Genomic DNA, 59014 nt, shown 5'->3' on the forward strand with positions numbered 1-59014 from the left:
AAGAGCCAAAGGGGATGGATGACTCCAAGGAAAGTGTCTTCCAGACACAACAGGACTGATGCACTTATGAATGCACAGAGACTGTGGCAGCATGCACGGGGACTGCACAGGTCCAAGCCAGATGATGTCCCAGTGCTGAGGAGGGGAAGTGGACAGGGGCTTTCATCCCTAACCAAGAAGCTATCTCCACCGGACAACCACTTACAAAGGAAAAAATCAGTTCTCGCCAATGGAGTCTTGTGGTTTCCCTTCCCCCAGCTTGGAACCTGCCTGCTCTAGGGTGGAGCTACCGGCTCATTCGTCCTGCCACGCCCACTGCTGGAACCTGACTCTGCTGCCTGGAGGCACACACGTGTTTGTCCTGCTACTGGACCCTGAGTTACTTGGCGGGAAATTGGGTTCCCTCCCCCTTCCTTTATAAACTGAGTGTTTGGAAATATTAAATTGAGCCTCGATCAGAATCTGTTTGTCCTGGCTTCATTCTTTTCTTCCGCCCCGTCTAGATTCCTCTCTTTGCAGGGAACTGCCATTCTCAGTTGAACTGTTCGTGTTGTGGACCGCAGGCGGGCCGCAACAGTTGGCGCCCGAACAGGGACCTGAAGAATGGCAAAGAGATGCTAAGAGAAACGATTGCTGTGTGGAGCTCCACAAGAAAAAAAAGAATCTTCGTATCGGAGGAGGAGCATCGGAGCAACGGACAGGTACACATGCTAGCGCTAGCCCAAAAAAATTTCAGTTTTGAAAGTGTTGCGGGGATGCAGTAGGATACGAAGCAAGTTTGAAGCAGTGCTAACCCAACACTGGTTCTACTTGGGTCAGCAGTTCGTAAATCGGAACTAGATACGGAGACAGGCGGTGTGCCGCAGTTTTTTTTAGAAAAAACTGCTTAGGTGGAAGATAGAAGGGTTCAAAATCATGATCAGGCCGTTGTGTTTAGTTTTCAGGAGTTGCTTAAGGATAAAGGAAATTCATACCGGAGAAGGTATGGGCTAAGCTGAGACAGCGTTAAGCCCGAGCGCTGGTTCACTTAGGTTCAGCAGTGAAGCTTAAGAGGAGCTAGGCACAGGCGGTAGGCCGTGGCTAGAAAAAAGCTACATTGTTAGGTGTGAGAAAGGAAAGGGTTTATTAAAAGAAAATTAATACAGGCGGATTGCCCCAGTTATAAAAACTGCATCATGAGGGAGGAAATTGTCCCAAATAGCAGGAGTACTCTGCCCCATTTTGTGTCTTGTTTATGTCTGGTGCACCAATCTGTTCTTGTGTTCAATTCATGTATGTTCGTGTCCAGTCTGTATGAATGAATGTTCTATGTTTTATGTTGGATAATAAAAATGGTATAAAAATCTTTATCTGCAAGGCCGAGAGCTGCCACGTGTTTCAGCCAAAAACCAGACACGTGGCAGGAGGGCCCCTGATTGGAAAAAATGTTCGTTTTAAGAAAAAACAGCGAGTACACAGCCTCTTAGTTTCGAATCTGATAAATGGTTCATAATTAATGTGTTTGACAATGGTAAAGTGCTTTTTTATTCTATGATTGTAGCTACAAAGATTAATATTCTCTGATTGGTCTAAAATTAACTGCTTCATTTGGTTCTTTATTAAAAATGTGCTCTGCATGTTTTCGCTTTCAGCTCATAAGTTGTTGGTTAAAATTAATAATTGTTACATTGCTACAGATGGTTAATGTTAAATTTGATAACTCAAGTTTAGAGTCCTTCCGACACGTGGCCTAAGGCAGCCCTAGAGGCTGAGTCTCTTAAGATATTTCTAGTTTAGATAATGATTAATGTGGTTCCTATCCTAAATAGTAAAATTTAAGATAAGATATAAAGCAATGCCTCTTTATTAAAGCGTTAAAGCTTGCTTTAACAGGTATTCATAGGTATTAATTGATATCCAAACTTCGTAATATGATAGTAATGCTTCTAATATTGATTTTAAAGGTGATAAATTGTTTTAAACATAGGTTTTGCTTTCCCAAAGTTGTATTATCCTAACCTTGCACAAAAACTTAAAAATTATGGTTAAAACTGCCATTGTTCCATTGACTGCAGCTTGCAGTTTGATTGCAAATTTAAGATTGATGCTCAGATTAAAAAGTATTTTACCTTTGAGTCAATACAGGGCTCTGGGCAGTCCCAGAGTGGCTTGTGGTCTTTTCTTTTGTTTTGCAAACAATGCCTAAAAAAGTTTTTCCCTGTGTTCAAAAAAATTTCTTTTTAACAGTGTTACAGATCTATTCAGATGTTTAAAATAATGCTTAAATTCAAAGATTTTTGCTTCTAGTAAACTGGTAATCACTAGAAAATTTTGCCTCTATGTATGGCTAATATAGCTTTACATTATGTAAAAAAAATGTTTATTGTTTCTGCTTCTTTACGAGAAGCCAAAAGTTTTAATCTTTCAGTATATATTGTTTCCTAAGTAAAAAGTATTTTATTAACTAATGCTTCTCAAGGGAAGTTTACCTTAAATCCTTGCTCTCACCCAAAAGATTCAGAGATAGTATCCTTTTGTTATTTGGTGTTTTGATTTGCTGCAAGGGGTTTTGCAGGAAATAAAGAAAGCTTTTATAATTGTTGTTAATTGGTAATTAAAAATTAGTTGTGCCCAAGACAATTCTTTGGCCAGAAAAAACATTATTGTAAAGTCATTTTTCTCATCCTCCCAGCCGATCGTTAGCCCACGTGGGCCCAACTAGCTGCTGTGGAGCGGAGTCTTAAGACACACAGTTGCCCCTATTCCAGCACAAATAATCTGGTTGTGTGCTGTAGATGGTGTTTTAAAATGCTGAACAATCAAACCTTAATTTATATATTGATAGTCAATGCTATATCTCTGAGCTCATTATTACTTAAAATTGTTCGTCCCTCAGATACTATTAATTCTCAAATTTACAATTGCTTATACATATTTCTAGTTAATAAATAAATAAATTATGCACGTGTGACTCTTAATAACTTTTCTAGCCTTCTAGTTACAACCGTTCCTTAAGAAAAATAATTGAAAGTACAATTAGTCACTGCCCCTTTACAGCCAAATATTTAAATGTTTTGTCCAAAAAGTTATTAATTCAAAAGGTTAGATATTGTAAAATTTTAAACTTTAACCTCTTAAAAGACAAAAGAGAGAAATTGTATTCCCATATATACTATTTAGTGCATTTCCATGCACACTATTTAAAACATACCTTTATTTTCAAAATTTGAGATTAAAATGTCAAATTTAATAAATGCTTTTTAGTATCTTAAAAGGATCTACTTATTGGCTTATAGATTGATCCTAAAACAGCTACCTTATTAAGAAAGGGAAAAACAGGTTCTCTCCACAGAACTCTACAGAAGCATATTGGTAATTCGTGTGCTGAGCTGACAGGTAAGTTAACTCAGTGTCCTGATTAAAAAGACTAAAGGATTAAATTCATGTTTTAGATCCATCCTTGCTTGTCATTTTTCCAGTTTGAACTAGCTTCTAGCCTTTTAACTTTATGGCAATAGTACATCAGAGACTGTATATTCAGACTTAGTAAAATTAGTCATTTAATAGAGTCATAATGATTTTTCACTCTTCTTCAGTGTGACCAGCCATTCTAACTCAATCTTAGACTGGTCTAATATTCAGTTCAATTATTAGAGATTCCTATATTCTAAATTACCTAGCAAAGTTAATTCAGAGCATTTGCCCCAAGGTCACCAAAGGCTCATCTTGCCTTTACCTTATTTGTCCTAAACTTTTTGCAAACTGACAATAAAGGTCAGTCTGCAGCGGAACGCCGCTGGCACCCAGTTACTTCTAATTTGAGATTAACTTTAGCTTTACAATTTGCATCTAAATAAAGTACCTTGACTTCTCCAAACAGAAAATTTACATTACTACACTCTAACTGTTTAGTATTCTTCCTTCTCTCAAGCAGGTCAATCTACATTCTCCGGTTCTCCGCCCAGCCCCTAAGAGCAAACAGGTGGTTCTGCTAATCTCAGCATGTGGCCTTTCAGTCTAAGATAAGATTTAGATTTACCAGGAGAGCTAGGGAAGTAAAAATTTCATATATATTTACAAAGATTAGTTCTTATTTTGATAGATATAGGCTTAGTCCCTTAACTGGCCTCTGGCTTTTCACCCTTGCTGTTACTGCAAGGTGTCCTTAGTTCCTCAGGCTACTGGGAATAACAGAGATGAAGAGAAAAGACCTTCAGCTCCTAGTTTAACCAAAATTAATGGTGTTAATACTGACATAATTCTTGTCTAGGCCTTGCTAAATCTGAGGTTGACAAGTCTCACATAGAGGCCTCGCAATAACTCAGAATTGCGATACTGATTCATAATCATATGAATACGGTATGGGTACCGCTTGGCGCAGGAGATCACTGCGGAGAGAAGGTCCAATTTGACCGTTTCTGAGTTCCCTGTGCGACACACCTGATTTAAAAGAGGTTGGTATCCGACTCCAGCTAAACACTAAAAATACTTACGGCTCTGCCTCCCCTCCCCAAAAGATACCAAGAGCCACAGATGTAAGTTGTTACGATACTCACGGGAAGAATCAGGTTAATGTCCACCCAAGTCAAGGTTAAGGCCCACTCATCTACGGATGAGAAAATCTTTTGATCACCTCTGTTAAGCATTGCCTATTTAAACTTAATTAACAAGGGGGAGAGAGATTGGAGACCTTGCTGTCGTAAGAGCAGGCCCTTCACTGCCTCCCACCCAAAAAATAAAAAAGCCAATTGGCCTTGTACTAGGAGCCAGCCAGTCTTAATCGCTTCTCACTGTTTCCCCTGCCTGTCACCCAAAATTGTGGATAATTATCAGTTCAGTGTTATTCTAAAATTGTTTAGCTAAACTCAGCCAGGGTTCCAACGCCCTACTTAAAAGGCAAACAGGTAGCTACCTATTCAGCACTAATTAGCATTATAAAGTCAGAGCCTACAGCCTTAGCCAGATACAGTTTACCATTAGAATAGTTAAGAAATCCCACGGAAATAGGTTTTTTCTTTAGCCCTAGGAACTTAGGCAGAACTATTGAACATAGATAATCTTTCTGCCACAGGCCACCCCTTTTTTATATTTTTATTTTTGTTATCTAATGGGGGGAAATGTGGTCTCCCTTCCCCCAGCTTGGAACCTGCCTGCTCTAGGGTGGAGCTACCGGCTCATTCGTCCTGCCACGCCCACTGCTGGAACCTGACTCTGCTGCCTGGAGGCACACACGTGTTTGTCCTGCTACTGGACCCTGAGTTACTTGGCGGGAAATTGGGTTCCCTCCCCCTTCCTTTATAAACTGAGTGTTTGGAAATATTAAATTGAGCCTCGATCAGAATCTGTTTGTCCTGGCTTCATTCTTTTCTTCCGCCCCGTCTAGATTCCTCTCTTTGCAGGGAACTGCCATTCTCAGTTGAACCGTTCGTGTTGTGGACCGCAGGCGGGCCGCAACAGAGTCTCACTGGGCATACAAACTACCCTTGGGGTAGGCCTCATGCCCAGCAGTAGTTGTCCAACACAAAATGAACTCAATGGTATTTTTTGAGATTTTTGTTTTCCTTTTGTCTCTCCTGCTGCTTTGTTTGGGCATTTTGTATCTTACATTTTTTTTTTAATCTTTGTAAATTATAGTTCCTGGATTTGTGCTTTTATTGTGTGCATGTGTGTGTTTTTTTTTTGTTTGTTTTGTTTTTTTGTTTTTTTGAGACAGGGTTTCTCTGTGTAGCCCTGGCTGTCCTGGAACTCACTCTGTAGACCAGGCTGACCTCGAACTCAGAAACCCGCCTGCCTCTGCCTCCCGAGTGCTGGGATTAAAGGCGTGCGCCACCACCGCCCGGTGCATGTGTGTTCTTGTGCTTGTTCTCTCTCCTCTCCTCTCCCTCTCCTCTCCTCTTCCTCTCCTCTCCTCTTCCTCTCCTCTCCTCTCCTCTCCCTCTCCTCTCCTCTCCCTCTCCTCTCCCTCTCCTCTCCCTCTCCTCTCCCTCTCCTCTCCCTCTCCTCTCCCTCTCCTCTCCCTCTCCTCTCCCTCCCCTCTCCTCTCCTCCCCTCCCCTCCCCTCTTCTCCCCTCCCCTCCCCTCCCCTCCCCTCCCCTCCCCTCCCCTCCCCTCCCCTCCCCTCCCCTCCTCTCCTCTCTTCTCTTCTCTTTGCCTGCTTGTTTTCTAAAGAGAGAAAGAAGGCTTGGAGTTGGATGAGTGGGGGAGGTGGGGAGGATCTGGGATGAAACACTGGGATCTGAATAGATTGGTATGAAAAAAAGTGTCTGCAGGCTGGAAAGATGGCCCAGTGGTTAAGAGCACTGACTATTTTTCTAGAGGTCCTGAGTTCAATTCCCAGCCACAACATCTAAATAAATAAATAAATAAATAAATAAATAAATAAATAAATACATTCAGTCTAAATTTTTAAAAGTATTTTCAATAAAAGTGTGTGTGTGGGGGAAACAAGTTAACAATATTAAACATTTTTAGCACTTAAAAAAAAAAAGAAGGGGCTGGAGAGGTGGCTCAGTGGTTAAAAGCACTAGATGTTCTGCCAGAGGACCTGGGTTCAATTCCCAGCACCCACATGGTAACTCACAACTGTCTGCAACTCCAGTTTCAGGGGCTCTGACACCTTCACACAGACACACATGCAGGCAAATCACCCATGTATATAAAATAAAATAAAATGAAAAAGAATAAAAAACATACCCAGGACATAAAAACCAGAAATCGCCTTTAATATAAAGCTAGTGTCTTGAATGAGATCATCAGGATCTTACCCCCTCCCCTTCTACTCTTCTTTCTTTAAATTAAACACACTGCTCATCTTGAGCTTGAAGCAGCTTCTAGTTGGCTTTTCAGCCACCAAACCAAGAGTTTACTGTGACTTTCTATACAATGAGCCAAGACTGAGTCTTACTGAAAACTGCGCAGTACATTTGCAATAACTCTACTTTTGTTTTTATACCACGGAAAACACTGAGACTCATCTAAAAACTGAGGAATTTGAAGACTGTTTTTCACAGCAGAATGTGTTAATGAAATATTAGCAAATCAGCAGACCCAGATGGGAGGTTTGCAGAGGCCAGAGGAGGTGACAGAAGAACACTTGGCCAGATGCCTCCTCTCCTGCTCTGGCTCCTCCAGCAAGTGTTGATTTCTATCAGGCTGCTCTCCACAGCCCCCTCCCCTCAGCTCCTTTAACTTCAGAATGATTACAAAGACTGACTGGTGAGGACGAGGACCTGGGCGTGCTTCCTACCGCACCCATGTTCCTGAATAAATCTCTGTGGAGTCCCAGGCTGGACCCTTTGAGCATCCATGAGCTCTGTTAGCAACTTGCAGAGCCTGTGGATTCTCCTCAGGGTCTTTCAAAACTGAGAGCAGCTGTACAGCACCTGCCTGGGATATGTGAGGTCATAGGTTCAACCCCAACACTAAATAACAACAACAGAAAACTAATAATACTTTATGAGAAAATTTTTAGTTGGGTATGATGGCACAAACCTGTAATCTCAGCACTTAAGAGGCTGAAACAGGAGAATGGCCACAAAACCTGCCTAGACAGTATAGATTCCAATACTTACCTAGGCTTTTGTTTCAAAAAAAAAAAAAAAAGGAAAAATTAAACACACTTGATCGTTTAACTGAAAGACAATGTGATCATGTATGAACACACATGAATCATGTATGAACACACATGGATCATGTATGAACACACAAGAAGGCATCAGGCTTCTTGCTTATGGTTACAGTGTTCCCCTGCTTCTCCTGCCTCCATGCCTGCCTCTTGCCATCATGTTTCTCTGCCATGGTGAGCTCTCATCCCTCACCATAACCCCAAATAAATGCTTTCTCCCTTAAGTTGCCTTGGTTGTTTTATCACAGCACTAGAGAAGTAATACACCTGATGATGTGAGTTTGAGTTCCAGAACAGACAGGGAGGAGAAAACTGACCCTCTTCTCCCTCTCCCTTTTCCTCTACCCTCCACTCTCCAGAAAGCTTGTTTCTCATTTCTATGAGCACACCATAGCATCCATGCACACACATTAATAAATACATGGAAAAATTAACAACAAAATACTCTTGGAAAACAATAGTGTAGCCAAGCAGCCTTGCAGAGGCTGCCTCTAAGCATTTTGGTAAAAGGAGAAGTGGCTGCTGAGAGTTTCCAGCGCCTAGGACATGGAGGTATGCCCAAGGCAGAGGAGGGCCCCCTGGGAGGTGAGCAGGCTGGGCTCCTCTCTGAGAAAGAGGCTGTGTCCTTGGAACCAGGGAATTTCCTTGGAGGATAACGAAGGTGAACAGAGATGCATCTCACAATCTCTCACAGAGTCGTGCTTTGTTGGCACACACACACACACAGAGAGAGAGAGAGAGAGAGAGAGACAGACAGACAGACAGACAGAGATGAGACAGAGAGAAATGTAAAAAGAAAAAAATGAAATTTCATAAACTCATTTCACAACTGTGTTCCCTCAAATAAACACATTGCATTTCTGGCCCCACTAATTCAGAATATGAGGGTTTTCTCACTCCCAGTCCACCACAGTTGCTTCAAGACTCACGGTGGATAGTAACAACATACAATCATCTCCATTACAGTTCCCTCTCACACAAGTTCAGAAGCCAGCTGTGGCTGATATCATCAGCTCTGCTGCTGTCTTGAGGTTGGAAGACAAACTATGGGTCAATTAGAGACAGAGTTAGCTGGGTGGTGGCGGCAGACACCTTTAGTCTCAGCACTCAGGAGACAAAGGCAAGCAGAGCTCTGTGAGTTGGAGGCCAGCCTGGTCTACAGAGCAAGTTCCAGGACAGCCAGGGCTACACAGAGAAACCCTGTCTCAAAAAGCTAGAAAGAGAGACAAAAGGAGGGAAGGAGGAAAGGAGAGAAGGAGGGAGAGAGAGAGGGAGGGAGGGAGGGAGGAGGGGGAGAGAGAGAGAGAGAGAGAGAGAGAGAGAGAGAGAGAGAGAGAGAGAGAGAGAGAGAGAGAGATATTGCCCATTATCTAACCTGATATAGCTAGCAAGCAGAGCCAGGGCCCATCATGGTGATCAGAATGACAATCTGAATCTGGCTGGCCTTGCCCTGTGCTCTCCTGTGCTTTTCTCTTTGACAGGAGAGCTTGGGCCAAGCAGGAAGAAAGAGCTGGAATTTCTTCTTGTGCAGTTGCAGGGAAGTTGAGAGAGATTTAAGGTGATGTCAAGAAGTTCCGGGATAAAGCTGAAACTGTCTATTGGCCAAATAAACACATTAAAAATGCTTAAATTGGGACTGGAGAGATGGCCCAGCAGGTAAGAGCACTGACTGCTCTTCCAAAGGTCCTGAGTTCAATTCCTAGCAACCACATGGTGGCTCCCAACCATCTGTAATGGGATTGAATGCCCTCTTCTGGTGTGTCTGAAGACAGCTACAGTGTACTCACATACATCAAATAAATACAATTTAAAAATGCTTAAGTCAGCAAGTTAATGTTGCTATTAAAGACAATGATAATGAGATCACCGGATGCCACCATATGTCACTGGGGACTCTTTTGATCAGAGGTTGAGATCAGTATCTGTTCTGTCTTCCCACAACGTGCTCCTGGCGTGTGTGATGGTGGACACTTCATCACCATGGCAGTGGGGCTGGGGAAGGCTGCTGTGAGGAGCAGTTTATATAGCTGGTTGTTTTAGGTTCCAAGGCCTGGTGCTGGCCTGAGCTCAGCTCTGGGGAGGGTCCCTGGGCCTCAGCTCATCACATGGCAGGTCATGGTTAGAGCACGTCTAGGAACACGTAACCATATCTGGAAAGCAGACAACAGGCCCCAGCTTTGAAACAACCTTCCTGAGAGAAATCCTAAGTCGACCAGATTCCTTGAAGTTTTTCAAAGGCAGAGGCTGTAGAGCGTGACCCAAGGGGCTCCTATCATGCCACCTCCACACTACTCTCCTGCGGTCCACACTGGCAACGACAGCAGGTGATCCAGCCGGTAGGTGAGGCAAAAAGAGCAAGACCACTAGGATTGTGTGTCGCTTGTCTATGCAAGTCCAGCTGTGGGGCATCAGTACCCACAGGAGAAGGCGGGTAGACACGACCTGCCAATGTGCACCCAACACCGCAACAAGCTTCTGCCGTAAAGGTCAGACTTAAGTCTGTTCTTGTTTTTTAATCTAATAACCAATTTGCAGCAGGTTCAGGGAAGAGAGGAAGGCTGCTGAGGGACATTTGGGCAGGCTGCAATCTGCAAGTCTGTCTGCTGAGAACTCTGCGGGGGTGGGGGGGGGCTGGAGAGATGGCTCAGCGGTTAAGCAGATGTACATGCAGGCAGAACGCTGTATACATGATAAATAAATAAATCTTAAAAAAAAAAAAAGGAAAGCAAAAACCCTGCCTGACAAACAAACTACCAGGCTTCTCATAAAATTGTAGGGATTCTCTCTCTCTCCCTCTTTGTCTCTCTCGTTTTTGTTTCCCTGGCAGTCCTGGGAGTTCCTATGTCATCTTGAACTTGTGACAGTCCTCCTGGTGCGGCTCTCTGAACATGCTTGTCCCACCATCCTTGCTTCATCAAAAAATTATGCAAGAAAAGGATGAGCCCGGCGTGGTGGCGCACGCCTTTAATCCCAGCACTCGGGAGGCAGAGGCAGGCGAATTTCTGAGTTCGAGGCCAGCCTGGTCTACAAAGTGAGTTCCAGGACAGCCAGGGCTATACAGAGAAACCCTGTCTCGAAAAACCGAAAAAAAAAAAAAAAAAAAAAAAAAAAAAAAAAAAAAGAAAAAGAAAAGGATGAAGAGATGGCCCAGAGGTGACAAGATTTCCCTGCTTTCCAAATTGCTGAGGTGAGCTCCTAGGCTCCAGTGGAGTGAGTCCTAACTGCACCTCCAGCACCAATGGCCTGACGCCCTCTTCTACCTCCTTCGAGGACCTGCACACCTCTGGTATACACTCACACTCAACCAGAAACCATTTTTTAAAAATCTTAAAATATTTTTTCAATGAATTAAAGTGATATAAAAGGAACTTAAGAGTGAAAAAAAACCCTAGGTCAATTGAACTGAATGATACTTCCATCAATAATAACAAAAATATATCAAATAATAATAAACAAAAATAAAAGGAGGGACTCAAAGGATGAGTCTACTGCAGGGCCGGGGTCTGGTGAGTCCTGAGTGAGAGCTGGTTGTTTTTGTTTTTTATTTTAAAGACTTCTTTATTGTCATATGTATTTTTTTTAAGATTTATTTATTGTTATATGTGTCTGTCTTCAGACACACCAGAAGAGGGCATCGGATCTCATTATGGATGGTTATGAACCACCATGTGGTTGCTGGGATTTGAACTCAGGACCTTAGGAAGAACAGTCAGTGCTCTTAACCGCTGAGCCATCTCTCCAGCCCCAAGCGCTGGTTGTTGAAACACTCATGGCCCAGTCAGGGAGCCCAGAGCCACAGATCCATAGAGGCCTGGCAAACTCTTCCTCCTGGGTGAAGCCCAGAGGCAAGTGGCAGAGCTTTCTTTGGAGGACCAAAGGCAAAAGCATTGACAGTGTGTGCCAAAAATGAATAACCATAGTTTTCTCTCCCCAGATACTTACGGACTGCTCTCTCTCCACAGCTTGCTCCTACCAAGGTTGGCTAAATCTGTCTCCTTGATGCAGCTGTACACCACAACCCTGCCTTCTTGTTCAGCTGTATGCAATAACCCCATCTTCTTGTTCAACTTTATAAACACCCGAGCTTCTGGGTGCTGTGTTTTTTTCTAGCAGAGAATGTAGACCACCCAACCCCTGCTTGCTGTGTCTGTGCAATCTGACTTTTCTACATTCCCTCCCTACTCCAGCCATGGCCACACCTCTGGTTCTGCTATGTTATTATGTCCCCAAGAAGGACACATTGGTTCCACAGCTACCTCCACACAGTGCTATCTTTATCCAGGTCCATAGTTTATTTTAGGGTCTCTCTGGGCTTTATGTATTCTACTGGCCTGGAAAATGTATAATGATATAGAGACCATCATTCCGGGGCAGAACAGAGCAGTTCCATCATCATAAACAAGTGTCCATGTGTCTTAGCTAGGGTTCTCCTGCTGTGAGCACATACCATGACCCATCATTCCGGGGCAGAACAGAGCAGTTCCATCATCATAAACAAGTGTCCATGTGTCTTAGCTAGGGTTCTCCTGCTGTGAGCCCCATTTAAAGGACAGGATGGTCACTGAAAGCTCTAGACCACCCACTGCTACATGGCAACACCTTGTCTCAAAAGGTCTCTTTCTGTGACTGCTCATGTAGGTGTGTCTGTTTGCCTGTTACTTGTATTTAGTAAAGTCATTTAGCTCTTGTCCCTTGTCTTAGTCAGGGTTTCTATTTCTGCACAAACATCATGACCAAGAAACAAGTTGGGGGAGGAAAGGGTTTATTCAGCTTACACTTCTACATTGCTGTTCATCACCAAAGGAAGTCAGGACTGGAACTCAAGCAGGTCAAGGAGCAGGAGCTGATACAGAGGCCATGGAAGGATGTTACTTACTGGCTTGCTTCCCCTGGCTTGCTCAGCTTGCTTTCTTATAGAACCCAGAACTACCAGGCCAGGGATGGCACCACCCACAAGGGGCCCTACCCCCTTGATCACTAATTGAGAAAATGCCTTACAGCTGGATCTCATGAAGGCATTTCCTCAAGGGAGGCTCCTTTCTCTGTGATAACTCCAGTTTGTGTCAAGTTGACACAAAACCATCCAGTACAATTGACCCCTTGTGAACTTGACACACAAACACAACACTAGTAAGCCTCAACCCTTAGTTTTTTATTCATCCTCAAGATCTAAACAACTTTAAAAGTCCCACAGTCTTTGCAAATTATTAAAATTTCAATCCCTTTAAAATATACAATATCTTTTAAAATTCAATGTCTTTTTACAATTAAAAGTCTCTTAACTGTGGGTTCCACTAAAATACTTTCTTCCTTCAAGAGGGAAAAATATCAGGACACAGTCACAATCAAAATAAAAATCAAACTCCGAAAATCCAATGTCTGGGCAACTAAAGATCTTCTGGGATCCTCCAAGGGCTTGGGTCACTTCTCCAGCCCTGCCCTTTGTAGCACACACCTTGTCTTCTAGGCTCCAGATGTCTGTATTCCACTGCTGCTGTTCTTGGTGGTCATTCATGGTACTGGTATCTCTAAAACACTGCCGTCTTCTGCTGTAACTAGGCTTCACCAATAGCCTCTCATAGGTCATGGTGCCAAGCCTCAACTCCTTTGCATGACCCTTTCAAGTCCTGGGCCATCAATTGCAACCGAGGCTGCACCTTCACCTATAGCCTTCCATGGCCTCTCACAGTGCCGAGCCTCAGCTGCTCTGCATGACCCCTTCATGCCTTCAAAACCAGTACCACCTGGGTGACTCTTACACATAACCAATTCTTGCTGCAGCATGCAGTACAACCTTGGCTACCTCTGGAACACAGCCTCTTTGTGCTCTCAAAAAAACACTTCCCAGAAAATGTCACCTTAATGATGCTGATCTCCTCTTAATCACCACTAATTTCTTAGCTCCAGCTAACTAGCATCAATAGTCCCAGTAATGCAAAGGTTTTGCTGTAGTAGTTTTGGTATCTTGTTAATCACAGCTGATTCTTCAGCCCCAACTAACCCAAACCACAGAATCTTCACAATAAAAACAGAAATGGCCTTAATAAATCCTTAATCTTCCCTCTGAATTTTCACAAGCCAGGCCTCCATCTTCTGCACCGTTCTCAACATTATCTTTAAAGCTCCTACAGAACACCCCACAGAGCTCTTCGCATCCCAATGGCTCGTCTAGCTGAAAGTTCCAAAGTCCTTCCACAATCCTCCTCAAAACATGGTCAGGTTGTCACAGGAATACTTCACTATGCTGGTACCAATTTCTGTATTAGTCAGGGTTCTCTAGAGTCACAGAACTTATTGGTAGTCTCTATATAGTTAGGGAATTTGTTGATGACTTACAGTCTGTAGTCCAACTCCCAACAATGGTCAGCAGCAGCTGTAAATGGAAGTCCAAGGATCTAGCAGTTGCTCAGTCCCACAACGCAAGCAGATGAAGAAGAGAGAGAGAGAGAGAGAGAGAGAGAGAGAGAAAATCTTCCTTCTTCCAATGTCCTTATGTAGGTCTCCAGCAGGAAGTGTGGCCCAGATTAAAGGTGTGTGCCACCATGCCTGGTTCTGGGACTTTCTTTGTCCCAGATGACTTTGAACTCAGAGATCTCCCTTTCTTAATCTTCTGGGATTCATAGTCATTATATCTCAAGATCTCCATGACAAAATCTAGGTCAGAAACTTGTATCTCCCTGCCTCCAGATTATGATCACAGGTGAGTTGTCCAATTCTGGATTGTAGTTCATTCCAGATATAGTCCAGTTGACAACCAGGAATAGCCACTACATCCCTTGGAGTAGTTCTTCTTCCCTCCTGTGTTCTGAAGCAGTGTCTTATATTTACTTTAGCCTCAAATTTACTTTGTAGTCAAAGATGACTTGAACTCTTTATCTTCCTATCACCCAAATGCTGAGATAAAGGAATAAAGGCATATGTAACTATGCTTAGTTTTTTAATTGCTGGAGATCAAATCTAGGGCCTTGAGTATCCTAAGCAAGAACTCTACAAAATGAGTGACATCATAATTTTTTTTAACTTTTTTTTTCTTTTTATCAATTCATTGGTGTGGATTTTATTGGTGGTGGGTTTTTTTTTCTGTTTTCTTTCTTTTGTTCTCTGTCTCTGTCTCTGTCTCTGTCTCTGTCTCTCTCTCTCTGTGATTCTTCGAGACAGGTCTGCGTAGTCCTGGCTATTCTGGAACTCACTCTGCAGACCAGGCTGACTTCAAACTCACAGAGATCCACCTTATGGCTAATATTTTAAGTCCTGTGATGGATTGGTAATCTGGCCACTTGGCAGAGGATGTAGCGATATGATGGGGATCCAGCAGTCGTCCCAGAAGTAAGGAAAGCAACTTATAATAAAGATGTAGAAGTAGAGGTCTCTACAAGGCAGAGGACCTTTGAATTTAGCAGATAGTGAAGGTGCAAGACAGGAATTTAGGCAGAGATTTAGCAAGTTAATTGTGTTGTCCCACACTGCCTTGGGTCTGTTAACTACTAGGAGCACAGCAGTTTAGGGAAGGAGGTCCTAGATAGAGGATGTAAGGCCTGGCTTGTCCTCTCTACAGGAGCAGCTTCTGTCTGAAGTTATGAGCATTCTACATCCCTTTAAACCTGTCTTTTGGGGCTGGTGAGATGGCTCAGTGGGTAAGAGCACCTGACTGCTCTTCTTAAGGTCTGGAGTTCAAATCCCAGCAACCACATGGTGGCTCATAACCATCCATAACGAGATCTGACTCCCTCTTCTGGAGTGTCTGAAGACAGCTACAGTGTACTTACATATAATAAATAAATAAATCTTTAAAAAATATGTAATAAAAAATTAAACCTGTTTATTTTTATGCTGTGTGTATGGGTGTTTTGACTGTTTTCATGTCTGTGCACCACATGCATGCAGTGCCCAAAGGAAGCCAGAAGAGGACATCAGAGCCTCTGGAACTGGAGTTACAGGTCTTTTGAATTGTAGCCTGGTTCTCTGTAAGAACCTCAAGTGAAGAGCCTTCTCATAATGTCTCTGGATATACTCCTAGCAAAGATTTTCTCTAGAGTCTATCAGCAAGAAGGGGTTGTAAGGACTAGAGGATGACTAGCAAGGAACCCTAAAGAATCCAAAGTGTGTGCCAGCTTGCCTTCTCACCAGAGTTCAGAAGTGCCAAGGCCAACAGCTGCTACTGGCAGTGTCTAATTTTTGCAGATCCGATTTTTTTTTGACATCCGATTTGTTTGTAAAGCAATCTATTAAAAGCAGTCACCAGATCTTTAATGAGCTCTCTGGGTTAGTAGTGACATTCAGAACCTTACATGCTTACTGTTATTTTAGATTTCATTTTTAAAGCAACTGCTTTAAAATGGAGCTATGGGGTTTATGTTTTAGTATCTATAGCATATTGTGAAGGTTTCTTTCTTTCTCTCTTATCTTTCTTTCTCTCTTTCTTTCTTTCTTTCCTTCTTTCTTTCTTTTTCTGAGACAGGGTTTCTCTGTGTAGCCCTGGCTGTCCTGGAACTCACTCTGTAGACCAGGCTGGCCTCGAACTCAGAAATCTGCCTGCCTCTGCCTCCCAAGTATTGGGATTAAAGGAGTGCGTCACCATTGGCCGGCATGAAGTTTTTTTCAATCAGTCTTTCTCACTGATACTTTTGTAGTTTTTGTTTTGAAACAGGCTCTCTCTACATAGCCCTGACTGTCCTGACACTCTGTAGACCAGGTGAAGACCACTATGCCGCTGGATTTGCCTCTCTTGAATTTTGCGTGACATAAAAAGAGCCTATTTCATTCACAGCCCCTAAACAGACAGCTTTACCCCATCATCTACAGAAAAGGTATCATTTCGCTGGCCTTGCAGTACCTGTCTGCACTGGGGGTCCGTATTAACCAGTTCAGTCGGTTTATCATCACTATGACTACCTGGTTCATATTTTTACATGTCATGTGAATGTTCTTAAGTTTTTCGTGTTCGCTACACATTTTCATCAGTACGCATGAAAATACCACGTTAAGCTGACCTGGGCAGTGAGCACATAAGAAAACTAAGAACGACCAAGACTCCCGTAGAGGACTGCGCATGCGTGTGCCCCACCCCTCTCCCTAAGGCAACACGTACGCGCGCGCGTGCGTGCGCGTGCACCCACACATAGGGAAATACGCCTGCGCCGAGCGACGCCCCGCCTTGCCACTGGTTTCCTATAAAACCTCGTGCCTTTCCTCGCGAGAGACGACTAGCTCATGCTCGCCGCAGGGGTCGGAGGTCAGGGCGAGCGTCTCCCGGGCCGAAGGAGGAAGATGGCGGTGGAGTCGCGCGTTACCCAGGAGGAAATTAAGAAGGAGCCGGAGAAGCCGATCGATCGCGAGAAGGTGCGGGTTGCGGGCGGCTGCGGGGCAGAGGCGGCAGCAGCAGCGGCGAGCGGGCGGGCGGGCGGGCGGGCGCGGCCTGCGGACGGGTGGGCGGGCAGGCCAAATGGCGCGCCCGAGGCTGACTCCCTGCTTCTCCGCAGACCTGCCCGCTCCTGCTGCGGGTCTTCACCACCAACAACGGCCGCCACCACCGAATGGACGAGTTCTCCCGCGGGAACGTGCCTTCGAGCGAGCTGCAGATCTACACCTGGTGAGCCGCGCGGGACCCGGGCCTGGCGGGCTGCGTCCTCGGGGACAACCAGGGCGGGCTCGCCCGCCGTGTGACGCCTTTCGGGAGTGGGGATGAAGCGTTAGGTCAGAGTGAACTGACCGGCGTCGCTCTCGCCGTGTGGTCGCCCGGTACAAAAGGATAACGTAGGTAGCTTACGGTGCGGTAGGGTAAGATGGTAGAGGACGGGGAGGGAGGTGGCTGTTGAGGGAACCGTGTTCGCAGAGCTGAGGCAATGGGAAGCCTCGAGCCACGCAGCACCAAGATATTAAAAAGCACCATCAACCCCGAGCCCTTTCTGTCCCGGCCCTTGGTGTCAAAGCGTTTGGCGTTTGCACGGTGAGGACCGCTGTCCCAAGTGTTTCATCTCCGAGTGCCTGCCTTGCTCAGGACCCACGCAGCTAGGACCGTTACAGGCTTGTCCTTTGGATTGTGTCGGGTTGACAACTGTAATACCTTTGGAAAAGCAGCAAAGGCGAATTTTAATACATTTTTGTTGCGGTGGTAAGATATACCACAAAAGAGTCCCTGTCTCGGGAAAACAGACAAACAACCCCCCACCCCTACCCAAAACACGAGCTAGTGATTGAATTTATAAGGGAAAACTACTGAGTAGCGACTAAATTTAAGCCACTCTCCACATACTAAAATTCCATGTCCCCCAACAAATGAATTTTCCAGCTTGCCGGGACTTTTCCTGAGGATATAAAGTACTGCTTTTCTGTTCCGTGAGCCCAGCTTTCTAGAGAGGGTTATCTCTCTGTTATCTGTAGAGATTGTTCCAGAACCACATGGATATCAAAATCTTGGAATAATCAAGTTTTTCACTTTAAAAATGTAGTGTTTACTGTACACACCCTTCAGCATATGCTCTTGGGACTTTCGGCTGTAAAATCACGCTTACCCTTCTGCTAGGGCATGCAGACTGTAAAAGCTTGTTTAATTTTTTAAAATTGCCTCCAAAGAAAATCAGAGTTTATGCCAGCGTTGAAGTTCACTAGGAACAATATGTAAAATTTCAGAGTTAATTGCAGAATAGAGTATGAATTCTGGCCAGGTAAAATTTAGATGCAAAAATACATAAGATGGTAACAGATGTCTGAAGTTTTACAACTTATTTTATTACACAGTGAACTACATACAGTTATGAAAAAATAAGATTTTACTTGAACTATACATACTGGTGTATGTATAGTTTGTGTCAGTTTTGATATTATATCTTCCAAATTGTAATTTGTTTTTTTATGTATATGTGTGTTTACCTTCATGTATGTGTGTGCCTGGTGCCTACTGAGGTCACAAGTGGGTATCAGATCTCTGGGACTGGAGTTAGAAATGGCTGTGAGCTGCTCTGTTGGTGCCGGAGTTGAACTCAGTTCTTCTGCAAGAGTGACAGTGCCCCTCCGTCTGAAAGACTGAGTTCTCTTACAGGAACATGGAGAAATACCTGGCGCAGAAAATGGGGGACAATGTAGTCTTTGTGGGTATTTTCACTCCATGCACTGAGTACCGTGGTGTGGAGATTTGTAATGTTTACAGTAACACTGCAGGGCAGTCTTTGGCTCTCTCCTTGGTACCATTCCGTCAGGGTTGTCATTCTGAGGTGTCTCTCTAGGGTTCTGCCGTTTGTTCCAGTGCACAGAATGCTATTTCAACTTTAGACTTTGCCTTTCACTTACCTCTTTGTTGGCAAAAGCAGTGTAAATATGAACTAAGCTGACTGTTGCTGCCATGTTTACATTTTCAGTTACCTTGCCCTGGATTGTGCTGTATTAGGACAAGGGACTGTATTTAGTTCTGAGTTCAGATAAGTATTTTTAATTTAATAATGGCTTAAGTTGTAAAAGGGGCCTGCAGTTTGTCTTAACATTTTATGTCCTTGGCTTTAGGATTCCGGTATTTTAAAAAAACATTTTTTTGTTATTTTTATGTTATATGTGCATTGTAAGTAAGTGCTATAGCTTTTATGTCAGAGGACATCTTTTGGAATATTTTTCTATCCACATTTACTTGAGAGTTCTGGGGATTGAACTTGGGACAGCCAGCTTATGTAGTAAGTGACTACCTGCTGAGCCATCCCACTGGCAGATTTATTTTGTGTGTATATGTGGCCTATGGGAGTGTTGTAGCACATGTGTGGAGGTCAGAGCACAGGTTTGGAAGGCAGTTCTCTTTACATCCCGTGGGTTCCAAGGATCAAACTAAGGTTGTCAGGCTGTCAGCAAGCACTTTTGCCCACTAAGCAGCCATCTTGCCTTGCCTCCATCATTAAGATTCTATGAGAGAACAAGAAATTACATATACTTAGGAAGATGCTGTTCTAGTACACTGGTTCTAGGATGCATTCCACTTCAGACGCTGTAATGTATGGGAGATTGTGTAGCTTAGAAAATAGTTATTTTGTGTAGTTGAATAATTTGTACTGGTTACTTGCAGATAACTAGATGGCTGGGCCAGATGATGTTATGTAGTCTCAGAACAAGGCATGTGGGACTCTCCTAAGCCCTTGTAGCAGGATTTTTATTTTATTGATGTTGTTTTCCCCCATGGAGGACAGCACAGAAATACTCAAGGCAATTTTTTTCTTTGTTATTATTGGGTGTGTGTGTGTGTGTGTGTGTGTGTGTACACATTCCATGAGATGCTTGATTTGTTATTATTAGGGGTGTGTGTGTGTGTGTGTACACATTCCATGAGACGCTTGATTTGTTATTATTAGGGGTGTGTGTGTGTGTGTGTGTACACATTCCATGAGATGCTTGATTTGTTATTATTAGGGGTGTGTGTGTGTGTGTGTACACATTCCATGAGATGCTTGATTTGTTATTATTAGGGGTGTGTGTGTGTGTGTGTGTACACATTCCATGAGATGCTTGATTTGTGGAGGTCAGAAGACAACTGTGGAGGTTGGGTCTCTCCTTTTGACCCTTATTTGGGTTGACACAGGTTGCCAGGATTGTACAGCAAACTGACTTCCCTGCCAGGCCATCTTGCCAGCCATGAATCATATAGTGTGCAGCACTTAATGTCCTTGTTATACTAATATTTATCATAATTATCTCTTCAAAAAATTCAGGATGGATGCAACCTTGAAAGAACTGACTAGTTTAGTGAAGGAAGTCTACCCAGAAGCCAGAAAGAAGGGCACGCACTTCAATTTTGCAATTGTTTTTATGGATCTTAAAAGACCTGGATATCGGTAGGTGACTTGTTATTTTAATTCCTGTTATTTCTGCATTTTGCAAATCAGGTCCCCTCCCCAGCAACACAGATATATATTCTCTTTCTGATAAGATGCAGCTGTGTTGGAATTATAAGCACATGTCACCATGCCTGGCTTTGGGATAATGCCTTTAGTGTCTGTCTTTAGTGACAGTAGTGGTATCTATAGGCTTATATTCAGATCTGGCTTAACTTGAATAATGCTTAAATTCTGGAAATACATCATCTCTGTAGTCTGTACTGTTCTGTTGATACAATTCTAGTCCACTAACCGTTGGCTTTCTTTTCTGCAGAGTTAAGGAGATTGGCAGCACCATGTCTGGCAGGAAGGGCACTGATGACTCCATGACCCTGCAGTCACAGAAGTTCCAAATAGGGGATTATCTGGACATAGCCATCACGCCTCCAAATCGGGCACCGCCTTCATCAGGGAGGATGAGACCGTACTGAAGTCTATTGACTTTCTTGAAGTTATTTTTCAGCCAGTTTGTAAAATAAACTTACTTAATCCTTTCTTCCCCCGGACTTTGCCGTTAAGCCTTTAAATTTTCAACAAATTGTAACACATTTATTTAGGAATTAGAGTTGGATGTACTTTGGTATATTAAAGTCCATATGTTTTAAGCCCTTATGTAAAATATGAAGAAAAGTGCTCTTAGCATTCTGTATAAAGCTGTATTGTGAAATACATGTGTTCAATCAGCCCAGGTGTAAGTTAATGGAGGCTTGAGTCTCACCTGATAATGTAGGGGTTTATTCAGCAGTAGAGGGCATTTTAAGCCCTAAAGAGGCAAAATAAGAAAGCCATGGGGTTGTATAAAGTGGTGAATATGTGGCATTAGATGATCGAAAAAGTAGGTGGCAGAGGCTGGAGAGATGGCTCAGAGGTTAAGAACGCTTGTCCCATGGCCGCCGACACCCCCCCTCCCCCCCCCCCCCCACACACACACACAGAGTTTCTCTGTGTAGCCCTGGCTGTCCTGGAACTCACTTTGTAGACCAGGCTGACCTCGAACTCAGAAATCCACCACCACGCCCGGCTAAGAACACTTGTTCTTGCAGAGGAAAATATTTGCAGTAGACTTTAGAGTAGTAGTTACAGAGTAAATGGGATGGCTGAGCCAGAAGTCAGTGTTTCCTATTAGATGTGTAATGTGCATGCTGGCACATGCACCTGAAGGGAGGGCAAGTGAGAGGGGAAAAGCTTCTAAGTAGTTACTCTTTGATACACGTTTCTGCTCCTAGCTTATGTGGGACAGCTGTGCCACACTGCTAAGCACTGTCTCACAAAACCTGCACAACTGAGGTGCAGTGACTGATTCCTGTGGCTGCTAAAGGTGTGGCTGCTTGATTAGCTCATGATGGGCATTAGGAACAACTGGCCCTGCTTTATTGAATTCTATACAATTGCAAACCCCAATCTTAATACATGACTATAGTCTCCACCATGAAGGTGGTTAAGAACAGCAGAGTGACTGCCTATCTGGTCTGTTGGCTTAAACACTTGCCAATGGCTATGATTTCCTGGAATTGACAAGTAAACTTCTAAAAGTATCCTATTAGGCTTAGTCTTGACCAGGTAACCAGTCTCTGAGAACAAAATCATGGATTCTTATTTTCTCCCAAAGAAGGAAATTCCTAGGGCCAGTAAGCTAAAACCCAAGAATAATCAAAGTAAAATTACATTTATTTTGGGGGGAAGGGGTGTGTGGAAGTCAGGACAACTTTTAGAAGTTGGTTCTCTGGTTCCACTATTGAGTCCCGAGGATGAAATTCAGGTTGTCATGCTTGATAGAGCAGACTCCTTCACTGAGCCATCTCAATGGCCCAGAGAGCATCTTTACATTCTGGGTTTTTACGATTGTCACTTTATAAGTTTGCCTGTGTAATGTGCACCATGTCTGTACAGACCTTTCAGAGGTCAGAAGCTGTCAGACCCCCGAACTCGCATTACAACTGGTTGTAAGTCTCTCTGTGGCTTCAGGGAACCAAACTTGAGTCCTTGGCATAAGCAATAAGTGCTCTCTGTAGCTCTTGTTTGTGAGACGGGGTCTCCCACTTTGTAGACCATGCTGGCCTAGAATTCAGATTTCTGACCTACCTTTGCTTTCTATACTGGGATTAGAGGTATGTGTAAGATAAGACCATGTCCAGGCCAAAGAACAGTTTTAATATTAAACACTTAAAAAGTCACATTAATAAGGAAAAGTCTTTACCCAGAAAAGGTGCTGTGGTGATAATGCAGAGCCTTTTATTTTTTCAAGACAGGGTTTCTTTATCTGTAAACCAGGCTGGCCTTGAATTCAGAGATCTCCTGCCTCTTGCCTCCGTAATGCTGGTATTAAAGGTATGAACCAACCCCCCTTGCCCAGCTGCATAGCATTCCAGGTGGAGTCAGTGGAATAGAGAACTTTGTGCACAGGGAGTTTTCAGTGAGCATTAACTGTTTCCAAAGTGGGACACACAGCCTGTCCCTTTACTCTGCATCATAGGTTGGTTGTATAACCCTATTCAGCTGATTTTCACTTCCAAGTAAACTTGATGTACAGCGACTTAAAGGGTTTTTCTGTACTGGAATTCCTGACCATCCTGCTCTTGGGCTTATAGGTCTGGTTGTACCCAGCTAAAATAGTTTAAATGTGAATGAGGTGAACTTTCAGAGGCTGTCTCAGTTTGAGAAACTTGCAGTGTTTCTTGATTCACTTCACTCAAGCTTTTCACCACTGACAGGTGCCGAGGACTTAGGTACAAAGATCAGACAAAGCCTCTCAAAAATCTCATACAGTGAGGATGAAAAGGATGTAGCTATGCTTATGACAAGTCATGAAGAAGATAGTTGCTGAAACTACACGGTTCAGTTCTGGAGATGGTGTGAGCTTGTCTGTCTCCAAAATAAGATGGCTATTCCAGATAAAGGACTCAATAAACCTAAGAGGGACTAGTGCCCACAACTCCTGCAGTTTTAATCAAATGTAGGGCCCTGCACATGAGGCACCACTACCACTGAGCTACACTCCAGGCTTTTCACCCAACTTGTTATGTACTATCGGTAAGATCTGATGGTAAGGAGGGAGAAATGTCAGGTTACATAACAAGGTGAGAGCTAAGGAAAGGACATCCCAGATTTTAGAGACCATCAGGGCTGTGCAAAACAGTGTAGGCCACAAAGAAAGAAAAACTATTAATGCTCAACTTCCTCATCTGAAGTGCCAGTTACCTACCTCAAATATAAGAACTACATATGCTAAAAACACAGCATTTAGAAGCACACGTGACAGCTAACTCTCAGTAAGCCACACTATGTTCAGTAAACATGAGACCGAGGCAGAGGCTCGCAACAGCAGGTAACTCATTTGGGGGATGAACATGAATTTATACTTGGATATATAGTGTAAGTCTATGTAGTATGACAGTATAACACCAGAGAGCTATACTGGGATCTGGAACCATCCAATACTTTTCAGTTTGCAATAACAAAACTACAGGTAGCTTAGAGGATGGGAGGGCTTATCATTTTATGGGAAGTGCAGGGTACAGCTCACGATGGATGTGTCACCTCAGTCGTGCCTCTGCGTGTTCAGAAAAGCAAGCTCTCCTTCCATGGTTCTGAGAGTCCCCAGCACTGATTGGCATGCTTAGAGACTGCAAAGCTGCTTGGTTGAATCTAGAACTGGGTTGTAAGTTTTTAAGTGTAGAGCAAACAATGTCAGGTGTCAGTTGCTCAAAGACAGGAGAGAATGAGGAGAGCAGGCAGGGTTAAGATCCAAGGCAGGATGCTGAAGACTGGTGTGGCTAAACTGCACATTGCAGGAGAGCAGTCACCTAGGCCTCAGTAAAGACGGATCTCATTTAATAAGACCAGTGGGAAAATTCCCCAGAAGGACCACAGTGAACTAGAAGTATCATCACCATTCTAAGTGACAAAGCTAGGATAGAGCTGCTGAGGGTGAAGGCCAGGGAAACAGTGACTTTACCTCTGCCCTTGTCCATTTATTCTCTTTAGCAAACCCTAAAAGGGCTACCTAGAGCTACTCTCTACCTCTTCTGTCCTTCCTTCAGTCCATCCCAAACTTCATGTCTAAAATTAACATCATCTTTGGCAAACTGAACAGTAAAAGGAAGTCTCTGAATTCTCGGCAGCCGTGAAAGAAGTACTCTGCCAGAATCATTAGCCCTTTGTAGACTAGTCTCTCTCAACATTCCCTAGAACATCTCTTCTTCCCTGGATCCTTAAAAAATTATTACATTTATCCACTGTACTTTATGTGTGTTTTGTGCCCATGGAAGTCAGAAGAGGGCATCAGATCCCTTGCAACTGGAGTTATAGATGTAAACCACCATGTAGGTACCTGGAATCAAAACTGGGTTCTCTGCAAGAGCAAAAGTGCTTTTAACCCCTGAGCCATCTCCCCAGACCCTCTCTCTACAACAGCAGAACCATTCAGTTATGGGGACTCTTCACTACAAATGCCATGTAGTAAGGGCTGAAAGAAATTTCAGAGTTGGCAACATAAAAGGTGGGCTACTCAGAAAATCATTTATTTTACAATATGTACAATAACAACAACAACAAAAAATACAAGCACTTACTACCATTATCCTGGAATTTTTCCATTTGATTTTTTTTAAAAAGAATTATTTGTGTAGATGAGTACATTGTAGCGGTCTTTAGACACACCAGAAGAGGGCAACGGATCTCATTACAGATGGTTGTGAGCCACCATGTGGTTCCTGGGATTTGAACTCAGGACCTCTGGAAGAACAGTCAGTGCTCTTAACCACTGAGCCATCTCTCTACCTCTCCACTTGATTTTCAATGCACAATTAGAATAATCTTTATGTCACACAAAATTTCCTAAAGCTGCCAGACGGTGGTGGTGCACATCTTTAATTTCTACTCAAGAGGCAGAGAGGAGGATCTAGCCTGGTCTACAGAGTAAGCTTCAGGACTGCCACAGCTACACAGAGAAAACCTGTATTGGGAGAAAAAAATTCCCAAAACTAGTAAGTCAACTGGTACTTGCTAATTATTTCTCAAAATTGTAGCCGGACTCTTCAGAACACCAGCTCCCTGTTCCCTACCTGGCTGCAGCACAAAGCTCTCCCAAGTAGCACTATCATGAACTTGGAGAATTACTTTCTAACTGTTCTTGGATCAGAAGGATCTTGGGCTCAAAGGCCATTAGATAGTTCCAGAATCAAGACGTTCCCAAGGCTTCTGGCTCAGAGTAGGTGATCAGAACCTTCCAGGTAGAATCAGGAGCTGCTGGGTGGTCAAGCTGGAGATGGAAGTTGTAGAGGCCATCACAGTGCGGTGAAATGGAAACATTCATGTAAGAATGAAATAAGAGAGAGGCTGGGAGAAAGAAGACTGACTGCCAGCAGGAGCCCTCTCTCCACTTCTACTGGTCTGTGCTAACCAGTTATAATCCTGAGAACCTTAGTCCAGCTCACTTTCCTGTTCTGTCTAGCTTCTGTATTGGATGTATCCACTGTACAATTCCTACAAACAGAAACAAAATCAAGTAAGGACAATTAAGAGACATCAGAACAGAAGGCAACATCATAGCTAAATATTTTATACTTTACACACCCACACACTATAAAAGAAAAAAGCTATGTGGCGACATTTGCCAAAGCAGGCAGGCAGATCTCTGTGACTTTAGGCCAGCCTGGTGTATGTAGCAAGTTCCAGGCCAGCCAAAGCTATACACTAAGACTATTTCAAGAACTGATAATGAAAATTAAATTTCAAATGGAGGGTGTTAGGAGTGGTGGGTTCATTATTGCACAAGCAGACTTATAATAATCTGGGAACGTGGGATCCCAGGGACGGTTTATGGCACTGTGAAGGGAAAGGGACCTGGCCGCCACTCTCACCCTACTTGTCAAATGTCTTGGGTAACCCAGGCACGGGCACAGTCTGCAGGTGTGTTCTTACTCACCGTTACCAGTTTTCCTTGTTGGCAGCGCCTCGGGTGCCCTTCCTCCGTGGCATCACTTTAACATCCATGGAAGAAACTAGGTTTGAGGTGTGCTTTGTTATCATCTAAAACAAAACACATTTCTTTTTATCAGGTCATGTGAATGACAAATCGGCAAGGTGTTATAAACATTCAAGAAAAGCCATAAACTTAAGGGTTACTTACAATACTTAAAAAACAAAACAAGGGCTGGAGAGATGGCTCAGTGGTTAAGAGCGCCGACTGCTCTTCCAAAGGTCCAGAGTTCAAATCCCAGCAACCACATGGTGGCTCACAACCATCCATAACGAAATCTGATGCCCTATTCTGGAGTGTCTGAAGACAGCTACAGTGTACTTACATATAATAAATAAATAAATTTAAAAAACAACAACAAAAAAAAACCAAGCAGGGCATGGTGGTGCACGCCTTTCATCCCAGCTCTCGGGAGGCAGAGGCAGGTGGATTTCTGAGTTCAAGGCCAGCCTGGTCTACAAAGTGAGTTCCAGGACAGCCAGGGCTATACAGAGAAACCCTGTCTCAAAAAACCAAAAAAAAAAAAACCAAAAACCAAAAAAACAACAGCAGTTCAGACACTGAATAGTAAAGAAAATATAAAATTGTAACTTCATATGGAAGTTTGATGTCTAAAGTCTAAAGACACATTTACTGAAGCTAATGGAAATATCCCGAGAGCCATGTTGTCTTGATGAGGATGCAAAAAAAAAAAAAAAAAAAAAAAAAAAGACAGGAAGACTCCCCAATGCACTGAAGAGAATATATGCAGCAGCTGTGAGTCTGTGCACTGTAGACAGCAAATGAGCACCCTCATAGACGGGGAGGCTCACAGGCCCCAGCTCTTCCAGCTCTTCCTTGAGTATGGAGACACAGTGAATGAGAGTGAGCCCATCGACAGCGGCATAGCCACTCATAAACAAACCCTCAGTCATTCTCCTCTCTCAGTCAGAGTCTCTCTCAATATAAAAACAGAGGGCGCTGCTTGGGAAGGGGAAGGGGATCTGCAGGAGAGAAACAGGAGAAGGTAATGGGTGTTTGCGTGTGTCTGTAAATACGAATATATTATGTACATGTATGAAAATGTCACCATGAAAACCATTACCATGTATAATAGTAACACATTACCATGTATTACCATGTATAATAAACTTACGCAATTAAAAAATGGAAAGGAAAAACTGGAAGGAGCACAGTGAGTGTAAGGTGTTCTTGGGACTGGGCAGGTGACAAAGTGGCCAAGTGCTTCTATACCATACACAAGCCCCAGTGTTTCACCCCTAAAAAGAAGCAACCAATAAGACAAAGACAAGGTCTCCTTACCTTCTCATAGAAAGAAGCCCTACAGCAGGAAAGAGTAACCCCCACCTGCGCTCTCATAATCAGATGGCTCCTTACCTACTTTCTCTTCTAGGAAAGCAAGCAGTCAGGTGGTGGGACTGGAGACAGCAGTTAAGCTCTTACAGAGGGCCAGAGTTCAGTTCCAGCTCCTCACTATTGCCTCTAAGGCTAGCTCTGCCGCCCTCTTCTGACTACTCAGGCACCTGCATTCAAAGGTACACACCTACACACCCATTATACACACAATTAAAAATAGATGTCTCACAGTTTACTGCTCTCATGGCACCCCAGTAAGGCAGACCAGCTCCAGAGCAGTCACACAGGAAGTCTCTGCACCCCAGCACTAACTGCTCAACACTATAAAGCAGACTAGAGTCAGACTAGTCCTCTTGTAGTGTCTACTAGTTGGTGGTGCCATCCATACTCCACAGTCAAATATTTTAATACTATGTGAATCAATACTATGTGCCTGCAAACTGACAGTTTGAGAAATGCAGGCACGTGTTATTAATGAGACCTTGCTATGGAGAATTATAGGGCAAAGGACACTCTCACTTTTAATTGGAGGATAGCTAATATAGGAACTACAGATTAAAAACTAACAGAAACAATACACTGTAGAACAAGCTACAAGACAAAATTCCCCAGGAGAGTAATATTGATAACACCAAGTTAGAAACTTCTGACTGGTTCAGGAAAGCCTTGCGGTTTTTCTCAATACCCAAAGCATGATGGTAAATATGACAGTTTATATGCAATTGCAGTTTTCTAACACAGATATATAATTTTGAAAATATTAGGGAAAAAAACCTAGAAAATGACCTGGAGAATGTCTTCTGGAATCGCAGTAACTTTCGGAGGAGACGGTGTTGCAAAATTTTCACAAGAAGTAATTGCTGAAGAAGGGGGCTCTGCAAAACTCTGATAGCATTCATCTGAATTTAAAATTAATGGAACACAATCTTTAATTTCCAAATCAGTTGATGAAGTATTTGGTTTTGATAGTGGATAATCTATAGATACCTACAGAATAAAAATGAATCATTAAATTATGGTAAGTAAATAATAATGTTATAATTTTTTTACTTAAATTCAATTAGTTGTGTTGGGATTCTACTAAGGCAGACCCTGAATGATCCCATCTTCCTGACTGAATGCTACCCAAATCAAGAAAACCATATACAGAACACAACCTTCTATCTTCACTACTAATCTAACTGGAACAACTCAATAGAACAGTGGCTGAGCTCCAGATATGGACAGACAGACTCCCCACCCCACCTCGGCAGCACAAGCCTGAGTCAGGAGAGCTGGACTGAGGGACCAGGGAGCAGCGTCTGAGGCCTAAGGAAGGTGATTAGCGCTTTCAACTTAATGAACTTTACCAAACTTGTGTGATCGCTACAATGGGAAGTTTCAAGCCAGCGCAGAATTTAGGTGCTAAGGTAGAGAGTACGGGAGCAATGGGAGGAAAGGCTAGTCTGGCTAGGCATGAAAACCAACTCAGAACGGAGCATTCATATACACTGTCTGCACACATGCAGGCTCTCTCCCACATCCAAGGGAGGCTGAGCATCCATTAACTCATGCTAACTCTCAAGTTAATGAAGACAGCACAGTTAGGAATATCCCATCACCAGGGTGCCTTCCACAGGAACAGAAACACGACAAGTGGGTGTGTGGTGTGTGCAGGAGGGTGAGGAGGTCACACTCAATCCTCAGCTAAAGAGCAAGGGCAAGGTCACTGTGAGCTACATGAGACACTCTCTCAAAAACAACAACACAACACACACACACACACACAGCACCAAAAGATGTAAATTCACTGAAAATGGCCAGCATGTGCAGTGGCCACCCTGTTAATATGACGCTGTTGACCTACACCTGCACTGTCTGGTATTTTTAGCCACAGCTCAGGGACACTAAGCCACATTTTATGAGCTTAAAAACTCTGAATAGTGGCTGCCGTACCAAACACTAAAAACAGCAGAACATTCCCACCAATATCAACAGTCTGTTCCCTCGAGAGAACCAGTTTGACCTGTTTCTATTCATTCTTTCTTCTTAATATGTGCGTATAATCCTTTATCTTTAAGCGTCACATTTCTTGAAAATCATTTCTTTTAAGTCTTCTGATTTAGACTATGACAAGATTCATGGCCTCAGCTCTCAGATGTGCTTCATACATTCATTCTGTCGCACTGTCACACTGATTCCATGCTTCCACACTCCTTTCTACACCGTTACAGATCTGCACTAATTTGCTTTCAACAAATTTAGATATATGAAAAAAATAATGGCTCCTTATTTCCAGTGCTAGACTACCTCCCAGCAGCGCACTGCCCACGCATTCCTAAGAGCGGCACTGGGCTGACTTGTTACCCATACTGTGTCCAGAAGTAAAGTCATAAGCAGAAGATATGAGCTTTAGTGGAATTTTACCAAATCTGTTCTGTCCATTGTAGAAGGAATTTTCAAACCAGGAGTGCAGAATTTAGGTGGCAATGGTGAATTTACGTATTCCACATCTAGAAGACATAAAATAGGCATGAAAATTAAGTTGAAATTAGTATTTCAACTTTTTTTTAAAGACTTATGTATTTTATTTCTGTGAGTACACTGTAGCTGTCTTCAGACACACCAGAAGAGGATGGTGGAACCCGTTACAGATGGCTGTGAGCCACCATGTGGTTGCTGGGAACTGAACCCAGATCCTCTGGAAGAGCAGTATTTTGTTTGTATATATGTTTGTGCATGTTTGTGCTTATGGAGGTCAGGAAAGGACGTCAAAGCCCCTGGAATTGAAGTTATACGTGGTTTTGAGCACCATGGTTGCTATCAATCAACCCTGCTATCAATCAACCCAATACAGTACTGAACCTGTTTTCCTTCTTTCACCAACTGCTATTTCTTTAATACAGTCATGCTCTTCCTTACAGAACTGTAAGCTACTGTGAGTATGAGCCAGCTACATTTCTAAAACTTGCTTGTACCAGCAGTGCTTATAAATATAATAACACATCGTTCAATTAACACTTTTTCTTTTAAAAAAAATAAGTACAAAACTTTGGAAAGATATGATAAAGACAGTTTTGAACATCTGTCAATAAAGAGGAGAGCTCACAGATTTGCAAAAATCAAAAAGTAAACAGGTTCTGAAGATATGGCTCGATGGCTAAGAGCACTGGCTGTTCTTCCAGAAGACTTGAATTCAGTTCCCCAGCACCCACACGGTAGCTCCAGAGGATCTAACTTCTCTTAGCACGGCCACAGGCACTAGGGGCACACGTGATACTCTCTCTCTCTCTCTCTCTCTATATATATATATATCTATATCTAACATTTTTTTGGGGGGTGGAATATTATGGTTTCTGAGACAATCTCAAAGTAGCCCACGCTGACCTCAGACTTCGCCTTTCCTCCCTAGTGAGGGAATCATAGGTGTGCCTCACCAAACCTGTTAAAACGAGCTTGCCCAGTCAGAGAAGAGCCTGCTCTGCAAGCATGAGGACCCGAGTTCAGATCTCTAGCACCAATGTGCAAAGCTGGACATGGCAATATGTGCTTGCAACTCCAGTGCTGGGGGGGCGGGGGGGGGGGGATAGGGGGTGGGGGGATTGGGAAGGCACATTCCTGAAGCTCACTGGCCAGTCAGCCTAGCCAAACCAATAGGCTCCAGATTTGATGAGATAACCTGTTTCAGAAACAAAGATGATGAACAACCGAGGGAGATGCTCTAGTCATCCTTTGGCCTCCACACAAGCCCACATGAACATGTCCAACCACAGTAGGTTAAAATGTGGAGAACAAAAACCTGACACACAGTGCACATAATCACAATAATACTGAACGCCTCCTGGAGCTGGACGGATGGCTTGGCTGCTCTTGCAGAGGACCCAGTTCCAGTTCCCAGCACCCACATGGTGGCTCACAACTGCCTGTAATTCCAGTTCCAATGCCCTCTGCTGGTCCCCAAAGGTACAAGGCACAAAAACATGAAAGAAAGAAAGAAAGAAAGAAAGAAAGAAAGAAAGAAAGAAAGAAAGAAAGGAAGGAAGGAAGGAAGGAAGGAAGGAAGAAAGAAAGAAAGAAAGAAAGAAAGAAAGAAAGAAAGAAAGAAAGAAAGAAAGAAAGGAAAAGAAAAGAAAAGAAAAAGAAAAGAGTACTATGTGTTGCTGTAATTCCCAACTCCAATAAGCCCATATAAAACACACAACCCAATTATTATAGTATAAGCCATATACATAGATTGGGCAGATCTAGCATTGTACGGACTTAGTCCCCAGCTCTAAGACCCTTTGCTACTTGTGACTTACTTCTCCAGGCCACACACCAGTTAAAATGGGGAGAAGGTTCATTTGAATCGCCCAAGAGACAACTCCTCTTGAGGAAGCAGAATTAACATCAGAATACAAACAGCATCAGGACAACCCACAACACTACACACTAAAAAGATGCAGAAAACTATCAAAAACTAGAGAATCATTGCTTACAAAAGTAATTAGGAAAGGGTACAAAGGAGAAGCTGAATTTTAAACTCACCGTTTTCTTCCATCTGCTGGATTATGGGACCAGGAATGGCAAAAGAATTCTCACTGGTCACGGGCCCTGTTCCTCTGGCTTCTCCACTGACGCCACTCAAAAGGGAACTGTAAAGTCATAAGAGTTAACATTCAACCTTCGTAGAAAAACTTCATCTCACTTATTTCAGTCTGGAGTAGCTCATTTTGGTTTATGAAATAAGGACCAATGGAAGAAATCATTAAAATAATCAAAAAATAGATTTAATACTATTATCTTTTACTTTAAATATTTAAAGTAGTATACATATTCAGTTTAAATATTCAAATGTAAAGCACGGGTTGGAGGCACAGACATGCAATCCTAGCACCTGAGAGACAAATGATACCTTGTCTTGATCACCTTGACGAGGACTAACAACCTCTTATTGTGGAATTTTGTTACCCAGCATATAAAGGCAGTAAGTAGCAACGCATTAATAACCTAGTATCGAAGAATTTTTATTAGTCTGATAGAAAGCAAAATTATTAGAAGCTCAATAACAAGTTGGGGGTGGAGAGCTGACCCAGTGAGAACACTGGCTGCTCTTCCAGAGGAGCAGGGTTCAATTCCCAACAGCCGCCTCTAACTCTAACCCCAGGGAATTTCAAGCTTTCTCTGCCTCACAGGTCCAAGGTGCACAAGACACAGATCCAGGCAAACACCCAAACACACAAAATAAAATGAAAACTTTAAAAACCTGTCATTATTTTAGAGTAAAAAGATTGAGTCTGTCATTTTATTAAGACAGATTTGCTCAACTGTGGAGACATAGAAGAAATCCCTGCATGCTGTGTGGGTTCTACCACTCCTTACATTCTCTAAGGAAAGCGATAGCTCACGTTCTACTGATGAAATTAGTGATTCAAGAGATTTAAGTCGGGTGTGGTGGTGCGCGCCTTTAATCCCAGCACTTGGGAGGCAGAGGCAGGCGGATTTCTGAGTTCGAGGCCAGCCTGGTCTACAAAGAGAGCTCCAGGACAGCCAGGGCTATACAGAGAAACCCTGTCTCGAAGAAACCTAAAAAAAAAAAAAAAAAAAAAGATTTAAAATCGGGGAGGGGGGGGTTAGCATTTGAAATGTAAATGAAGAAAATATCTAATAAAAAATTGAAAAAAAAAAGAGATTTAAAATATGAAGTAGCTGAAATCTTTCTAAGAGTTGCCTGGAGAGATGGCTCAGAGTCTCCTGCCCTTCCAGAAGACCCCACTTTGGCTCCTGGCACAGTCATCAGGGGCAGCTCATCTTACTCCAGTCTCAGAGGCTAGGAGTAAAAATAAGAAGTGACGAAGGCAATGGTGGTGCACACCTTTGCTCTCAGCATCCTGAAGCAGGGGCAGGGCAACCTGAGCTCAGGTCATCCAGGACATGTTAGAGAGACTCAAACAAACAAACAAAATCAACAACAAAAACGGACAAACACAAACCCCCAAGTTTTGCGGGCTTGGATGCCAGGAAAGGGGAACTCATTTACTGCTGGTGAGAGTGCAAGCAGGTGCTGCCACTATGAAAATCAAGTGTGGGTGGTCCATATAAAGCTGGGGGTGTAAAGCTAGAAATAGCTCTTCCATGTCACTCAGCCCCACTACTCCTGTGCGTTTCCTACTATAGAGATATCTGCCCAACTATCTTCACTGCTGCTTTCTTCAGGGCAGCCTGGAGGTGGAAGTAGCCTACGTGCTCAGCAGCTGGTAACAGATTTGAAATGCGGTGCACGTACACAGCGGATCATTAGTCACCTGATAAAGATGAAATTAGGACATTTGCAGGGAAATGGGCGGAGCTGTAAGCCATCGTTCTGAATGAGGCAACCCAGACCCTGAAATGCAAACACGTCTCCTCTTGTATGTGGAAAATGCAGAGGCACCTGCTAAGGGGACATGAGAAGTAGCTTTTAAGGACAGCATGGGGGGGGGGGGGGAATAATAGAATAAGAAGGATAAAGTGGTGTGAGGGATGTGAGATGAGATAAAGGCAGGATAAGGCTAACTAACACTAAAGATCTTTGAAAAAGTCATGGAGACCTCCTACTGTAGACGCTTCCTAATACATACACACATACAGAAAGTTTAAAAGGAGGTACCCTCTATCAGGGACACTGGTCATGACCCCTGAGACACCACAAGCTACCAGATTAAAAAAAAAACAACCCAGTACCTGGAATAGGTTACCTTTTGGAGCTATTTGTTAGCGAGGCCCATAGACTCCCACACATTACAGACAAGATATACCCACTGGAGTTTCAGAAATAAAACACTTTCTAACTGAAATTATGGCCTAATCCACAAGATAAAACAGATGCATAAAACTACTACTGGGGACAAGAACCTGTGACTAGATGGATCTTAGGAGGAAAACCTACTTTTATTAATTCTGCTCCATGGACAGAGTACTAAACTGAGGCTCATGCCACAGATTAGTGGACATACTCACCCTTTCTTTTTTGAGACAGGTTCTCTCTATGTAGCCCTGGCTGTCCTGGAACTTGCTATGTAGACCAGGCTGGCCTTGAAATCCCACAGATCAGCCTACTTCTGTCTCCCTCCCAAGAATATCCAGCTTGGAAAAGCTCCTTTTTTCAGATGACCATTAACACAGAGATACACAAGTAGCCAACATGGGGAGGATAAGAGGTCAGGGGTCATCGTGGAAGAGGCAGTAGAGGACTACATTGCAATAGTGCTTTCCTGGTACAAGAGGGCAATTGCATATATGAACTCACAACAGTTTTGACAGAATGCACGAAATCCCAACATGCAGGAGGAAGGTTGCAAAGTCCCACCCTTAGCCGAGGAGTCACAGGCAACTGTTAACTGCTGGGAGAGGTGTGGTCCCTGGTAGGTAGACTATGCACTAGCACTATGCGGGAAGCACAAATCAGACTCCAAGGGTTATTTAAAAAAAAAAAAAAGCCATGAATTGGGGGAGGGTGATGCTAGAAGAATTAGGGGACGATAATAAAAAACACTGTATAGAGTTTTCAAAGAATTAACAAACATTATTTCCAAGGGGCTGGATAGATAGCTCAGCAGTGAGCATCTCCTACTGCTCTTGTAGGACCTGAGTTTGGTTCCCAGCATCCATACTTAGGGAGCTCACAAATGCCTGCACCTCCAGTCCCAAGGGCATCCAGTGGCTCTGGCTCTGAGGGTTCTTGCACTCACCAGCACACACCCACACATGGAATTAAAAAAATCATAAAAATAAACCTTAAAAAAAAAAGCCAAACCCTCGAGTTGCTAACCTTTTAATGTTCTTCATATTTTTAAGTCCCATTGTGTAATCTTCATTTAAACACATAGTATGTTCAGATATACCAAAGTGTTCTAATTTAGGAGTTTCACACTCAAAATCATCCATCCTTAGAGCACACCGAGGGGTCTTCAGCACGGGAACAGACGGTTCTTTGGCAGGAGGGGTCTCAGCTACATGTTCTTCTTTGAGGCTGGCAGCTGTCTGGGGAGGGTTTGCTGGGACTTGGGAAATGATGTATCGCTGAAGTCCAAAGTCTGAGAGCTGTGGGCTTCGCAGAGGCTCTTCAGAAACAGAATCGCTCGGAACACAGGGATCAGACAGCTCCTTCACACCAGGCTTTTGAATGTCTTTACACACAGCTAACTCTGGGGTGGAGTTGTTCACTCTGTGCTCACAGCCTGGGAGGAAAAGTCAAAGAGGTAAATCCTGGCTAAACATCAGACAGAATTTCTTGATTATTAAAATATCACAGAATAGTCGCCCGAAATGTTCCATGTCAGTAGAAACTCGATTCTCTTAAGTTTTCATTTCAACTGTCTCTTCTGAGAGTCTGACATATACATCTTATCTCCTTGTATTCTATCTAGATACTTTAAAGAAATGAAACTATTTTAAAAAATCAATACCCACAAAGAAGATCCAATTTCTTACTTCCTCAATGTGATTTACTGATCAGTCTTAGTATTTTCTGAAAGTATTAATATGAAATTAGTATATAATCAACTGTTCTAGATTTAACACAAACTGTTAACAGTATAATTTTAATCTTTTAATTTTGTAAAAATTTTCAATTACATTTGTGTGTGTATGTGAGACAGACAGACAGGCAGGCAGTGTACACGTGGTGATATCCAATCTCTCCTTGTGGGTTCTGGAGATCACACGCAGATTGTCAGGACTGGCGACAGTTCATTTACCCAGAGGCACCTCGCCAGTTCTAGACTTAACTGCTAAGCACTTGGGTGGGTACAGAGGGAAAGGAGTATTTGAATCTATGCTTCTTTTACGAGGAAATCAAATTACATATTACACATTTTCTAATTTCGAAAGTAAACTGAATTCTGATATATCATGTTGACTAACATAGTTACCACACACATATATACTTATTGGATTTCATTAATGCTGTCTTACATACAATGATCATCTTCATAAAAGACCACGATACGGAAGCATATGAAAGCCAGCAGCTCAGAGGTGTGTGCAGAACGGTGGCGGCAGCAGGTAACACTGGCAACAGACAGGCCGGTTGACTGCCACCTAGTGCCCTTCAGACACTGGTCTCAAAAGGCTGCAATGTGCTCAGCTCTAACTGGTCTTTATAGAACCCCATGAAGTGGACACATTAGTTATCCCCACCTTGCACTGAGGAGCAAGGTCAGTAATTAGGCTCCAACTAGTACCACTTTTGAACTGGTGACCCTCCTCCCTCAGACCTAGGACTACAGCATCTTTTGCTTTATGAAGTCTCCAGGGCACAATAACCAGTCCTTTAAAAAAAAATTATTAATTTATATAGCTTAAACATCTTGTTCTGCAGAAGAAGAATCTGAATAAAAAAGAAATAGAAAATTCCTGTGTGGTTCTCCAGCTACTTCCTGGCAGAGCTAAGCAGGCATGTTTTATCCATCTTGTCAGGTGACTTTACCTGCACTTTTTCATTCTCAACAGCTCAAAAGCTCTCATCTACCACTGTGGAAGGAGAGCAAGGGAAGTTTTACCTCTTACTGCCAAGTCTTGCTACTACTGTCAGGACCAGGGGGATGACTTCCCAGGTAGCTCTGCCTGGCAGTGCTGAACTAGCCCGGCTGAGCCCCCAGCTGTCGTAATCACTCTGCCTGTGTCCACACTCAGATGCCGGGGGATGAATCAACCAAACCTGAATCCTCCTTGTCGCGTGCTTGGTAGCCATACTTCTGGAAAAACTCTCTTAGTTTTCTGACGTCTGCTGAGGTTTTTTCCATCAGTATTTTTGTTGCCTTTTTGAACCTTGTGCTTTCTTGGTTCTCCAATCTTGCTTCATGGAGAAGAGCGTTAACATTATCCTTTCAGGAGGAAAGCAAAGATATTACACATTTTCTAACTTTCAAGTTTACTCTGTGGTGGTTGCTATTATGTTTAAGTTTAAACTTACTCTGCTTGACAGACCAAAAAGCAAAAACGCTTTCCAGTATGTAAGCCCCTAGCTTGTACAAGCTGGAGCCTTCCCTTTCCCCAGACACTGAAGACTATTCTTAAAACTGACTGATCTTGGAAGATCTGCTGCTCTTGCTAGATAATAGGTCCCAAGAGTGTTATTTCTGCTTTTATAATGAAGTTTGCTCACTCTGCTCAAAAAAGATGATTAGGACAACTGTTAGACATATATGTTAAATGAGGCCTTGCCGACATGCAGGAATAGCACATGTAATCTAGGGGGTTTGCATTTATTTTATTATTATTATTATTTTTGTTTTGGGTTTTTTTTTTTTGAGACAGGGTTTCTCTGTGTAGCCCTGGCTGTCCTGGAACTCACTTTGTAGACCAGGCTGGCCTCAAACTCAGAAATCCGCCTGCCTCTGCCTCACCACCGCCCAGCGGTTTGCTTTTATAAACCCTGGACTAACTGCTTATCTTTGATGTACTCTCAGATGCAGTCCTGGCGCCAATCAGTTCAGGTACCAGTATCCAAATAACCTCTTCTTATTAAAATCTTATTCTCTGTTAGGTTGGTGATCTCTGGGTGACCCTGCACCCATCACAACTAAGGCTAGAGAAAATTACCCACATAGAAAAATTGTAAGTTAATAGTACCTTTAGAGTCTGGACTTCTGAATGAAGGTCATGCAAAATTCTCCCTGGAGAATCTTCAAAGTCTTCAAGCAAGGAAAAAAAGTTCAATAAATATGAGGAAAACAAAACAAAACAAAACAACAACATATCAATGCAGTTTCTTAACCATAAAAGTCCCGCTGGGCAGTGGTGATGTACACGTTTAACACCAGCACTTGGAGAGGCAGAAGCAGGGAGTTTCAGGATAGCCAGGGATACAGAGAAGCTGTCTTGAAAAACAAAAATAGAAATAAAGAATAAAAGCCTTCAAGGAACTACAGCACACATGAATTGCATAACTCTCCAGGCACAGCAACCCATGCCTTTGATCCAGAAGAGTGAGGCAAAGGTAGATGGATCTGCTGGCTTCAAGGCCAGACTAGTCTCTGATCAACAAGGCAAGAACTACATAGTGAACTCACCAAGATAAAGTACACCGAACACCAAATAAAGCATATAAACACACTAAGTAGCAAATGATACAATGGAATAAGACTTGATATGGGTTTTACTCTACAATGTGGATGAAGGTGAGAACGAGGCTAAAGGACAATATTCTAGGGCTCCTATTACAGGAAAGGTCCAGAAGAGTCAGGTCCACTGCACAGAAGTCGACACAAGGTTGCCTAAAGCCTGTAGGATGGACTGTAATAGGATTACGGGGAACAGCTGTCTACTGGCAAAGATGTGTTTTCTTTCCTAATGAAGCAGAGCTTGGGTTTCCTGACGTTAACAGAGAAACACATGACAGGTGGCAGTGGGGCACGCCTTTAATCACAGCATTCAGGAGGCAAAGGGAGGAGGAAATCTGAATTCGAGGCCAGCCTGGTCTACAGGGTGAGTTCCAGGAGAGCCTAGGCTACACAGAAAAATTCTATCTTGAAAAACAAAAATAAAACCAACAAACAAACATAAAACAAAAAGAGAGAGGAAGAGAGAGAGGGAGGGGGACAGAGGGAGAAAAAAACAACACCCATAAAGACAGACACAAGGCTTCTGTAATAAAATTTTGGGGAGTTTGGAAGTTATTAAACTCTAAACCCTCCTTACTAGCAGTCACACAACTCTGACTGTACCAATGAAACACATTCTTTAAAAAGTCTTAGCGTATGTAAATTATCTCAAAGAAAATGTATTAAGTTCATTTCGTGATTCATCACTATAGTCATTGTCTTAGGTTATCACTGCTGTGATGAAACCCCACAGTCAAAAGAAACTTGGGGAGAAAGGGTATATATTTGGCTTATACTTCCACATCACTGCTCATCATCAATGGACGTCAGGCAGGAACTGATGCAGAGGCCATAAAAGGGTGCAGCTTATGAGCTCAACCTGTACGTATGGAACCAATGAGCACCAGCCCAGGGATGGCACCAGCCCAGGGATGGCACCACCCACATCAATCACTAATTAAGAGGATACTCTCAAGGCTTGTCTGCAGCCCAGCCTTATGAAGGCATTTTCTCAACTGAGGCTCCCCGCTCTCAGATCATTCCAGCCTGTGCCAAATTGACATAAAATCGGCCAGAACAGTTTTGAAAGTGAAGACGCTGGCAATACTCCCTGTATTTTTTTTTTTTACATATTAAAGAATTATTACAACATTTTCTTGTAAAACAAATAAACAAAAAGTAAATGAAGTTTGTGCAGAGGGAATGTTTTAATAAAACTACAGACTAACAAACACTTGGTGAAAAGAACTTTTATACAGTTGAAATACTAATGAACTTTAGTATAGTATGCCGAATTAGCTCAACAACATAAACAAATAAAGCATATTTTAATTCCCTAAAATAAGAAGTTACAAAAAAAAAAGCTACAACAGTAAGTGATGTCTGTTATGAATTAAGTAGAAAATAAGTATACTCTTTTTACTTTTCTGTATTTGAAATTTCCTACAGTACATGTTACTTCTACAGTCTCCAAAACATTTCCAAATGGAGAGTTAGTTATAAATAAGAGGAATCTGTGTCTACGGGGTGCAATTTTTGTTGTTTTGTTTCTGTTTTTCAAAGCAGGAGTTTCCTGTATATATCCCTGGCTGTCCTGGAACTCGATTTGTAGATCAAGCTGGCCTCAAACTCAGAGATCTGCCAGCCTATCTAGATCTTCTAGAGTGCTGGGATTAAAGGCAAGTGCCACTACATTCGACCTACTGGGTGCGAGACAGATTACAATTATGACATTTTATGATAATCTCAAAATCTGAACTACTTTTGCATCGATTTTTTTCTTTTTTTTCTTTTTTTTTTTGGACAGGGTCTCACTAAGCCTGGTTGATTGGCCAGGTGCTACCTATGAGACCAGGCTGGCCTGGAACTCGCAAAAATCTACCTCCTTCAGCCTCTTGAGTGTTGGGATTCATGGCGGACGCCACTCCTTGACCTTGCAACTTTTTAAAAAATCTCTAGTACAAGTTAGAAATGATGTTTAATTTTATTATTAAAAACAAAACAAGGGGCGGGAGAGATGCCTCAGTGGCTAAGAGCACTGGCTGCAATTCTGGAGGTCCTGAGTTCAATTCCCAGCCACTACAAGGTGGCTCACGACCATGTATAATGGGATCTGCTGCTCTTTTCTGTCGTGCCTGCATCCACGCAAATAGAGCATTCATATACATATATAAACAAATCTTTAAAAAAAGAAAAGAAAAAACGAAACAGCAGTGCCGAGTATTGGTACTTCAAATAGAGTGTCAGTGGAGAAAATGTAGATGCTTGCTTCAATAGGGGCCCATTCGAGTGAGACGAAATGACTTTACACGTACAGAAAACAGGGTTTTAGTGCATCTTAATACAGTTGCCGCTGGATGTTGTTAATAAACACCCAACCACCAGCTCGCCCCCGCTCCGCCTGCGGCCACAAGGAGAATTTGTCCACACTGCTTCCATCACAGATCAGCTACGCCCCGTGGACGACACCGCCCGCTGAGAACCGCACTCTCCCGCCCGCGCCCACTCACCGCTGTCCTCGCCGTCCAGCGCTCTCAGCAGCCGGGCCGTCTCGCTGTCCAGCGTGGTGGCCAGACCCCGCAGCTTACAGTGGAAACTCTGGATGGGGTTCATGCTGAGGGCCGCCGAGCAGACTGCGGACCTCCAGTCCGCTCGAACGAACGCGCTACACATTTGAATCCTGCGCAGGCGCAGAAGGCGTCTCTCGCGAGAGCGGAACTCTTGTATCGGGGCCCCAGAGAGACCGGAAGCAGCACGCCGCCGCGTTGGTCGAAGGACGCGGAGCGCGGAGGGGAGCGCGTCCCGGGCCGGTTGGTACGCGAGGTGGGTTTTCGGGGAGCCCCCACCCCCATATCCTGCAGTGTAGTCGGCTCCCGGCTACTCACTTCGGGCGAGAGGCCGAGCGCGCTCTGGATTCGGCCCCGTGGCCGCGGGATGTGGGCGCCAGCTTGGCACGTCGGTTGCTCGCTTCCCGGGTCCGGGGCTCAGCGACCGTGGCTTTCGTGTCATTTCCTCAGGGGGCACCATGTTCCTCACCGCCGTCCTCCTCCGCGGCCGCATTCCGGGCAGGCAGTGGATCGGGAAGCACCGGCGGCCGCGTACCGTGTCTTTCCAAGCGAAGGAGAACATGATCCGTCGCCTGGAGGTGGAGGCCGAGAACCACTACTGGCTCAGCATGCCCTACATGACAGCAGAGCAGGAGTACGGCCACGCCGCGGAGCGACGGGCCCAGGCTTTTGAAGCCATCAAGGCAGCGGCCACTTCCAAATTCCCTAAGCATAGATACATTGCAGACCAGCTAGACCATCTCAACATCTCGAAGAAATGGTCCTAACCCTTCAAGATTATGGATACCGGACTGCTCTATCCTTTCTTGGTCCTGGAGCTGAGAAAATGTAATTTATATACCAGTGTGACCCCTTCGACCAGTATCTTATTAAAGCAAACATGATTGATTAATAGTTGTCTCATACGGAATACTTGGGACCCTACCTAGGCGTTTGTTTCACACCTGTAAACCCAACATTAAGAGGTGGAGGCAGGAAAATCTTTGCTGATGTAGTTACTAAGAACTAGACTCAGAAGGCCAAAAGAGACTATTTGGGGCTCCATATATACATAATTGGTCTATTTTCAGGATTGTTTTTTATTTTTTCTGGCCTCAAGCTTGCAGCAGCCCTCCCTGTACCTAGCTGCTGGAATTACAGGCATGGTTCCCTGCCCTTTTGTAAAATGTGGGGTTTTTTTTTTGTTTGTCTCACTATATAGCCATAGAACTTGCTGTGTAGGCTAGGCTGGCCTTGAACTCGGAGATCTACTGGCCTCTTCCTCCCAAGTGCTGCGACTAAAAACAAGTGCCACCATACCTTGCACCTTTTACATTTAAATGCTGTAAAACTACAAACTTTTGAGTCTTAAGGCTGAGGTACTTGGCTAGAGCTTTGTTGTAAAAGGGGTGTTTTTTCTTACTTTCTGTCTAGTATAGCCATTCTCAACCTGTTGGGCATGACCCCTTGTGGTGGTGGTTGCAGAACCCTTTCACGAAGCTGAGTATCAGAGATTTGTATTATGATAACAGCAAAATTACAGTTATGAAGTAACAATGAAAATAATGTTATGGTTGGAGTCACCACAACATGAGGAACTACTAAAGAGTGTAAGGGAGGTTGAGAACCACTGCTCTGGACTAGAGCCTGCCTTTGATTTCACAGCATTCTGTAAGTGGAAGTAGGATTTGAAGTGTTAGGTCAAGTTCCATGCAGATTTGAGGCCAGCCTGAGATACATGAGACCATTTCTCAAAAGAAGAGTGTTTTCATTTAGAATTTGGATTCTGTGAGTGGACATGTGAAGAAAAGATGTTTACTAGAATTGTTAACAGGAAAATTTCTGTTTGTTTGGTTTTTTGAGCTCATCTATATTGCCCATCCTAGCCTGGAAGTCCTAAATGGATACAAACAGTGCAAGTTTTTGTTTGTTTTTTTAATGTTGTTGATTTGTTTTTCAAGACAGGTTTTCTCTGTGTGATGTTGTCAGACTCACTCTGTAGACCAGGCTGACCTCAGACTCATAGAGAACTGCCTTCCTCTTGCCTCTTAAGTGCTGGAATAAAGGTGTGTACCACCACCCCCTGTGCACACAACTTTTTTGAGTAGGTCTTGCCGGGCTGTGTAGGTTGTTGAACTTATGGGCTGAATTGACCCTCCTGACCGAGTCTCTCAAGTTTCTGGGTCTACAGATGCAGAGCAACTTGGGATTTTTTTTATTATTAATATTATTATTATTTTTTAATACAGATCTTACTGTATTGTCTTGGTTGGCCTCAAATTTAGATGGGCACCTATCTCTGTCTCCCTAGAGCTAGGAGCAAGGTGTATATACTACCATACCCAGTCCTTTTTAATCGTTTATTTTTTTTTTTTTCAGTCAAATGAGGATAGTTTATTGAATGCCACACCCCAAGACTGAATGATCAGAGTCATAGGACAGACTTTGGAGTTGAACATTGAGTTAAAATCCTACAGGGCTTTTAAGTCTAAAATCTACTAGCATCTGTGCCAAGTTATTCCCCAATCTGGATTTTTTTTTTTTAATTAGGTAATTTCCTCAATTACATTTCCAATGCTATCCAAAAAGTCCCCAATACACTCCCCCCCCCCAGTCCCCCACCCCTTGGCCCTGGCATTCCCCTGTACTGGGGCATATAAAGTTGGCAAGTCCAATGGGCCTCTCTTTCCAGTGATGGCCTACTAGGCCATCTTTTGATACAAATGCAGCTAGAGACAAGAGCTCTGGGGTACTGGTTAGTTCATAATAATGATCCACCTATGGGGTTGCAGTTCCCTTTAGCTCCTTGGGTACTTTCTCTAGCTCCTCCATTGGGGGCCCTGTGATCCATCCAATAGCTGACTGTGAGCTTCCACTTCTGTGTTTGCTAGGCCCCGGCATTGTCTCACAAGAGACAGCTATATCTGGGTCCTTTCAGCAGAATCTTGCTAGTGTATGCAATGGTGTCAGCGTTTGGAAGCTGATTATGGGATGGATCCCTGGATATGGCAGTCTTTAGATGATCCATCCTTTCTTCACAGCTCTAAACTTTATCTCTGTAACTCTTTCCATGGGTGTTTTGTTCCCAATTCCAAGAAAGGGCACAGTGTCCACACTTTGGTCTTCGTTCTCCTTGAGTTTCATGCGTTTAACAAATTGTATCTTATATCTTGGGTATCCTAAGTTTTTGGGCTAATATCCACTTATCAGTGAGTACATATTGTGTGAGTTCCTTTGTGAATATGTTACCTCACTCAGAATGATGACCTCCAGATCCATCCATTTGCCTAGGAATTTCATAAATTCATTCCTTTTAATAGCTGAGTAGTACTCCATTGTGTAAATGTACCACATTTTCGGTATCCATTCCTCTGTTGAGGGACATCTGGGTTCTTTCCAGCTTCTGGCTATTATAAATAAGGCTGCTATGAACATAGTGGAGCATGTGTCCTTCTTACCGGTTGGAACATCTTCTGGATATATGCCCAGGAGAGGTATTGCTGGATCCTCTGGTAGTATTATGTCCAATTTTCTGAGGAACCGCCAAACTGATTTCCAGAGTGGTTGTACCAGCTTGCAATCCCACCAACAATGAAGGAGTGTTCCTCTTTCTCCACATCCTCGCCAGCATCTGCTGTCACCTGAATTTTTGATCTTAGCCATTCTGACTGGTGTGAGGTGGAATCTCAGGGTTGTTTTGATTTGCATTTCCCTGATGATTAAGGATGTTGAACATTTTTTCAGGTGCTTCTCTGCCATTCGGTATTCCTCAGGTGAGAATTCTTTGTTCAGTTCTGAGCCCCATTTTTTTTTTTTTTTTTTTTTTGGTTTTTCGAGACAGGGTTTCTCTGAGCCCTGGCTGTCCTGGAACTCACTTTGTAGACCAGGCTGGCCTCGAACTCGGAAATCCGCCTGCCTCTGCCTCCCGAGTGCTGGGATTAAAGGCGTGCGCCACCACGCCCGGCTCTGAGCCCCATTTTTTAACGGGGTTATTTGATTTTCTGGAGTCCACCTTCTGGAGTTCCTTATATATATTGGATATTAGTCCCCTATCTGATTTAGGATAGGTAAAGATCCTTTCCCAATCTGTTGGTGGTCTTTTTGTCTTATTGACGTGTCTTTTGCCTTGCAGAAGCTTTGCAACTTTATGAGGTCCCATTTATCGATTCTCGATCTTACAGCACAAGCCATTGCTGTTCTATTCAGGAATTTTTCCCCTGTACCCATATCTTCGAGGCTTTTCCCTACTTTCTCCTCTATGTTTCAGTGTCTCTGGTTTTATGTGGAGTTCCTTAATCCACTTAGATTTGACCTTGGTACAAGGAGATAGGAATGGATCAATTCGCATTCTTCTACGTGATAACCGCCAGTTGTGCCAGCACCATTTGTTGAAAATGCTGTCTTTTTTCCACTGGATGGTTTTTGCTCCCTTGTCAAAGGTCAAGTGACCATAGGTGTGTGGGTTCATCTCAGGGTCTTCAATTCTGTTCCATTGGTCTACTTGTCTGTCGTTATACCAGTACCATGCAGTTTTTATCGCAATTGCTCTGTAGTACAGCTTTAGGTCAGGCATGGTGATTCCTCCAGAGGTTCTTTTATCCTTGAGAAGAGTTTTTGCTATCCTAGGTTTTTTGTTGTTCCAGATGAATTTGCAGATTGCCCTTTTCAATTCGTTGAAGAATTGAGTTGGAATTTTGATGGGGATTGCATTGAATCTGTAGATTGCTTTTGGCAAGATAGCCATTTTTACAATGTTGATCCTGCCAATCCATGAGCATGGGAAGTTTTTCCATCTTCTGAGATCTTCTTTAATTTCTTTCTTCAGGGACTTGAAGTTCTTGTCATACAGATCTTTCACTTCCTTAGTTAGAGTCACGCCAAGGTATTTTATATTGTTATTGAGAAGGGTGTTGTTTCCCTAATTTCCTTCTCTGCTTGTTTATCCTTTGTGTACAGAAAGGCCATTGACTTGCTTGAGTTAATTTTATATCCAGCTACTTCACCGAAGCTATTTATCAGGCTTAGGAGTTCTCTGGTGGAATTTTTAGGGTCACTTATGTATACTATCATATCATCTGCAAAAAGCGATATTTTGACTTCTTCTTTTCCGATTTGTATCCCCTTAATCTCCTTTTGTTGTCTAATTGCTCTGGCTAGGACTTCAAGTACAATGTTGAATAGGTAGGGAGAGAGTGGGCAGCCTTGTCTAGTCCCTGATTTTAGTGGGATTGCTTCCAGCTTCTCACCATTTACTTTGATGTTGGCTACTGGTTTGCTGTATATTGCTTTTATCATGGTTAGGTATGGGCCTTGAATTCCTGATCTTTCCAAGACTTTTATCATGAATGGGTGTTGGATTTTGTCAAATGCTTTTTCAGCATCTAACGAGATGATCATGTGGTTTTTGTCTTTGAGTTTGTTTATATAATGGATTACATTGATGGATTTTCGTATATTGAACCATCCTTGCATCCCTGGGATGAATCCTACTTGGTCAGGATGGATGATTGTTTTGATGTGTTCTTGAATTCGGTTAGCCAGAACTTTATTGAGGATTTTTGCATCAATATTCATAAGGGAAATTGGTCTGAAGTTCTCTATTTTTGTTGGGTCTTTATGTGGTTTAGGTATCAGAGTAATTGTGGCTTCATAGAATGAGTTGGGTAGAGTACCTTCTGATTCTATTTTGTGGAATAGTTTGTGAAGAACTGGAATTAGTTCTTCTTTGAAGGTTTGATAGAACTCTGCACTAAACCCATCTGGTCCTGGGCTTTTCTTGGTTGGGAGACTATTAATGACTGCTTCTATTTCTTTAGGGGATATGGGACTGTTTAGATCATTAACCTGATCTTGATTTAACTTTGGTACCTGGTATCTGTCTAGAAACTTCTCCATTTCATCTAGGTTCTCCAGTTTTGTTGAGTATAGCCTTTTGTAGAATGATCTGATGGTGTTTTGGATTTCTTCAGGGTCTGTTGTTATGTCTCCCTTTTCATTTCTGATTTTGTTAGTTAGAGTTCTTTCCCTATGCCCTCTAGTGAGTCTGGCTAAGGGTTTATCTATCTTGTTGATTTTCTCAAAGAACCAGCTCCTCGATTGGTAGATTCTTTGAATTGTTCTTCTTGTTTCCACTTGGTTGATTTCACCCCTGAGTTTGATTATTTCTTGCCGTCTACTCCTCTTGGGTGAATTTGCTTCCTTTCGTTCTAGAGCTTTTAGGTGTGTTGTCAAGCTGCTAATGTGTGCTCTCTCTAGTTTCTTTTTGGAGGCACTCAGAGCTATGAGTTTTCCTCTTAGAAATGCTTTCAGTGTGTCCCATAAGTTTGGGTATGTTGTGGCTTCATTTTCATTAAACTCCAGAAAGTCCTTAATTTCTTTATTCCTTCCTTGACCAAGGTATCATTGAGAAGAGTGTTGTTTAGTTTCCACGTGTGATGGCTTTCTATTATTTATTTTGTTATTGAAGATCAGTCTTAGTCCATGGTGATCTGATAGGGTGCATGGGACAATTTCAATATTTTTGTATATATTGAGGCTTGTTTTGTGACCAATTATGTGATCAATTTTGGAGAAGGTACCGTGAGGTGCTGAGAAGAAGGTATATCCTTTCGTTTTAGGATAAAATGTTCTGTAGATATCTGTCAGATCCATTTGTTTCATAACCTCTGTTAGTTTCACTGTGTCCCTGTTTAGTTTCTGTTTCCATGATCTGTCCATATGTGAAAGTGGTGTGTTGAAGTCTCCCACTATTATTGTGTGAGGTGCAATGTGTGCTTTGAGCTTTACTAAAGTATCTTTAATGAATGAGGCTGCCCTTGTATTTGGTGCATAGATATTCAGAATTGATAGTTCCTCTTGGAGGATTTTACCTTTGATGAGAATGAAGTGCCCTTACTTGTCTTTTTTGATGACTTTGGGTTGGAAGTCAATCTTATCAGATATTATAATGGCTACTCCAGCTTGTTTCTTCCTACCATTGTTTTGGAAAATTGTTTTCCAGCCTTTCATTCTGAGGTAGTGTCTATCTTTTTCTCTGAGATGAGTTTCCTGTAAGCAGCAAAATGTTGGGTCCTGTTTCTGTAGCCAGCCTGTTAGTCTATGTCTTTTTATTGGGGAGTTGAGTCCATTGATATTAAGAGATATTAGGGAGAAGTAATTGTTGATTCCTTTTATTTTTGTTGTTAGAGTTGGTGTTCTGTTTTTGTGGCTGTCTTCTTTTAGGTTTGTTGAGGGATTACCTTCTTGCTTTTTCTATGACATGGTTTCCGTCCTTGTATTGTTTTTTTCTGTTATTATCCTTTGAAGTGCTGGATTCGTGGAAAGATAATGTGTGAATTTGGTTTTATCGTGGAATACTTTGGTTTCTCCATCTATGGTAATTGAGAGTTTGGCTGGGTATAGTAGCCTGGGCTGGAAATTGTGTTCTCTTAGTTTCTGTATAACATCTGTCCAGGCCCTCTGGCTTTCATAGTCTCTGGTGAAAAATCCAGTGTAATTCTGATAGGCTTGCCTTTATATGTTACTTGACCTTTTTCCCTTACTGCTTTTAGTATTCTATCTTTATTTAGTGCATTTGTTGTTCTGATTATTATGTGTCGGAAGGAATTTCTTTTCTGGTCCAGTCTATTTGGAGTTCTGTAAGCTTCTTGTATGTTCATGGGCATCTCTTTCTTTAGGTTTGGGAAGTTTTCTTCTATAATTTTGTTGAATATATTTGCTGGTCCTTTGAGTTGAAAATCTTCATTCTCATCTACTCCTATTATCCGTAGGTTTGGTCTTCTCATTTTGTCCTGGATTTCCTGGATATTTTGAGTTAGGATCTTTTTGGATTTTGTATTTTCTTTGATTGTCATGCCGATGTTCTCTATGGAGTCTTCTGCACCTGAGATTCTCTCTTCCATCTCTTGTATTCTGTTGCTGATGCTCGTATCTATGGTTCCAGATTTCTTTCCTAGTGTTTCTATCTCCAGTGTTGCCTCAATTTGGGTTTTCTTCATTGTTTCTACTTCCATTTTTAGGTCTTGGATGGTTTTATTCAATTCCATCACCTGTTTGGTCTGGTTTTCCTGCAATTCTTTAATGGATTTTTGTGCTTCCTCTTTAATGTCTTCTACCTGTTTAGCAGTGTTCTCCTGCAATTCTTTAAGGGATTTTTGTGCTTCCTCTTTAATGTCTTCTACCTGTTTAGCAGTGTTCTCCTGCAATTCTTTAAGGGATTTTTGTGCTTCCTCTTTAATGTCTTCTACCTTTTTACCAGTGTTCTTTTGTATTTCTTTAAGTGTGTTATTAAAGTCCTTCTTGATGTCCTCTACCATCATCGTGAAATATGCTTTTAGAACCGGGTCTAGCTTTTCCGGTGTGTTGGGGTGCCCTGGACTGGGTGAAGTTGGAGTGCTGGGTTCTGATGATGGTGAGTGGTCTTGGTTTCTGTTAGTAAGATTCTTACTTTACCTTTCGCCATCTGGTAATCTCTGGGATTAGTTGTTATTGTTGTCACTGTTTAAAGATTGGAGCAGACTCTGTGTTCCACTCACCAGAAGTCTTAAGGTCCTGTGGTGGGTGTTGTGGGTAGCTGGCGAGTGTCAACAGACCCTGTGCCCTAGCTACCCCGGTGCTGGTCTGACCGGAAGAGGCTTGTGGCCCTACTCAGGCCGGATTTCTGCCTCCCCAACCAAGGCAGTCTCAGGTCCCGCATGATTGGACTGGAGCAGAAGCTGTGTTCCACTCAGCAGAAGTCTCAAAATCCTGTGGCGGGTGTCGTGGGTAGCTGGCGGGTGTCAGCTGACCCTGTGCTCTAGCTACCCAGGTGCTGGTCAGACCCGAAGAGGCTTGTGGCCCTACTCAGGCCGGATTTCTGCCTAACTAATGCAGTCTCAGGTCCCACGCGCAATTGGATTGGAGCAGAAGCTGTGTTCCACTCACCAGAAGTCTTAAGATCCTGTGGCGGGTGTTGTGGGTAGCTGGCGAGTGTCAGCCGACCCTGCGCCCTAGCTACCCCGATGCTGGTCTGACCGGAAGAGCCTTTTTAATCTTTTGAGTTGGAGATTTCATAGAAAGTTACCAAGAGAGAAAAAAGTACAAGTCCATTGTAACTATAATCAAGTAACATTTTTTTCTCTAACCATATCAAAACCTAGAAATTGCTATAATCTGTAGAGCTTTTCATATGCACCCATGTTTATGTGTTCAAGTCTACTTAGTTGTCCTATAACCATGGTTCCATTGCTACAGCATCCTTTATTCTCTTTGTAGATACCTGACTTCCCCACTATTGTTAATCTCTTTGCTTTTGGGAAGAAGGATCTGTAAGTAGAATAATTTATATTGGCTTTTTAAAACTGCACAATGTAATTTATTTCCTTTGCCATCCATTCTGGTGGTTACATTTTTCAGTGATTTGAACTTCCTTTTTTTTTTTTTTTACTGTGTAGTCCAGGCTGGCCCTGAAGTCAGTGATCCTCCTGCCTCTTCCCCTCAATTGCTGGGATTTTAAGTATGCACCACCATGCCTAGCAAACTTGCTTGTTGACTGCATCCGTGTATCATGGGCCTTTTTGTGAATCTATACAGATCCCATATTTCTATTACATGCACAATAATATAGATATGCCTGTTAACATCTATTGATAATGGACATGTAATTTTTTTTCCCAACAAACCTTGCTGTCAAGCATGTCAGTATACATGCATTCTTAATGACTATAGTGTGTGGAACAGTCTTAAAAGTGTTAATGAATCCTTTGTACACTGGCACTGTCAAAATGGTGTCCATTAATACTGTACCACTTTATGCTCAGCAGTAAGACAGAAGATACTAGTGAATTTGTTTCTTGCTGTACTGTTTATGGTAGCAAATTTAAACAGTGAAAGAAGAATAAAGCATGATGCAGAGACTGCTGGGCACTCTGGCTTATGTCTTTCCCAATGCCTACAGATGCTCAGTGTTCATACAGAGGGAATTTACTAGTCATTCAGAAATGCTGAGTGCCGAGGGTGCACTTGGGACTGGATTGGGCCCCTTTGTTTATAACGCGCCCCCCTCTGTAATTTGGTTTTTTTTTTCTTTCTCATTTATTTTTCAAGGGAAAGTCAAAACAATAATTATACATACATAATTATAAATTTAAAATACATTATATAATGCAAATGCCTTCTAATATGTAAAGGTATATCTTAAGTTACAGTATTTAAAGTTTGAATACAGAGTAAACACTCCAAGATTAAATGACAAGCTTAAGTGTCTAATTCTACAGTAGCCTTTTATACCTGCCATATGCTGAGACTTCCCTAATGATAGATATTCATTTGTTTTTTTAGCTACTAACATGTCTTTCTCTGTAAGTTAGCCTCTATATTTTTTATTGGATATTTTCTTTATTTACATTTCAAATGTTATCCCCCTTCCTGGTTTCCCCTCCACAAACCTCCTATCCCCTCCCCTCCCCCTGCTTCTATGTGGGTGTTCCCCCCACCCACCCACTCCCACTTCCTGGCCCTGGCAGAGGACCAAGGGCCTCTCCTCTCATTGATGCCTGACAAGGCCATCTTCTGCTACATATGCAGCTGAGCCATGGGTCCCTCTATGTGTACCCTTTGGTTGGTGGTTTAGTCCCTGGGAGCTCTGGGGGGTCCTGCTTGGTTAATATTGTTGTTCTCCCTATGGGGTTGCAAACACCTTTAGCTTCTTTTTTTTTTTTTTTTTTTTTTTGGTTTTTCGAGACAGGGTTTCTCTGTGTAGCCCTGGCTGTCCTGGCACTCACTTTGTAGACCAGGCTGGCCTCGAACTCAGAAATCCGCCTGCCTCTGCCTCCCGAGTGCTGGGATTAAAGGCGTGTGCCACCACACCCGGCCCCTTTAGCTTCTTTATTAAAAGGTATTAACTTCAGCCATGTTGAGTTTTAGAGGATATGTGTGTGTGTATATATATATATATATATATATATATATATATATATATATATATATAATTATAGACAAGAAGCAGGTTTACAAAGGCAAGTAGTGCCCTTGTGTTTTCTCAGTTCAAGTTTTCTGAACATTAGGGACAACTGTTATGGGTTCAGTCACCCATATCATCCGACACATATTCATGGAGCACCTGCCCTGGGCCTGGCATTATGCTAAGCACAGTGCTAGGTGCTGGCTATCTAAATGAAACAGGAAAAAAAAAAAGGCTCTGCTCACCCAGAGCTTCTACTCAGCTGGGAAAAAGAAATCAGTCAGTAAAAAAATGTAAGTGGTATGTGCTGTGGGGAGCAAGCACGTTAGACCAGCAAGCCTCAGGGGGAAGGGGCGGGTTGCAATTTTAAAGAAGGTGAGAAGAGCAAGCCTGGCTGAGAAAGTGCATTTGGGTAAAGGAGAGGAGTCAAGGTAGCCTTGCAGCTATCTGAGGTGACTGCATTCCAGACAGAGGGAGCAATCAGTGTAAAGGCCTGAGGCTAGAGCATGCTCGACAGATTGAAGAGAGAGCAAGGAAGCTAGTAGGCCTGATGGAACTGTGCTAAGGAGAGACTCCCGGGGCAGGAGAGCACAGAGATCACTGGAGGTGAGAGGACAGAGTCGTTCAAAGGACCTGGGGTTTTGCCTAGTGAAATGAGAAGCATGGCAGTTTCTGAGCCGACTTCTATGACACAATGGGGCTTTGGTCCCTAGCATTAGTGGCAGTGTGAGAACTGGTGTTTTGGTTAGAAGGTAGAGCTGCCAGGGTGTTTGTTTGCTTGCTTGCTTGCTTGCTTGCTTGCTTTTATGGATTGAATGCAACCTGTGGAAGAAGAATTAAAAGTAGCATAAAAGGTTTAATAAGCCTAGTAGGTAGAGAAAGTTTCTGAGCATTAACTGATGTGAAGTGGGCATGGTGACATCCACTTGCAATCCTAGCACTCAGTAGGCTGCAACAGGAAGATTCCTGTGGTTTCATGCCTTTCCTGGACTACGTAGTGAGGCGCCCTGTCTTATAAACAAAAATATGGACACCTCATTAGGAATTTATATACATATCACACTTGATTTGCATTGAGCTATCATGATAAACAAAGTTTGTTCTATATGTCCATGTACATATAACCAGCAGTCTACTACATTTATATTTTATCAAATTATTTACATTCATCTTAACTATTCTATTTATTATTCAGATACAATTTGAGTACCACAAATTCTGGTTTCGTTGATATATATATATATATATATATTTTTTTTTTTTTTTTTTTGCCGTCAACTATCCTGGAGAATGAGATTAAGGCAAGGCATTTAGAAAACACAGGACCATTTGTATATGGATTGACAGACTATGAATATCCATGAGGTTCCATTTACATGGCTGTAGTGTGACTGTCCTTCTCTTGATCCCTGTGACAACTCTAGAAGCATACAATATAGTACAGCATTCTGAAAAATGTACCTCCGAAACCGCAGTTGTTGGGGAGGGTAATCCGTTTCAGTACAAAGCTGAGCTGGGAAGTGGTTCCTGGTGAGCTTGTATCCCTGCTCCTCTCATGGACTTCCAAGAGCTCTAGGGAGCACAGCATCTTGTGAGCCAGGTGACTACATAATAAGAACTATACGAATGTGGTCCCTTCTACCATGTTGCTTCAAACACTCTGGATTCCTTGGCAGTGTCTTCATCCTCCAGACCCCAAAAAGTTTGTCAGGACGCACTTTCTTGTCCTCTTCTTGTTATCATCCTAGAACAATGTGCCTCTTCCACACAGGCTCCTGAAAGTCCTTTGCTCTTTTCAACTCTGCCCCAGGATTAGTGTCTCGGTTTGTTTTCTGTTGCTGTGATAACCATCATGACTAAAAGCAATTTTGGAAGGAGAGGGTTCATTTTCCTTAGAGTTCCATGCCATAGTCCATCCTTGAGGGAAGCCAGGGCAGAAACTCAAGTAGGGCAGGAAGCTGGAGGGAGGAACTGGAGCAGAGGACATGGAGGAGTGCTGCTTACTAGTTTGCCCTCCATGGCTTGGACAATCACTGGAAAAAGCAATCTCTGATGCTTTCCAGGAGTCCTCTTGGTCTGCTGTTTTACACCTATTGTCCCAAACTGAGTAGGATTCTATGCCATCCCCTGACCCCCTCCCGCGCCATACACTCGGAAAAAGAAGCAGCCTCATCTCGCCTCCCGGATGCGGCTGCACCAGCAACATCAGCTGCGGGCGGAGCCTGGGTGCTTGCCACTTCCCCCTCTTCCCGCGTGACCCTCGCCCCCACCTCCAGCACTCCCTCCCCCTCCAGGAGACACACCCTCCTTCTTAGGCCACTCAGGTCCGGGCCCTTGGTGAGAGGGAGCAGCCGCCGCCGCCCGGCAGGACCCAGAGCCTGCAAAAGCTAGAGCAAAAAGGAGGGAAAGCCCCCTCTGTAATTTGGTCTTTACCGTTTTTTCTTAGCATGCAGGAAATGTGCGGTCAGTGACCATGAAGTGAGGACTATGGATGACTCCCTTCACCATTCTGCTATTTTCCTTTCCCCAACAGGATGGTATTTCCTTGGGCATAACTCACCTACTCTTTCTTCTGAACCTATGCAGTGGACGGACAGACTTAGAAGCTAAGTACTTTGTTTATGGAATGAAACTAAGCCGGGCGGGCATGGTGGCGCACGCCTTTGATCCCAGCACTCAGGAGGCAGAGGCAGGTGGATTTCTGAGTTCGAGGCCAACCAGGTCTACAGAGTGAGTTCCAGGACAGCCAGGGCTACACAGAGAAACCCTGTCTTGAAAAAAACAAAACAAAACAAAACAAAACAAAAAAGAAGAAAGAAAGAAATGAAACTAATACACTTAAATATATCTACTCTTAACACATGGTCAACAGTGCCAAGACCAAACAAAGGGCCAGAGTAACCACTGCACTCAGGGCAGGGTAGCATTACACACATGAAGGAGCAGTTTTTTAAAATATTAGATTTTTTTTTTCTTTTTTCTTTATTCATATGTTACATCTGGACTGCATTTCCCCTCCCAGATCCATTCTTCCCTTTACTTCTCAGAGAAGAGCAGGCCTTCAGGAACATCAAGTACAGTGTAACAAACTACAGTAAGTGAAGCAAGTTCTGATACATAGACTCTAAAAGGAATTATTCTATCCCCTCATTCTACCATCCTCTCCAGCCTGTAAAATAAAACTGGCATGAGTGAATCCAAGAAGTGACGTGAAATCCCATGTACAAACTTTTCCATCTCTCAAGATTATAAAACTCGATAGTGCTGGTGGTAGAATCTGGGGTGTCACATTATGCAAAGTTCTTCCAACACAACTACATGCCCTGCCTGAAAAGGGTAGGGGATATTTGATGGCTGTGGTGGAGGATGCCTCAGGAGCAGAGCAGGCAGAGCGTTGCATCCCAGGCTAGCCTGGTCAAGATGCCAAAGCTTCACAGTGAGACCCTCTCAACAACAGCAACAAAACCTGTGGGGGTGCAGCACACAGGATTTAGACAAGGGCTTCTGGAGTATCCACCAAAGAAGACCTCTTAGACACAGGGTCAAGCACACAGGATTTCTGTATTAGCTAGCAGGTAATTACACCGGGCATTTTGTTACTCAAGTGCAGGACTGAGCCTTTCTCAGGGTGAGCTTTTAAGTACAAGAAAGACCCCACACCTGGGCTGACTTGATATACTTCAGTTAAGTACAGCTAGGAGCAGGATCATACAGGCCAAAAAGTAAGGTTAGGACATTTAGAGGCTTCCCAAAATTATGGACTGTAATACGGATTTTGCTGCCTATGAGATTGTTTCCAAGGCCTACTTCCATCATGGTGTCTGTTGTTACAGGTTCATCATGTAGCCTAAGCTGACCTATAAATAGTCACTGTCCTCCAGTGTTGGGATTATAGGAAGTTTTTTCAAACTGTACTTGCAGCACACACAAAACATCTCCAAAACTTTGAAAGGGCTACATGATACAGGCATCACTTTCATTTGAAAAGGTTGAAGCCAGGCGGTGATGGTGCACACTTAATGCCAGCACTTGGGAGGGGGAACCAGACAGATCCCTGAGTTCAAGGCCAGCCTGGTTTACAGAGTTCCAGGACAGGCAGGGCTAGCTGTCTGCTTGCTTACCATGTGCAAAGGCCCAGGCTGGAGGCCTGGAACAGGAAAAAGACAAAACAAAAAGGCCAAGAAAAAACTGCTGGTAGCTAGTTTACTCTATGTCCAGGCTCACTCAGAAATGATGAATCTTCCAAACACATGGCTTTTACTGCCAGTGGTCAAATGAAATAAGTCATAAACCAAGGTTTTCTGGTTAAGTTTTTGTTTTTTTCCCCTTGAGACAGCCTCATTATATGGCTCAAAATGACTTTGAGCAATCCTGCATCAAGTTCCCAAGTGCTGGGGTTACAGTTGTGAGCTGCCAACACTTCTTACTCTATGCCCATATCCCAGAGCTCGCAGCAGTCTTGTTTTCCCTCACTGGCCACCCAGCATTTTGTCACCTCAGGCCTTCCCTTACCAGGGAAGCTAGGGCCTTACAGGGGCTGAATGCCTAAACAAGAGAACAAGTTGCTTAGGCTTCTATTCCTGCTGCTCATCCATTCTCGGGAAGGCACTCAATAGCTGCCATTTTCCCAAGGATGTACTTCATTTGTTTTTTTGTTATGTAGTCCTGGCCTGGAACTTACTATGTAGACAAGGCTGGCCTTGAACTCATAGAAGTCCAGGTATTTACCTCCCAAGTGCTGGGATTAAAGGCCTGTCCACCATACCTGGGGAGTGCTCCAATTTCGACTTTACAAAATCTTTTAATGGCTTCTTGGTGTCTCTGGAGTGTACAGACATAGGTCTTCCTCATTTACTGCTTTGTAGAAAGCTCTCCAAACAACTAGCTTTCTCTATCATTCCTGTATAAATTCCTAGGGTATTGATACAGAGGTTGCACCTCAGGGCTGGATTTCATCAATGCTTGTTTTTTTGTTTTTGTTTTTTGCTTTTTTTGAGACAGGGTTTCTCTGTATAGCCCTGGCTGTCCTGGAACTCACTTTGTAGACCAGGCTGGCCTGGAACGCAGAAATCCGCCTGCCTCTGCCTCCCGAGTGCTGGGATTAAAGGTGTGCGCCACCACGCCCGGCTATCAATGCTTAAGTCTTCACATACTCAGAATGTTTTCCTTTGACTACTACCATAACAATTGAGCTATTTTTGGACTATTTATTTCATTCATGTGTTTACACATGCACAAGCTACTGTGCACATTTGGCTTCCTGAAACCAAACACAGGATTTCAGCATGGAGGCAGCTGCCTTTACTTCAGAGCTATCTTGCTGGCCTAGACGTTTTAAAATAACCGAAAGCCCTGTAGAATGTATGGGCTATGTGAAAAAGGCAGTGTCTCCTCACACAGGTCGCTCAATGGTCTAGCATCTTGTCACCTTTGATACAGACCAAGGCCAATTTTTCTTTTTAAAAACCAACACAGGCACCTGGTAGAAGAGTATGAAAACAAGTGGCAGCTCTTAACTTCAAGCAGCTCTCTTAGGGGTTGGTCAAGCATTATTTAAACACATCATCACACATACAAACAGTAGTAGAGCCAGACACACAGCACTTCAGTCGTTTGTTGCTTCAAACAGTACTGTAGAGGGTTTTTTTCCTTGTAGGGGAGACAATGCATTACCACAAATTTCGAATCCGAGTTTCACACATTTGAGGAAACTGCAGGGGTCAGCACATACAGATGGCAATGGATAAGCCTCACCTTGGGAAAACCATCTTCATGACCATGGTAAAAACTCTCTGCCAGATAAGTATATGTAATGAATATTCTTATGAAGTACAACTCCTGAAGAAAGAACCAAAGAATGGCCACTGCCAAACCTATCTGCTCTGCCAAGACTACTAAAGGCACTAAAACATTAAACTCTGACCCTTTAAAATTATTTTTAATTGTGTGTTGTGTGTGTGGGCATATGGATCCCCCTGAGCTGGAATCACAGTCACCATTATAGGTGCTGGTGGCTGACTCCTCCCCCTTGGAGGAGCAGTGTGTGCTCCTCATCAACCACAGAGCACTCTCTCTAGCTCCTGGTTAATATATTTGAAGTTAGAGGTATTTAGACACCACCAAAGAAAAATAAAACTAACGGACATGAAATTCATTAGTCCCTTTCTGACTTTTCAGAGTTTATTTTATGGGAGGCTACTACAGCAAAACAAAATTTCAAGAGTCTATCTGCAGTTGATTGGAGCCAAGTAACAGTACAGCAAGAGGAAAACGGTAATAGAAACTTAGTATGGCCGGGCGTGGTGGTGCACGCCTTTAATCCCAGCACTTGGGAGGCAGAGGCAGGCGGGATTTCTGAGTTCGAGGCCAGCCTGGTCTACAAAGTGAGTGCCAGGACAGCCAGGGCTACACAGAGAAACCCTGTCTCGAAAAACCAAAACCAAAACCAAACAAAACAAAACAAAAAAAAGAAAAGAAACTTAGTATGGTGGAGGTACTAAGGGTGTCAGCCTGTGATGAAGGGTGACTTGACGAGCTAAAATGTAGCCTGGGTGGGGCATCGAGCAGAAACACCACATAAAGCTACTAGGGAGTTGTGCAGTTGGCTGAGTGCTTAGGAGTGTGCTTCCCACTTTCCAGAGGAACACTGAGTGGCTCCCATCTGCCTTTAACTCTAGCTTCATGGATTCCAGGGCACTGA

General features: G+C 43.1%; 3 protein-coding genes across 4 annotated transcripts; 2 read left to right on the forward strand and 1 right to left on the reverse strand.

Annotated features, from left to right (window-relative positions):
* The first annotated feature begins 16782 nt into the window (after positions 1–16782).
* On the forward strand, positions 16783–20957 carry Sap18 (Sin3A associated protein 18). Its single transcript, XM_021181944.3, has 4 exons — positions 16783–16942; positions 17083–17192; positions 20287–20409; positions 20726–20957. Exons 1-4 carry the CDS (start codon positions 16814–16816, stop codon positions 20880–20882), a joined length of 519 nt encoding a protein of 172 aa, XP_021037603.1. The 5' UTR covers positions 16783–16813; the 3' UTR covers positions 20883–20957.
* Positions 20958–24927: 3970 nt separating this feature from the next.
* Positions 24928–41504, reverse strand: Ska3 (spindle and kinetochore associated complex subunit 3). Its single transcript, XM_021181811.3, has 9 exons — positions 41340–41504; positions 38360–38421; positions 37446–37611; positions 35556–35964; positions 32294–32400; positions 30194–30279; positions 28574–28774; positions 26378–26481; positions 24928–25935 (listed from the first exon to the last, which is right to left on the reverse strand). The coding sequence occupies exons 1-8, from the start codon at positions 41500–41502 to the stop codon at positions 26380–26382; spliced, it is 1296 nt and encodes a 431-aa protein (XP_021037470.1). The 5' UTR covers positions 41503–41504; the 3' UTR covers positions 24928–25935; positions 26378–26379.
* Positions 41505–41555: 51 nt separating this feature from the next.
* On the forward strand, positions 41556–42288 carry Mrpl57 (mitochondrial ribosomal protein L57). 2 transcript variants are annotated; one of them, XM_021181810.3, is made up of 2 exons: positions 41556–41652; positions 41847–42288. In XM_021181810.3, the coding sequence occupies exon 2, from the start codon at positions 41855–41857 to the stop codon at positions 42161–42163; it is 309 nt and encodes a 102-aa protein (XP_021037469.2). In that variant the 5' UTR covers positions 41556–41652; positions 41847–41854; the 3' UTR covers positions 42164–42288. The 2 variants fall into 2 exon arrangements, with proteins under 2 accessions (XP_021037469.2, XP_085684813.1); XM_085828687.1 differs by having other exon boundaries at positions 41568–41643.
* The last annotated feature ends 16726 nt before the right edge of the window (positions 42289–59014 follow it).

The sequence above is a fragment of the Mus caroli genome, unplaced genomic scaffold (assembly GCF_978045245.1).
Source record: "Mus caroli unplaced genomic scaffold, Mus_caroli_1 scaffold_12, whole genome shotgun sequence".
NCBI classification, from domain to species: domain Eukaryota; kingdom Metazoa; phylum Chordata; class Mammalia; order Rodentia; family Muridae; genus Mus; species Mus caroli.

What these genes read in the sequence shown, in the direction of transcription:
- Sap18 (XM_021181944.3), top strand. Translation starts at nt 16,814, where the DNA reads ATGCTCGCCGCAGGGGTCGGAGGTCAGGGCGAGCGTCTCCCGGGCCGA. An exon ending in AGCCGATCGATCGCGAGAAG is followed by an intron (nt 16,943 to 17,082) that starts GTGCGGGTTGCG and finishes GCTTCTCCGCAG; the next exon opens with ACCTGCCCGCTCCTGCTGCG. An exon ending in CTTAAAAGACCTGGATATCG is followed by an intron (nt 20,410 to 20,725) that starts GTAGGTGACTTG and finishes TCTTTTCTGCAG; the next exon opens with AGTTAAGGAGATTGGCAGCA.
- Ska3 (XM_021181811.3), bottom strand. Translation starts at nt 41,502, where the DNA reads ATGTGTAGCGCGTTCGTTCGAGCGGACTGGAGGTCCGCAGTCTGCTCG. An exon ending in CAGAAGTCCAGACTCTAAAG is followed by an intron (nt 37,612 to 38,359) that starts GTACTATTAACT and finishes TCCTCCTGAAAG; the next exon opens with GATAATGTTAACGCTCTTCT. An exon ending in CAATGGACAGAACAGATTTG is followed by an intron (nt 28,775 to 30,193) that starts GTAAAATTCCAC and finishes TTTATTCTGTAG; the next exon opens with GTATCTATAGATTATCCACT.
- Mrpl57 (XM_021181810.3), top strand. Translation starts at nt 41,855, where the DNA reads ATGTTCCTCACCGCCGTCCTCCTCCGCGGCCGCATTCCGGGCAGGCAG.